At 38.3% G+C, this 72089-nt stretch overlaps 5 protein-coding genes across 8 annotated transcripts; 1 reads left to right on the top strand and 4 right to left on the bottom strand.

The window, feature by feature from the left end:
- Positions 1-13007: 13007 nt before the first annotated feature.
- On the bottom strand, positions 13008-14563 carry LOC113343762 (probable galacturonosyltransferase-like 9). The gene is made up of 2 exons (XM_026587895.1): positions 13663-14563; positions 13008-13549 (listed from the first exon to the last, which is right to left on the bottom strand). The coding sequence occupies exons 1-2, from the start codon at positions 14423-14425 to the stop codon at positions 13179-13181; spliced, it is 1134 nt and encodes a 377-aa protein (XP_026443680.1). The 5' UTR covers positions 14426-14563; the 3' UTR covers positions 13008-13178.
- Positions 14564-21747: 7184 nt separating this feature from the next.
- On the bottom strand, positions 21748-26111 carry LOC113343687 (pyruvate dehydrogenase E1 component subunit alpha-1, mitochondrial-like). The gene is made up of 8 exons (XM_026587811.1): positions 25271-26111; positions 24908-24987; positions 23533-23610; positions 22875-22970; positions 22711-22782; positions 22480-22533; positions 22278-22343; positions 21748-22177 (listed from the first exon to the last, which is right to left on the bottom strand). The coding sequence occupies exons 1-8, from the start codon at positions 25980-25982 to the stop codon at positions 22133-22135; spliced, it is 1203 nt and encodes a 400-aa protein (XP_026443596.1). The 5' UTR covers positions 25983-26111; the 3' UTR covers positions 21748-22132.
- Positions 26112-35299: 9188 nt separating this feature from the next.
- Positions 35300-36970, bottom strand: LOC113343635. The gene is made up of 3 exons (XM_026587757.1): positions 36752-36970; positions 36586-36652; positions 35300-36494 (listed from the first exon to the last, which is right to left on the bottom strand). The coding sequence occupies exons 1-3, from the start codon at positions 36818-36820 to the stop codon at positions 35647-35649; spliced, it is 984 nt and encodes a 327-aa protein (XP_026443542.1). The 5' UTR covers positions 36821-36970; the 3' UTR covers positions 35300-35646.
- A 3091-nt stretch (positions 36971-40061) lies between these two features.
- On the top strand, positions 40062-40754 carry LOC113343665. Its single transcript, XM_026587797.1, has one exon. It carries the CDS (start codon positions 40062-40064, stop codon positions 40752-40754), a length of 693 nt encoding a protein of 230 aa, XP_026443582.1.
- Positions 40755-43770: 3016 nt separating this feature from the next.
- LOC113343695 (paired amphipathic helix protein Sin3-like 4) lies at positions 43771-52722 on the bottom strand. Of its 4 annotated transcripts, XR_003357372.1 has the most exons (26): positions 52564-52722; positions 52328-52375; positions 52118-52214; positions 51424-51576; positions 51152-51335; positions 50949-51047; positions 50656-50820; positions 50319-50547; positions 49757-49893; positions 49566-49644; positions 49456-49485; positions 49004-49260; positions 48721-48875; positions 48401-48528; positions 48069-48323; positions 47034-47642; positions 46820-46908; positions 45864-46511; positions 45680-45780; positions 45456-45594; positions 45224-45376; positions 44954-45117; positions 44765-44876; positions 44324-44502; positions 44081-44234; positions 43771-43969 (listed from the first exon to the last, which is right to left on the bottom strand). XR_003357372.1 is itself a non-coding variant. In XM_026587823.1 (25 exons), the coding sequence occupies exons 3-24, from the start codon at positions 52180-52182 to the stop codon at positions 44338-44340; spliced, it is 4116 nt and encodes a 1371-aa protein (XP_026443608.1). In that variant the 5' UTR covers positions 52183-52214; positions 52328-52375; positions 52564-52722; the 3' UTR covers positions 43771-44241; positions 44324-44337. The 4 variants fall into 4 exon arrangements, 3 of the variants coding, with proteins under 3 accessions (XP_026443608.1, XP_026443607.1, XP_026443609.1); XM_026587823.1 differs by having other exon boundaries at positions 43771-44241; XM_026587822.1 differs by having other exon boundaries at positions 43771-44234.
- Positions 52723-72089: the final 19367 nt, after the last annotated feature.

Genomic DNA, 72089 nt, shown 5'->3' with positions numbered 1-72089 from the left:
ATCACGACATTGCATGATCATCATAGGGGATGGCACGAGCAGCTGTTTTTAGCACTATGGGTATATATGATCTCAAAGCGTAGCTCCACGGGAGCGTCACCTTACTCCCTAGTCTATGAAGATGACGTCGACGTTATACTACCTGCGAAAATAGCGATTCCATCAGCAAGAGTAGCAATGGACAACCATACCACGCCGGATGAAGTAAGTCGTTTCACACACCTAGACACATTTGAAGAGAGAAGGGCCCGCGCGGAACAATTTGTCGATGCATACAGGAAGCGAACGACCAATTCCTAGAATCAAAGTGTTAAGGAAAGAATTTTTAAGATCGATGACTTGGTTTTAAAAATCGCTCATCATGTGCAAAGAAATGATAGCGTAGGAAAATTCGCAGCAAACTGGGAAGGGCCATTTAGAATAAGAAAAATATCCGAGAGCAGATACTACAAACTAAGACGGATGGACGGGTCCAAGGTCAAATCGCCCATCAACGGCAAGTGGCTAAAAGTTTTCATGCATAAATTTAGTCAATGTACAAACAACTATTCCGTGTAATGAAGAGTCATTTTCAAACACTGAGCAATGGACATACAAATTTACTAAAGGCTACGGGTTGCTACACGCATCCGGTCATCTGACATACAAATCTACTATAGGATACGGGTGGCTACACGTATCTGGTCGGCCGACGTACAAATTTACTAACGGCTAAGGGTTGTTACGTGCATCCGGTCAGCTGACATACGTTTTGCACTCTATTCGACGTCTAATCCCTCTAAAAAAAAATGACAGCGCATTTCAAAGTCTTTCAAAAGTCTAATCCCTCTAAGAAAGAGAGAGAGAGAGGAGAACGCATTTCGAAGTATCTCAAAAGTATAATGGGGGGAGCGCATTTCGAACTCTCTCAAAAGTCTAATCCATCTAAGAAAAAAAAGAGGGGATGGTGCGTTTTGCACTCTCTCCAATGTCTAATACCTGGAGAGCGCATTTCAAACTCTATCAAAAGGTTAATCCCTCTGAAGAAAAAAAAAAGAAAGGGAGGGCGCGTTTCGAACTTTCTCCAAAGTCTAATCCTCTAGGGGAGCGCGTTTTGCACTCTCTCCAACGTCTAATCCCTCTAAAAAAAGAGGAGAGCGCGTTTTGAAGTCTCTCAAAAGTATGATCCTTCCAAAAACGAAAGAAAGGGACAGCGTGTTTCGAACTCTCTCAAAAGTATACTCCCTCTAAGAAAAAAAAGAAGGGAGGGCGTGTTTTGCACTCTCTCCAACATTTAATCCCTGAAGAGCGTGTTTCGAACTATCTCAAAAGACTAATCCCTTTGGAAAGAAAAGAAGAAGGGGAGAACGCATTATAAGACCTCTCATATTAGCCACCCTAAACTTACCCCATAGTTTAGCATCCCAACCGTGCAGCAAAAAAGAAGGGTAAAGAGGGAGGAGAGAGATAAACAACTGCAACAACGACGCATACAAAATAATAATAATAACACAAATAGGACGATAATCATAACTAAACCAAAATCAAGATCACATATCCGAGATCACAAGATAAGTACACAACAGTGCTAGGGAAACAAGCGAAGAGCCTCGCGGGCTCGGGAGAAAGCTATCTCGACTATCTACATCGAACGCAATACACCAAGTAATCGGAAAAAGGTCACCAAACTTTGGCGCTCGTAATCACGATGATGCGTAGAATAAGGAGGGGGTAGATGGAAGCCCCCACCCTGGGCCTCGTCCATCAGGCGCTTGGAATCTGCTATAAGAGCGTCCCAGCGGTCATGTTCAGACGTAAAATGATTAAAAGAGATGGGAAGGATTTGAGAGATATGATCAAGGCGAGTGATCTCCAAAATCAGGTGAGTACGAGACATGTTTGAAAAGAGAAAAACAACAGAAACAAAGCATGAAGTTATCGAACAAAAAATAGAACTATTTATAGAAAGAAAAAAAATAATTAATGCGGTAATTAATAGCCCAATTATGGCTAACAACCAAGCCATAACCACCAACACTTAATCAAAGGCAACAATATCAAACGCAACAACAAAAAAACCTCATATCCCGACCCACGATTCATCCAATTATCAACGCACGACAACGGACAATGTCTGCATCCAAGGCTTCCATCATTAGGAGCGGCTCTTCACATTGAACATTTGCTAAAGCTACAGCCCTACCGGTCTCATTAACCAAATTATGAATTCATGCATGATCCCGTGGTCTCTGCGAAAGTGAGAGAGTTTATTCATGCTCTTCATAAGCCTTACGCATCTTGTCCTGATGAATCATCCTAAGGGTTTGCAATATACCCACTTCTTCCCTTTACACCAGAAAGCGCGCCAGTTCGCCTCAAAGGTAGATCGAGCACACAAACGCGGATACTTCCGCGAAAATCAAGGTATATCCGTGAAGTTGCGGAGTCGCTTGCTCAGTTATATGAAGACGACAGTCAGATATAGCGCGATCTATGTTAGCAGTCATTGTCGCGGATTCCCTGAACAGTTGATCAGTCGCGTGACAAGCAGTAACAACATCATCCAACGCGCGTTGGTTTTCAAGTGTCACCCGTCCCAACGCTTGAGCCCTCTTGGAAATCTGGTATGTTTAATATTGCTTAAGGGTGCACACTGTACGGTTCGGCTCGGTTCTTGCCGAGACCGAGTACCTGTACCTCCCTAGTCTCGGTTCCAAAATTTTGGACCGGTACCTGTACCTTGTACCTCGGTTCCTGTACCATTCGGTACACGTATGGTACCAGGTACGGTTACGGTACCAATCGGTACTTTCTGTTAGAATTCCAGACAGATTTTCCTGTCAGTTTTCCAGACAAATTAAGTACTTGTTTTACCTGTTTTTCAATATATTAAGCAATATCTCAATCAAAGAACAAAGTAACAACTAACAAGTAGCAATAATACTAGCAAACGAAAGTGCCAAACAACCAAAGTCTTGAAAATATGAAAAAATAACAACTAACAAGTAGCAGTAGCACACAAACACACACACTGACCAACACAAACAATACTACAATAGTCTTAATTCTTAAGTTTTATTGTCTTAACAACTAATAGAAAGTTAGTTGAAGTTGTAGCATTGGTGGTGAAGTGGTTGTGGAGATCTATTCCATGGCTACACTGGTGGTGGCATTATTTTTGATAGGAACCAGTAACTCTGCAATAAAAAGTAACAACAAGTTAGGCAGTTAGTAAATATTACTAAAAAAAGTAACAAGGAAAAAGAAATTTGTGACAATTATGTTCCGAACCCTAGCTGGACTTGATGCATCCATGATTGGTCACTGACAAACAATATATACACAACTCAAACATGATTTCAATTCACAAGCCTAGCATACAACTAACAATCTATGTAGATTAGGTTGGACTAACATAGATATCTCTGTATTGTTGAACTTGGTAAAATAGATTCACATTCAAGGGAAATTTGATGACAATCAAAAAGACAAAGATTACCTACAAGTTCAGCAATTAATCAACAAGCATAAATCAAGATTACCTGCAACAACAGCCGAAGTGAATGATGAGAAAACAAAGACAAAGATTACTTGCACTCTATCAGATCAACCTTATATGTTGATAATATATATATCTAAGACTTTATAAAGCATAAATGATGAGAAAACAAAGACAAGTCTCAGTTAATTACGTTTATCAAATGTTTGTACAAAAATCAAACGATACGCAGAGATGAGAGTCTGAGACTAAGCCGAGCAAGAACAACATCAACAAAATTTAAAAATCAGTATAAATAGACAATTGGAACTAATAAAGAACTTTATCTGTTACATATGGACACCCCTAATAGATTGCTAGAGATTTCATTTCACTAACCTTCTCTACCCATCCAAATTGCAACTCCGAGTTGCAAAAATTCAACCCATTATATGTACATTAACACAAAACATCCCAACTGCAAACAAAATCACTCTTGACTAATGCAGCTAATCAAATGCATAAGATCAAATCAACTCTCCACTACTCCTAATTCAGTTGAATTGAATCCGTCCAAGATTATCAACTTAATTGACTATTCAACACTCATTTATAATTACAAACCAAACCAGTTTAATTGACTATTCAACTACTAATGCAGTTCACAATTCAGTGTTCTATTAAACATGACAAAATCTACAAACTTACACAAAACTAAGCAGAATTGAACTGATTACAAGCCTTCATGAATCATGATGGAAAAAAACAAGAAAAACAATAAGATTACTGAAATCAGTCACAAAAGTTACAAACCAATTAGAGGCATAGCAAATCAATTTCAATATTCTCAAAACCAATTAGAGGCAGAACAAATTCAATTGAAAAAGGTAAGATTTTTCATTCATTTTCCAAGAGATTTAGATTGTATCTTACCAAATCAAGCTTAAATTAAAAGATTCAATGAACCCAGTAGTCCAAATCGAGAGGTGGTGTAATGAAGTTCGTGGAGTTGAAATCTTGATACAGCAGAACTCTGCACATAATGTAAATCCGTCAATCACAGGCATAAAAAACTTAAAAACAAATTAAACAAAAAAGATGAAACTCGATATAAACAAATTAAAAGAAATGACGAACCTGGTTTCTAAGAGTAAGAAATTAAGAGATGGATCTAGACTCTAGAGAAATGATCGAAACAAAGAAGATGAATTTAGTCAGAGAATAACCCCCATCCGGTGTGGTGTTCGCTCAGAGAGAGAGGAGGAGGAGCTGCGAGGAAGATGGAAAAAATAAAGAAAATAAGAAACCCTAGTAATTTTTCTATATATACCGTCACCATCAGATACTCGTATTAATCCCTATATCTAACGGCTATTACTACTCAGTACATTCGGTCTGGGATGGTACGGGACTGGGATAGGACCGTGTACCTGTACCTCCCTAGCCTCGGTTCCTATTTTTTGGACCGGTACTTATACCCCCTTCCTCGGTTAGGTACAAAAACAGGTATGGTTCCACATGTTCCGGGCCGGTCCGGGTTTTCGACTCGGTTCCGGGCCGGTCCGGGTTTTCGGCTCGGTTCCTGTGCACCCTTAATACTACTCATCGAACTTGGCGCGCATGGTATTTCTGCTCGCTTCCCTCTATTCCTGGAGCACCTCCACTTCAGCCTTCACAAGTAACAACCGTGTCAACTTGTCGCGTTTAAACAATGTTATGGCCAGCACAGGTATATGCGCTGAAGTCAAAACGTAACCATGAAGGAGGCGGTCCATTTGAGTGGAATACAGGCGGAAAAGAAACGAGTGATCAAGAAAATGAAATTCGGGTTAGGAGTGATAATGAGGATGAGGATCACCGACCATCTATATATAGATGGAATGATGCCATAAATGTTGCAGTAACCGTACAAATGTACCAATGCATGTCAAGATATACAAAAATCCATATGAATGATGAAAACTCCAAGGTGGTACCATTAAGAGGTAACAATCACAAGTGCAAGGGATAAAAATCAAGGTTGGACCATCCTGCGGATCGTCACGCCAAAATCCCTGAGACGATGGAATCATACTAAACGGTCGAGTAGAGCAGTTCGAGAATTCGCTTGAGGACTTGGAGATCGAGAGAGGGGCCTAGAACAAAATGAAATATGAATATCGGGTTATTTAACAATTAATCCAATAATCAGGGGACTAATGTTGATACATGAAAATGGTAACCCCTTAGCAGGGGTAAGGAGCCCCTAAAGGTAGGATGATCCCACCATGGAACATAGGGGACTTGGGGACTAAGGCCCAAGTACTAAAAGACATATCCATAAAAAGGACAAAGAAGGGATTAATTGAGAAGTGGAAGGTCACATTAGGAGGAATGACAATATTTGTAAATAAGGAAGCTTCCATGACATGTGGCATGATGTCATGAGAAAAATTATTTTTGGGAAAAGCATATAAAAGGAATGACATAGTACAATGGAAAGCAAGCTCTCTCTCATATTATTGTAGGAAAAGGTGTTGTCATTGTTGTGACTAGGACGTGTAGGACTAATCTCATATTCACCCCTCAACAATGGTCCATATTGGGAACAAGCTAACGATTCGGTCTAGGAGCCGAGTGATTACGTAATTACCTTTCTTGGTTTAAAACGGTTTACAATTCCAATATTGCTATGCAACCGGAATATTTGGATATTGTGGGTTTCCAAGATATAGGTGGATTCCTCTTGGTGATGATTATATTCCTTCCCAACCTCCACCAGGGACAAACGACGTATTTTTATATCCTGGTCAAAGTTCATCGTCGGTTATGCCACCTTTTTCTTGGGACGTACAAACTATTTATTCGTCTGTAAATATTGTTATTGTTCCAATAGCTCCTCATAGTAGTCTCGAAAGGACTTATCCTTATTTTGGGTACAAGCTACACTAGAGAAGTATCAGAACCAGTTGAATGATTATAACGATCTACTACATGGATTTCAGAGATTCCACTTGAGTGAGTTGCACAAAATTAGGGACAACATGATGTTTGACATTAATACTCTGAGATATTCCAGTCATGGTGGTGGAGGTCCAAGTCATGGTTGTTTAGGTACATGTCACGGTGGTATATGTACAAGTCTTGGTATATACTCAAGTCATGGTGGTGGAAGTCAGCGAAGTTTGAGAAGTCATGGAAGTCAAAGAAGTTTGAGAAGTTGTTCTATGCAAAATATATTGGTAGATATTTTTACTCCAAATGTGGTGTTATATACTTAAGTACATGGAGGTGATGAAGCCATTGACATGGAAGCAACTCTGGGAGGTTTGTTTAACCAATTGCCAATTGACACTATGACTCCTTATCGTGGCTTGAACTTTGAAGCAGATAGGAAATATACTATATATACCCCAAATATCCCCAACCACATCAACATTTCAACTATTTCAAGGTCACCCATTTGTGGATTGCTATCATGTTCCCCTTCCTCCGAGTGATCCCATTCTTTTTCAAGGTTTTGATGATTCCGATGAGACTCAACCAACAAGTGAGTCTCAGGATGGTGAGATCTCTGCTACGTTGAGAAAAACTCTTGATCCACAAGACCCGGCCAATTAGATCTTTAATGGTCAGGGAAATCAGTAGTTTGTGGATGTAATTTAATTTCAATCTTTCTTGCGTAATTTTTTTATTTTTATTAATGAAAACCATCTTAAAATTATTTTTTAAATCCAAACTGGTTTTACATTTCTTTAAGTTTAACTAGACCAACATTTAATTGAAAAAACACAATCGCATCACATAACACTTAATCAAAATTAAATCCTTGCACATGAATCTAGAGTTCATAGCATTCATCATGCTTAAATACTCTTATGTTGGCTTCAATAAATTTGGGATGAGCTCTAATTTTTTGAAAAACAAATAAAAAATGATAAGTTGATATGATTTCAATTAAATAAACTGACTCGTTAAAAAAAGAAATAAGTTATTAAAATGCTCACTAGTTCGTTGATGGACAATCCAGGATGATCCCCCTTTATCATCCACAAATTTTTGCATACTTTCTCGCATCCCTACTGATAATGGAAAATCTTACTTGAAAAATCTTATCTGTTCTTCTTGAATTTTCATTACCAGCTAATGCATAAACCTTTGAAACACATTTTCGTATACATTAAAAGTGTGGTTAATTTGAAATCTCCATCACTTGCAGCTTATATCCAACATCGAATTAGAGAAATATCTTCTCCTCGGGTGAAGCGAGCATTAGCCATGCTGAAATGAATTTGAAGTTCAAATGGTGTAAGTTGAAATGAATTTGAAATTGAGTATTTATAGGGGGTGGATTTATGACCGTTGGATAATGAACCACTGAGCGCCGAGTGATACAAAGACTACCGATGATGCTTTAATGACTCCCGTTAGAGTCTCATCGCACCTGGCTAAGGGGTAATTTTTCATGCCCAAAGAATGGGTGCAAAAGTGGCAAAGTATGAAGTTTACCCTAATAGCGTGTTTGGATACCATTACAGAAGTTGCATTTTGACTTCTGGAAGTAAAAAGTCAAAAGTTAGCTTGGGTATACAATTTCAGGATGACTTCTAGAAACAAAAAAAATTAACTTTTTATGAAGCAAAAACATTTTGCTTCTGACTTTTACTTCTGGAGAAGCAGAACCACTTCTACTAATAGCTTCTAAACATGTTATAAGCGTAGGAACCTGCCTATGAAAATGTCCATGAGAACTAATAGCTAAAACTCATAGCATGGACCTCTTTTTATATGAGTCACATTACTTTTCTTGAGTTTAGGGCGATTCTTTTGCTCCCACTATGGACTTAACAAACTTGAAAAATGGATGGGCAGACCAATAAATTTGATGGTTTGTTGAGTGCGGTTGTAGATTACATGTGCGCTTGATGAACAACCGCGTGGCGGCACCAAACACGCTGGCGTGTGACCCAAAACCCGACGGTTTTTCTACAAATGCCAGCGTCTCTAGTACATCCTCCAGCGTGTGATCCAAAACCGCCAACGGCTAAATCTGGTTGGCTGAAAAATATTATCATCCAACGGCTAGAATTTTGAGTTCTATAAATACTCCTCATTTCAACCCAAAATTCACACATTCTACGCATTCTAAATCTCTTCACTCTCAAACATATACAAAAATGCCTCCCAGAGTTCGTGGTGGTGTTAGATTCACCCAACAAGAGGATTTAGCTATTTGTATAGCCTTTGTTTTTCACACACAAGATGTTATCTATGGGAATGTAACCGAATCGATGTTTTTTTTCTGGGAGAAAGTTTATAGAATGTTTGCCGCTGAAACGGGGACATTTATGGGCGTGATTCTGGCGGATTGTCGCATCGTTTTAGTATAATTGTTCGTCGTGTATCGGAATTCTTACCTTTACTAGTGCACAATCACAAAAATGAAGCTGAAAATGAAGTGGAACCCATAACGTACCTTTCGCCTTCGAATATTTTTTGAACATTCTTAGGGTGCTCAACATATTCGATCCCTACATCTCCCTAGGAATTCCACCACCTGGCCATTAAATGAGGATGAAAATTGATGCCTATGTAGTAGTTGTTTTAATCTAATGTATTTCCTTTATTGTCATGTATGGTATGATATAGTTGTTTAATCAAATGTAGTATGTTTTTATTTATAAAAAAGGTTTAAATTGGTTATGATATTGATGGTGCAAATGTGAAGACATCCACATGTTTGGTTTAGATAATCATAACATAAAATAAACACCAAACTAAGTAACATAATACCATAGTGAACGATTTGTCCCTCAACTTTAATCATCCAACTCCTCCAAAAAACACCTAGGACATTTCCATAAATGCTTTCCATATGTGTCTTCTTTCGTACAAGTGCACAAATGCATAAAAGTCATGCAATTGGGCTTTGAGCATTCACTGATTCTCTGTGGACAATGTTTGTATTCGTGATCTTCATCTCCACAATGCTCGCAATTTAATAACTTCTTCTTCAATTTGGATTTAAGTTTGAAGTTTTTGCAGAGTGTTGCAAACTATTGTTCTTCTTCTTTAACCTTTATAACATCATCTAGCATATGTGGTTCCTCTGGAGAGTTGGGATTTTGACATTCCAAACACTAGAGATTTTCCGATTGTGATTCAATCACCATTCTGATGCGTGAACAACCTTCCCGTGGACACTTTGAATACATCCAAGGGCATTGCATATGACTGTGATTATCCATGAAACATAATAGACAAACCTCTTTTTCTTCGACACATAAAATTTGCTTCGCTTTGCCTTTAGAAAACATGGTGGATGTTGTTGGATAAGAAAGAAATTTGTTAGTTTGGTTGAGAATCAAATCTAGTGTCGTAGTTATAACAAACAAAAAATAAATAGTCGTTGGTAAATCAAATGGGAGGTCAAAGTAAAGCCACACGGTTTTACTTTGACTGCCAACGACTACATTTCCAACGGCTCGATTTTCTTTCTCACCCTATAAATTTCATTCTTCCCATCTCCAAATTCACATCTTCTTCTTTCTTTTCCCAACTCTTAAATCTCTCTCACTCTGCAGAAATGTCTGCTAGAATTCGTGGTCCTGAGTTTACTGAAGAATAGGATGTAACTATATGCAAAGCCTATTTTTTTCATAGGGTTATCATTGGTATATATGGACTAGCAAGACAAGTCTTTTGGGAGAACATTTTTACAATGTTCGTCTCACTGACGGGGAACCAGGGAAACCGAGATGCCAGTCGATTGTATGCTTGTTTTCAATCAATTAGGTTTGGAGTCATGCCATTTCTTGCCTTGGTAAGGGAAATTGATCAAGAGAAGTTCATCGGTGTAACTGAAGCTGAAGTGATCCAAACAGCTCTTGATAATTGGAAGGAAACTCATGGTAAACCTTTTCTTTACGAAGCTTGTTTCAACATTCTTAAAGATGGTACATCTCAAGCACATCTGTACTACACCCGAATGCCTCTCCCGGTCTTTACAATGGAAGAAGATGTTACTCTTGTTCGAAGTTGGTTACATCAGACCACTGAACAATGATTGTTTCTGGGAAAGAGTATTGGACCATTTTGTAGCATTGCAGAAAGGAACCATAAGAAACAGTAAGAGCCTAGAACTAAGATTTTCATTCATTGGTATTACCAAAAAGAAAAAGAACAAAGATTTTCATTCATCACTAATGATGTCAAACATTATACAGAAATTTTGTGGATGGTTCACCGTAGCAATTCTGGATTATCCAACGAAGAACTGATGAGTATCTTAATACCTTTCTCCCCACTGATCAACTACATCATAATATCTTAACTAACTTGTTGTTTATCTGCTTTACAGAAAACCATCGCTCAGACCAAGTTTACTGAAGAAAACGGAAGAGAGTTTAAGCATTTTGAATGTTATGAACTCTGTAGAGATAATATCTCTGGACTTGATGTAGTTTTAACATATTGTTGTCGTTTATATTATATATAATGCAAGTTTAAAATGTAATAAATATGCTTAATCTGAAGTGGAAATCTATTTTAAAATCTAAATATTTTCAATCATTGATATTACTGCCAATTCTTTTACAAGATATAAACTTAGACGATAATAAAAAGTACTAAACAACTTCAATAAAAATCAAGTACGAGCTTTGGCCTCCTGTTTATCTTCATTTGACTATCAGCACGCTCTTTGACAGTTTCGCCTTTGTTCTTGAATTTTTTGTTGTTAACTTTCAAAACTGGAGTTCTTCTCTGCCTTTTAGCGGAACATTTTCTTGGAGCCACTTCAAAAACTTGCACTTCCCTCTTACAATTTTCAATCTTTTTAAAACTTCCACATATCTAAGAAACAGCAGCTTCAAGTTTTGCGTCGCAAAAAAGTGTGAACGCCTCTACAACCATTTCACCAACAATAACACTAAAAAATTGAAACAGATTTAGAAGAGAAAATTCAAGAGAACTGAATTTTGGTGTGAGTGAATTGTTTGAAGATGGTGGTAATTTATAAAGGTAAAAAAATGATCGTTTTTTAAATTTGAAAAACTAGTCGTTGGCGGTTGTACATCACACGCTAGCGTGTTGAGATCGTCCGCCAGTTTTTACTTAAACCGCCAGCGTTTTTTCCTGACACGCGCATTTGATGATCAGCCGCCCACTACTTTTACCATAGTGCAAAATGCAGTTTCACCATCAGCTGCCCACTGCTTTTACCATAATGCAAAATGTAGTTTGACCATCCACTAGGCTCAACAGATTTTGTGATTTGAAGTTTGACCATCCACCAGACTCAACAGATTTTGTGATTTGATGATTGCCATAGGAATTGCCGTGATGGTCCTTAACTTGGCTATTAAGTTCCTAGGCTTTAGGAATTTGTAAACTAACCAAAGTTTATCCCAAACTCTAAATATCCCAATCAAATTAATGACCGACAATGTTTGGGTTATCTAAACCCAAAACTCCACCAACCTATATCAAGCTCGACTTAATTTGAACACCGACCTTAACCACACTATGGTGGCCATCAGTTATTTGCAGTTCGTTCTTGAATATCTTATTCCGCAGATGACATTTCTCGCTTCTTCTTTATCTTCTTTTATGGCACAAAAAGAAACAACCACTTCTGACTTCCCAAACGTTAATCCGTGAACTCATAACAGTTGCTTGATTCTCAGGGTCCTATGTTGCTGAATCTACACCAATTTTTGTACCCTTCATCCCGTGAATATGCAATTTCTTATCACAAGAATGCAGAACCAAAAGGTGCTCTTCAAGGGTACAGTGGTCTGCAATCTACTTATTTAAAACTGATTCAACAACCACGCCAAATTGTGTCATAACTGGTTCTCCCAGCATGTTAGTCTATCACTTACACTTTATTGTCCTACCGAAACCCAGGGTTAGTAAACACAACCTTTAGGTTTTACTTTTAGTGTGATTCTAACTGATATCACAAGCTTGCGGCCAGTTAAACACCAGCTGATTACCCTAACCGTCCATCCTAGCTTGCCACGAGTTAAACACCACTGGTGCGGTTCCTCTTCATTGGCATCCTAGCGCTCTAAAAAATTTACTTCTCCTTAGGGAACTTCATGCTAGTTTTGTTCATTCACTTGTGTAGCCCAATCCTCTCAAGCATAATGCGATCCGGAGATTACTCTTTCATACTCCATTGAGGTACCCTAGAGCTTAAGATGTTGCACTACTCTTCAGTCTGGCCTTAACAGTCAAAATCTTAATGCAGAATAGATGGCAATGACACTGCTTGGTTCTGTACCGACCTGCCACTTCTCCATGTCGACGAAATAATATTTCAAATCGGACATAGCAAGAGGCGCGGCATCAACAGATTCCATACAAAACGAAGCAGATATGGTAGTTGATTCCATTAGAATTCTGAATGAAAATCCTACTTGAATTAGACTTGAATAAGAAAGAAGTCTGAAATGCTGTAGAGAATCCAGTGTCTAAATTATCACACACGTCAAAACAGAACAAATTCTGTAAAGTAAAACATCTAATAAAATTCTTCACTTTATTCTATCCTTTGCTCAATTCATCACTCAATCAAATATTCAACCATTAGAATCTCAGTAAACTCTATCAAATTTATACTTTCTTACTCGTGTTTCGAACAATATACAGTATATCAAGAAAAAATTAAAAAATTATGACAAACAATAAAATTGATCAAAAAAAAAGAGAAAGAAATGGAGGACTCCGTGTTTGTTTACATATCTTGATGAAGTAGATTTCTATGATGATTATGTAAGTAAAGATCATAAGGTAACCAAAGATGATCAAGTGGACATGGATTACCTTCATCAAGCCTTAACCATGGTTTCCCTTTACCACTCCAATGTAACAAACTAACTGGACCAGGATGTAATAATCTACAACTACCTTTCACATTATCACCACCAAGTCCATGTTGATTCCATTTATGATCTATTGCTTCAATATCACCACCAAATACCAGTAAAAACGGTGGCAATGAACCCAGCTCATATATCCTTCTCTCCTTTTGTAATTCCATCCATTTCTCAATCTTCTCAGTGTAATTCCCTTCTCTCCATTTCACTAAATCCATTATCATTACACCTGCATTAATGTAAACGGAAGACATTATCATTACAAGTCCTACACTGACAGTAAAGAAGATATAATGATTGAATATGAATTTAAATAAATAGTATTGGTTTTGAGTGACGTACCTGTATTGAAATAACATGGATTTCTGCCATGAAAAACTTTAGAAATACTTGAATCAAACCAGAAATCATCAGTGAAATAAGTAGTGAAATTGGTATGACAGTACTGTGGTGCACCAATGACCCTTGACTTAGTCAACTCAATATTCCATAGTTTCTGTATATCATCAACTACTACAATATCCGAATCAAGATATATCACTCGATCGACACAGTCTTCAAGAATATCAGCTAAGTAATTTCTTGCGTAATTCAATGGGTTCTCAAGAGCCACTCGAATTGATGAAGAGATTAGAGTTTTGACGTGACTCTCATCGAAGTGGTACACTTGGAAATTCAACGAAGGGAATGTGGATCGGACGTGTTGAGTTAACGAACTCGGTTTAACCGAGTTAGACTCGGAAGCTATGAAGTGGAAAAATATGTTTTCAGGACAAGAAGAATGTTTAAGAACTGAATGAATAGCTGCCATTGATCCTCTTAGGTATTCTGAATCAAGTGTCATTGAGATATGAACATGAGAAGGATCACAAGAAGATGATGAAGAAGAAGAAGAAGAACCATTGCCCGTACATTCTTTCCCGTTTCTGTACTCTGGGGCTTCCACAAATCTTGGTAAATCAAAGTTATCAAATAATCTGATGAGGGTTTTCCCAGAAACCCTTTCTTCTTCAGTAATGGGGAAAGAACGAATTGCATTACTCAAAGAAGAGTAGACGAGAAAAAGAACGATAAAAACAGTACAGGTCGATCGAAAAAGAGACATTGCTGAATGATGATAATTGGTTTTGGTTTTTATTTTAATGGTTTTGCTGTGTTTCCATAGATGGAGTTTTGGTTTGTTGCAGAGAAAGAGAGGAGAGAGAGTTTTTATTCTCTTCTCTCTACTCTCTGGGTTTCTTCAACAGATGTCGTCACAGTATATAAATTTAGATAGAAAACCGATTTTTATAAACGTAACAGTAAAAAGACGATGTTAGACAGGGTTTGAGAATCCGATTTATCGGGTTTGGTATTATACTCCTGGAATACTAGTACAATAGTTGTTTGTTTTCTTGGAAAAGTTTAGAGAATAAAAAAACGTTTTCAGAGGGAAATAAAAAAAGAAAGAATAAGAAAAAAGAAAAAAGAAAGTCCACTTGCCGTAGACAGGTAGGATGAAACAGGCTGGTGATTGATGGCGACGGCTGTGATCTGGGAGAAAGTCACGGCTCATGAACCAATACCCATGTGATCATGTGTTGCTTTATTTAGGGTTGGCCTTGCGAGAAGAATATTAATGGTAAGATTATTAGATCTGTTCGGTTCCTACTTCCTAAAATAATACTTTAGTTATAAGGAGCCAAAAATATATCAGTACCGACCGTTATTTATATGGAAAATTTGCTGGTGGGATTGTAAGGGTGGCAATAGATATCGAAAAATCGTCTACTTACCTTTTATATAAGCCGTATATATATATGGTCAGGCTAGGAAAAGGAAACAAAAACCAAAACTTGGTAAGAATTTATTTTAGAATCCGTGGGAGACTTAAGGAAGATTGATGTGTGTAATTTAAGGAGCTGTTGGGATTAATAATGGTGCATGTCGTGTAAGGAAGTAACAAAGGTTTAAATGAGCCAACCTGATTCATGTACGTACACCTTGCTTGTTTCCCTAATAAAACTTTATTTTGCATAGTTCAAAACACTATACATAACAAAGCACATAAGAGATAATTACAGAGATTTCAAGTTAAAACTTGAAAGTTTTTGTTTTATTATTGGTAGTAAATTTCACTTGTATCAGGAATCAAGGTGATGCACGTGTTTAGGTGACGAGATACCAGCAGTAACCATGGATGAATGAATATATTACTGCTTGAATATCAAAATGTCAGTCCAATTGGAAAAGGTCTCTTTCATTTTGACCTAATTCTTACTCTAACTCACTATTTTATTAACATTTAACCATCTGGCTAATAAGAACAACACCACCTTCTCTTCCTAATCTCAAAGCAATTATTAATGGACTAATCAAAGAACTCTTTGATGTCCATGTGCATCCACTCCCAATGAGACAAAAGTGGGGATCGATCAATTGTTTGTTGCGTGCCTAGTTAGCAATTCGGGATTCGACAAACGTACGGAACGTCAAACGTATGAATATTATACGGTTTTGTAAAACCCAAATTCGGTCCAAAATTCGGTCAACGGAACGTGATTCATCAGTAATTCGGAACGGCATACGTATGTGTATAATTCGATTTATAAATGTGAGTTCGGGTCTGAAAATTCGGTATCTATATAATAAATAATTAGTATTTATAAGGTCATAGACTAATTTTTATGCATATGTGTGAGCTATTTAAAGAAAAAATAAACTTAATATGATGATATTAATAATATATACAACATTAGTCATCAAAGAGGACGTGGTATAGTGGTTTAGATGCTTGGTTAGGGAGTTTTAGATCTCTTTCACCTTCACCTTCAAATCTCTTCTGTCATTTTTGTTTCATAAAAATTATAACAACGTCTAATATTGAGCCGTGTATGCTTGGAAGGCAGTAAAGCCTAAAATATAGGGTCTTTAAAAACGTAAAAGCTAAAAAATTTCTGGCGAATTAAGCGGACGTATCATTCGGAATACGTAAAGTTCGTGAACGATTCGCGAATAATTCGGGAATGCCACATAATACGCGTCTTGGGTTCGGAGTTGCAAACATACGCGATACGAAAAAATTCGCGAACTTACTAACTAGGGTTCCGTGTAGTCCAGTAGTATGTATCCGAAGGGGAGGGCCCTTTTACTTGGTGCCATACATGTGTTTAGTTGCATATATATATATATATATATATACTTGGTTTCATTTTCATTGATGTCAGGTTAAGCTACAAAGCAGACCCGGTAAACTTTGAACCGCTTGTCTAATTTCAAGTGTGAGACATCATCTGCGACCAATTGGGCTTTGCCAAGTTGGCTAGGATTTCGATTTTGCTTGGAGAGGTTAACTGTGGGATGAGGATTCTTACTTCTTAGGTTCAAAGGGGATCGGAGGGAATAAGGATGGTGGGGTTGGAGTGTAGATTTAGTGTTGTGTTGAATGGTGTCCGGAATCAAAATGAGCACCTGGAAATGCCAACAGTAATAAACAGTCGTGGATTGTTGTTATTTATACAACCATTTTAATACCACAAGTACTTCAGACATGGTACCTTTGTTATTATGCTTGCTGGGGACTGAGATGGTCCCATATCCCCGGTGGATTCTTTTTCTAAAACACACAAAAACAAAGAGATGATTTAAAGGCTCTTTGTAGCTGGTAGCATCAAAACTTTTACCAGCTGGACGCAACTCTGCATGTGTGTGTATATTTTACATTTTCTTCTTAGCTTTTAGGAAATAAACCGCCTGGAGTAGAGATGTAAATTGGGTTGTGCCAGCACGAGCACATCCCAGCACAGCATGCTAAAATCGGAACCCAGTCCAGCCCACCACGTGATTTAGTCCAGCACGGCACAGCACGTTAGTTTCGTGGGCTATTCTGGGTTAGCCTAATCAGCACAGTAGCACAACACGGATAAGCACGTGGCCCAGCCTAGCACAACACGTTAAAAAAAGCACGTCATAGCATGCACAAATACATAATATAACAAGGTATAACACATCACATTTTGTGTATATTTCACAAAAGAGTCACTATTCTAGCTAGTTTTTGACATTTTATGCTAGCTTATTTTTATAACAACACATATAATGCCTAAATATTTGGAAAATATATCTCAATATCGTTGTTATAACGTCGTTACCTATATATACTTGACCAGAACATTAATTCACATGACAATGATCCAATTTTATATTTGGTTCGATATTTCTTTTTATTGAATAAATTTGTTAATTTTACTTGAAATAATTTCAAATTATATGTAGATATCGTGATAATGTCTGACTTAATGTATACCATTAAGTGATCTCAAATTGCTTATAGCACGTGTGTCAGCACGACACAACACGGCACAACACGTTACGTGTTGTACCCGTGGGTTGTGTTGTGCCTAGCTTTTGACTAGTAAAGCACAACACGACACAACACGTTTAAATCGTTGGCACAGCCCAGCACGGCACATGGCACGTGAAGCACGCGACTTCGTGTGCCGGGCCGGCACGTTTTACACCTCTAGCGGGGAGGATCCGAAAGCAATCTAGATATACCTTTTTGCTTAAGAACCATTTTTCAGGGACGATGGTTTTTTTGGGGGGACCATGGTCTTATTAGGCCAACCTCTCTATACTTATAAGGGGTGTCCTAAAGTTAGGTAAATACACATTTATCCTTTACTTTAATTTTAATTAAAACTAACCTAATAACTATATAAATCTAATCATATACATCTAATCTAAATGAATCTATTAACCAAAATCAAAATCAAAATCAAAAACAAAAACAAAAACACCAGGGGAATCGAAATTTTTTAGTTTTGAAAAAAAAATTATTCTCTTCTTATTCTCTCTTTCCTTGACGTTCCTCGTTCGATTGAAAAACCCATCAATTTTTTTAATTCGTTTTTTGATTGGGAAATTTGAGTAGAAATCATCAAAATATGGTTTAAATGGAAGTTAAAGTGGCATGTTTGGTTAGGAATAGTTTTAAAAAAACTAGTTTTGTAATCGAACATTCTGAAACCAAGAACACGAAGAACACTTCGGTTATCACGAATTTAATTTTTTCGCAAAAAATAGTTTTAACCGAACTCCTCATTGAAAACCAATATATTGTGTTTAGTTGGTTAGGTTAATTGGAATTTTTTTTCCTTTAACCGAACACTTGTATTCGAACACCAAATGTTGAGTTCGGCTGGTTCGCAAAAAAAAATAATTGCTAACCGAATCGAACCCTTCTCTGAAAATCAATATGTTGAGTTCGGTTGGTTCGCAAAAAAAAAAATTGCTAACCGAACCCTTCTATGAAAATTAATATGTTGAGTTCGGTTAGTTCGCAAAAAAAAAAATATAACCGAACTTCACTATAATATTGAGTTCGGTTCAGTCAAAAATTAATGTTGGAAACCGAACATTACTCTGTATACTCTGGAATAAAAGTTCGGTTACCTGTCCCAGAACCTGTTAACCGAACTCATCAAAACCTCCATTAAAAGCGAGTTCGGCTACCTGTGTATTTTGGATTTATTAACCGAACCACATTTGCAGAAAGTTCGGTTACATGTTCTTCATATAATATAACCGAACTATGTTGACCTAGTTGAAATTTTTCTTACGATTTTCATTTTGAAGATATTTTAGGCCATTTATAACAACATTAACTAAGTTAAAAGCATACCTCAATACTAAAAGGATGTTTTTTCTCCATATTCACCGATCTCAAAAAAAATAAAAAAAAAAGTCTCGATCTTCTTCTTCCTCTCCTACTTTAATCACTCAATAATTCTACTTCTTTTGAAAAAAAAAAATCATCTATTAATTTAACCGTAATCAATAATTAATTATACTAATCATTACACAAAAATAATCAAGTGGGTAGTTTTGGTATTAAAATAAATATATGAATAAGGGGTGTCCTCGTACTACTTCAAATAATTTTCCCAAAATAAAATGTTGGTCCCCTCCAAAAAAAAGAGTGGTGCCCAAAAAACGGTTCTTGCTTAAAGCATTCATTCGGCCTTTGGAGGATTACAATGCGGTAGAAACAGAAGCAGTAAGCCTGTAATAGAGGCCCATGCGATTTTAGGAGAAAAGTCCCCGGTTCTACTCTCTTTGACAACCTAGTAGTACATAGCTAAAGAATGATTTTTTAGGGATCATGATTTTTTTGAGGGGACCATGTTTTTATTAGACCACCTTCCCTATAGTGATAAGGGGTGTCCTAAAACGTTGAAATGACTAACCTACCCTTAACCTAATTTAATTTAAAACCAACCTAATAACTACCTATATATATATAACCACCACCTCCTCCCACCACCACCGCCCACCACCGCTGATTACCACCACCACCACCTCCGATTATCACCACCACCAACCACCGATTACCACCACCACCTCCTCCCACCACCACCACCACCTCCCACCACCACCACCACCGCCTATTTAAGAAATGTAACAACATCAATGCAATCACAATTAAGTTCGGTTACATAATAATTTTATCGAGTATAAAAGACGTCAGCTGCAACCTGATTCTGCCATGGGACGATTCCGGAGGTATTTTCCAACAAACCCTTCGCTTTAATTTGATTTTGATTGCTTCAATCGAATAGAAATCATCAAAATAAGGTTTTAATAGGAGTTACAGAGCCATGTTTGATTAGGTCGATTTTCCAAAAAACCCTAGTTTACTAACCGAACTTCTTGAAAATGAAGAACACGAAGAACAGTTTGGTTCTATTGGATTTAAAACTAAGTCACCGAACTCTCTGTTCGGTTGTTTCGAAAAAAAATTTAAAATTACAAAGTAACCGAACTCCACCCTTAGAACCGAAAAAAAAAACAAATCCAGTCTAACCGAACTGTGTTGTTGTGGCCACTATGTTGAGTTCCAAAATAACCGAACTTAGCCAATAGAGTTTGGTTTGTTCGCAAAAAATTTTAAAACTACAAAGTAACCGAACTTGGCCAATAGACGCTGGAACTTCACATTTTTTTTGTTTGTTAAGTTCGGTAACTTCACAATTTTATCGCAGAAACCGAACTCAGAGTTCGATTGGTTAGCTGTTAGGTTCAAGTTTGCGTAAGAACCGAACTTTGTAAACTGATATACTCTTATATTACGTAAAGTTCGGTTAGATCAAAAGTGCATGCAGTTTGCGAACCAACCAAACTTTGTACACCAAAGTTCGGTTAGTTGAGAACCAACCGAACATAACGCTGTAACTCCTAGAAATTATTAGAGACTTCGGTAACCTGCGTGTTTGGAACAAGTAACCGAACTACACTTCAGATGAGTTCGATTACTTGTTCATCTCACGGGGCAACCGAACACAGCTTCAGATGAGTTCGGTTACTTGTTCTTCATATAAAGCAACCGAACTACAGCTTCATATGAGTTCGGTTACTTGTTCTTCATATAAAATAACCGAACTGTTCAAAATCCAGTTCAAATCCGGATCATTTTGAAGATTAACAAATATTCTAGGAGAGGATGGAGATGAAGAATCAGATGAGTTTTCATCATTTGAATACTCAAATTAGTGAATCAGAAAAAAAATAAAAATAAATTATTTTCTATGTTTTTCTCCTTCATCTTCTCTAACTCTACTCTCTCAATAATTCTATTCAACTAATAATAAACCCATCTTTTAATTTCATCTCACTAATTATTTTTAACTAAATCATTCACTAATCATAACCTAAAATTAATTAAGAGCGTAGTTTAAGTATTAAATAAATAATTAGATATGGGGTGACCTAGAATTACTTTTAATGTTTTTATCCAAAACAAAATTATGGTCCCAAAAAACCATGATACCAAAAAAATCTTTCTAGCTAAACCCGGCCACATTCTGCTCGAAAAGCGTATTTTGATAAACCAGCTCTAATTGATCCCACAGGGCCACAACAAGCAGAGAAAAAAGACCAAAGCATCCCATGAAACACCCCCAAATAATGCGCAGCTGATCTTTTTCGGTTGCTTTAGGGTGTGTGACCCTGCAAGCTAGTGGACTTGTGATCGGTGGGTCCACTGTTGCCCATACACCAATAATGAATTCAATCCAAGACTTTCAGACAACCAAAAGAAAATTTGACTCCACCACTAATATTCTTTTCGCCAACAAAAATGAAGATCCGAAATGGGGAGCACAGAAAGGCAACCACACGTGACCATCCTTTTGTAATGCTGCTAATGAGGACTATCATTTTGCTTGGAGGTGTACCAAATTGCATACAAGACAAAACATATTTTGGAAAGAGATCGGTACACCCTCATGCAAAATGACACCCCCATTAGCAGCCATGTTCTTTTGTTTAGTCAATTTCATGACAGTGCACCTTTTCTCAATAGATACACTTGCACAATTCCCTAGTATCAAAATGGATGAATCATATGACACCATTTAAGGCAGCACACAGTAACAAGCTTGCTAATTGCGAGGAACCAAAAGATGAGACAGCTTTAATATAGAAGTCAGTGGTAGAACTTAGAACACTCACAAACTCATTATAATGTAGACATCCGTGTGTAATATAAGCGTGAACAAGTTCCAAGTGGAGGAGCCTACAAAGAACACTCTCCAAAATCTTTTGTCAGATTCCAAACTAAAGAAGATTGTACTAAGAGTTGCCAAATCCAAGCACTGGCAAACATGATGATGCTTGAGCTTCTTAATGTCACAAATCTAGAAGATGGAAGTAACTTCTCTATACAATAAAACCGGGAGTTTACAGGAAAACCAAAAAAGCCAAAGGATGTTCAACTGGCTTCTTTTATTAGTTCAAATGTAGGAATGATTTTTTGCGGGCAGTTATTGTTTCTTCATGGGAGTACAGCTCTCACCTCTTTCCTATCTGCTCCGTAGGACTGCAGCATAAAGGGATTTAATCTCACCTTAGTTACAGCAACAGCAGATGATAAGACTTATTTAACACAATTAAAGAGAGAAGCAAAGAAAGATATATACCTCAACACCGAAACCCTTGACGTAAACATTGGTGAAGAGCTCAGAAGGTTCAGGCATTGGGCTCTCCTGATAAACACATAAAAGAGAAACAAACAAGAAGACGAGGAACATTAGCTATGCGATATACACCAATGATTAGCTCTATAGCTTGAATGGACGACCACCCGAATTGAACAGCATTTGAGTATAACATGTTTCTTACCTTGGCCTGTGCAATGGCATCATCCACTTCCTTTCTAATTTCCTTCTCCATATCCTACACAAGAATTCGATTCAAATGGGAAGAACATACAAAGACATCATATTCCATATTACAGTTCTATGATAAGATTATAATTTCTTTCATATCCAATCTCTTGGGTAATCCGGAGAATCCAAATCTAAATCCTTCAGTTACACATCCTTGTTTAAAAGAACCTAATAAAATTTATACCTTAAGCTCTTTTTCAGTTGCTAGGTCATGAGCGAGCACCAACTTCCTTATTCTTTCTACTGGATCACGCTCCTGAAATACATTACCAAGAATTATTAGAAAATGCAAAATCGATACTTGGGTAAACAAGACACAACAGCTACAAATTGAAAAAGATCACCAACCTGTCTCACACCAGAAATCTCATCTCTGGTTCTGTATGTGCTGCCTGGATCTGACATGGAGTGCCCATGGTACCTGTAAGTGTCCATTTCAAGAATCTGCACATAGACATCAGCATATCATTCAAACTACTGAAACAAATCCACCATATATAACACTACTATCAAAAGCGTTAAAAAATAAGGTTTGGCAGTTCGAGAAGCAGCCAAATCACAAACATTAAATCAGTTATCTGCAGTACGTTAATAAGCAACGCAAAGTAGATGACAGAAAAAGAAAAGAAATAAAAACACATGAAAGTTTAAGTTACACAGATATAAATATAATATAGCCATATAACTGCAATTTTGGTGATCAAAAAAACTGGAAATTTTATTCGGGATAAGTTTCAGTGCTTATCTACTGCTGAATATTATCTTGCAAGTTTAAAATTTGGTAATTTTGTCTTCTTGAAAAATCAAGTTTAATATGTTACATGATGGTCAATGCAATAGTAACACACACTAAAGGGCAAGTTCTTGCAATGCGGCTTTTCATACTGATATTTTGTAAACAGAACTCTCATAGACACACAAAATTATAAAACCAAGTACTAAGAATAATAAAGCGAGGGGAACATACATCCTAGTTGAAACTGAAAAACTTAATAAATATACTCACAATGGGTCCCTTCAGCAGAACATGCTCTTTTGCAAATTTGCATGCCTGCTTCACAGCAAAGGCATCCATACCATCTACCTGTTAACAAATACAAACCTCAGCTAGCATAATTGGCAGAAAGAGGTGGAATACAACTAATTGTGTGTCACATTGCAGATGGCTAAATTTGTAAACTTGCATGACGCAACGACCATGAAACTTAACCGAGACTGTAGAGTCGAATCAAATAAATACCGCTATAAAAAATCAAATGGAAGCATACAGTAAAAATATGTGACAAGCATTAGAAAAGATGAACAATAGTAGGAAAACGATGGTGCTTGTTCTGAACAATAGTAGCGATATAGTATGAAAACGATGATATAACTAAGTAAACGCCAGAATCGTTAATGTATTCAGAACAAGCACCATCATTAAGGCGCTTCTTGATTTGTAATGTGCATGAAGATAGGAGCAGCACAAGTGACCATATTATTACAAAATTAAACATTCAAAAATATGAATCCTACGAAATAAGTGAAAAACAGTGATACTCAGCTCATGCTAATAACTAAACAACACTGTCTCGAGTCCATTTTCAATTTCCCACTAATTTCATAGTAGCTAACGATTGCTATTGCACTTTCCAACAATCTTTTCAGGGAAACTCCTTCATAAACCAAATACTTTTTCTCATCATACATATATCTTTTAAGGGATTGCTTGGTTTCCTGTTTGAATTTTCTCTCACTCTTAACTCCTTTGGATGGGTTATTACAAGGATGAATGGATGTAAATACCAACTAATTATACTTTTCTACTATTGTTATGCTTTGAATTATGAACATAGGGAGAAACATCATTTTTTAAAAGATTAGGCTGATTTCAGAGCCTGAAAACACATACTGCACATGAACAAGAAAATCATCTCAACAGTTACCACCAATTTGACCATAAACCCCATTTTGAGGTATTCCTATTCCTAGGGACCTAAACTAAGCATGCCCATTTAATACACTTCCTCTCCAAGTTAACCCTTTGACCCAGCATTAACACTTCATGTTCTCCAAATCAAAAGCAATGAAATATCAGCATAAGTTCCCTAGGTTTGTGTTTCAAAACAAAACAAATACAGTTAGCGAGAGCCTATCCTAAGTAGATGACCTGCATAACATAGGAACAAGCAAGAATGCCAACCACTAATAATTCTATGTCAACCAAATTTCCACTCACACTCTATCAGCTTCGTGCGCACATACAACAATAACTAGGGATGAAATCAATGGATGAACATTTGCACAAATACCATAATATCCATTTCAACATACCAATTAAAAATTAAAAATAAAACCTAAAATAAAATAACAATTGAATGTATAAATAACTTGCACTGCACCTTCAAACCAGGAACATAATCTCCACGCTTATAATAAGCAGGACTCTTCGCAGCTCTCCATTCTGCCGTTCCCATCCCATCTATCCAAATCAAATAAAAAAAGTAAAACTCAGAACATGTGCACAATCAAAAACACCACAAAGCTTGGAAAACTATCTCATTCTTAATTATGGTACTCAATTTGATGCAGGGGCAAACCCATCACAATTACTTTAACTAACAATTCTTACACACGACACAAAAGCGCCAATATATATACCAATCAAATGCAATAAAGCATATGAAAATCAATTGAATTCATAATCCACCTACCAATCAAATTGAATTTCATTTCATATTTAAAACGCTAATGGGATTACTTACAGTGATTATTCTCGCAAACTAGAATGGCAGGCAAATCCCAAAGAGCAGCAATATTAAGAGCTTCAAACAATTGCCCCTGATTGGCCGCCCCATCACCATACATAGCAAAAGTAACAGCTTCATCTTTATTATATTTCTGAGCAAAACTCAACCCAATCCCTAAGGGAACTTGTGCACCAACAATCCCATGTCCACCATAAAACCCACTATCTTTCTTATAGAAATGCATAGATCCACCTTTCCCTTTACTACATCCATCTTTTCTCCCCATCAATTCACTGAAGGCTTCAACTAAAGTTCCACCACGACCTAAAAAGATACAATGATCACGATAAGCTGTTATAATACAATCTTTTTTAGTTATCGCTGCTTCCATACCAACAGCTACAGCTTCTTGTCCATCATATAAATGACAAAATCCACGAATCAACTTGGATTTATACAACGAATCTGCTGCGATTTCCATACGTCTCATTAACGCCATTTCTTTGAAGAAACCTAGCAATTCTTCCTCTGTTGTTTCTACTGTTCTTGATGGCGGTTCACAGTTATGTGCAGTAAACGGAATCGAGGTTTCAATCGTTAAAACTTTCGAATCATCTGTGGAGAATGAACGGTTGAGAAACGATGAGGATGATGAAATTAGGGTTTTAGATCTTGATGCCGCTGACGATGATGAGGCGGAAGAGATGAGTTTCGTTAGATTCATCATTTTTCCGTTTTCCGGAGTAAGGTTTTCCGATCAGAATCTCTCTCTCTCTGAACAAAGATTTTTTTGGAGAGAGAAAAAAAAGGGTTAGTTGGAAAAGAGAGAATGTTGATTTTATATTCTCCTCTATTTTTTTACTTACTTTTCGCCATCTCTGTTTGTCTCCGACTTATAGAGAAATGGAAAATCTTTGATCCAAAATTGTCGGATCAAAATGTTTGGATGGGTTGGACGGTTGAGATTTAATTGACTAGAAAATGTAAAAATTTCTCTTTGGTGTTTTGACTTTGGACCATTTTGATTATCTGAGAGCACTTGAATAATAGGACCTTCAGTAGTATCCAAAGGTCATGTAGAGAGGTTAGGTTCGATGAAGAGGCCAGGAGAGATTGGACTTTGGCCCCTAGACTTTTAGGCCGTGTTTGGGAGCTTTGACTACATAAAGCTTAGTTAGGGAATTTTTTTTTCTAACTTGAGTGGGATTATCTAACTTGGAAAAGATGACGTTTGTTTTTCCGTTAGATCCATCACGGGTTTATCATGTATTATGTTTGTCTCTTCACATTTTAAATATGTATTTTTATAAAATAATTATGTATTATGGATAAAATTGTCGGAGAAAAAAAATAAAAACATAACAATAAAGTTAAAAAAAATTGAAAATATTTTGATTAATTAAAATAACTACCTTTATAACCGTCTAACCCATGCAAGGATATTGGTATCCTGGCTATTTTGGAGAATAGCATAACCTTGCTTTTTTAGCTTCCTAAAATCAAGGAAGATTTAGTTGTTCATATCCTAGACTAGAATTAGAACAAGACAAACATAATTTAAATGTATTTTCTTGATAACCCAACCTAGGATAGGGATTTCCAAGGGGCCAAACACGACCTTAGGTATAATAATGACCAAGGAGCAAGGATGTATGGTGACGGGTAGAGAAGATTCTCCAGCGTACAAATTTACATTTAGTCCCGAAGATATTGGACTTAGGACGCTTTAGTCCTGCCCTCTTAAGCCTGGTACTAAAAGATCCAAATTTGTCAAATTTGAAACGAGTTAGTCCATTTATGAACGATTCAGTCCAAATCTGAATTCTTTTGATGGCAAAAATACCCCGTAAGCTATTTCTTCATCGTGATACAATTTCCATTTTTTTAATTTCATTTTAAACAGATCTCCCGACTGAAGAAAAAAATCTGAATCCTAATCTCGTCATCTCCATGAAAATGAAATCTCTGAAACTAAATATGATAATCAAAGAAATATTCGATGCATCTTGAAAAAACCTATATAGCCGTCACTTGAAATTGAGGCGAAAAGTTGATGAGATTTAATTCATCAAATTAATTTGAAGATTTCATCATGGTAAGCGATTTGGAAACCTAATTACCGTTGATCACTATTATTATTTTATCGATTTCGAAGTCGATTTCAGAATTTTTTACTTTGATTTCAGTTCGAGTTTCTTATCAGTTAGTAATTAGATAGATCTATGCTTATCTCATTATAATCTATATATATATATGCAGAGATCTCTCTCCAGGCACTTGTTCTCCGTTAATGGAAACCATCTGAATGTGTCCCATCTTAGACATGACACAGGTAATCACAAATCATACCTAACCTCTTAATGTTTGTATTTTAATTTTTTATTTGAGCTTGACTTTTTTACTGATTCTTTATTTTCCATCTTTTTGATTTGGTCATTTAGAGTAGTATTACTTCCCTGCATCTAGTATTATAGCTAAATAAGAATCCATGTCAATAGAGAATTTCACCTTGTCTAAGTAACCACATGTTCCTATTAGAATTCTAAGCGAATGCCCTTATTTATAATTATAACCACAGTAGGATATACTCGATTATGCTCCTGTTAATGGAAAGTTTTTTCTTATTTTGGACCTTTTTGGATTTTTCTTATATCCTCCGTGAGCATATGCTAATTAAATTTGACATATCTCAGTTCTCGTATCACAAAATATAAGGTACCAAATGGAAATCTTAAATATATCATCGTTGGACTAGTAGCATCAAGGGAAAATACATATGTTATGCATTGGTTTTTTTTGCTGATGATTTCATCTTATGTTTTAAACTAGTATTAAAGGAGAATATTGTATGCATTGGATTTTTAATGCTGATGATAACGTCTTATGTTTTAAACCGGGAGCTTATACTTTTGACAGTTCTAATCTCCGTTACTCCAGTAAAAATCTTTCTTTCCACTCGTTCCAATTACTTTAAGTTTAATTAACTTTTGGAAGGGTTTCATTAAACATTTGTTTAGTTATCGCGTCGAGTTTTCATAAGTGACCAAGGGATTCATGTCATTTGAATTTTTTTTTAATCTTTATCAGTGCATTTTATGATATCTTCTTGCTTTGATGTTTTTTGTCCTTAAAACTATTTCTCGTTTCAGTTTTATGAAGTTGCTATTGGATTTTTTTTTGCTGTTCTCATTTTGGACTTTGGATCCCTCATTAACAGAGACATCATTTTATGATCTCTTCTTCGAGGCCGATACATCTTCCCTAGCTAGAGCAGCAACCGTTGGGAAAAGAAAATAAAAATAAATCAGCATCCATGGCAGATTTCTTTTAACAAAGATTGAGCTTTTAAAACAATCCATAAGATATTGTAAAGATTAAGTAGGTTCAGTGAAAATGTGAAAATGATTTTAGAAAATACAAGAGGTTGGTTTGACTTGTTGATTTGCATCCATGAGATCAAAAGGATAATGTATAATAGTCTACTATTATTGACGACTGCAATCTCTTCTTTAATCGTCATTCTATCTACTGTTGTAATTTGGATAGTTTTTACATTTCACTTACTTGCTGTCTTTGTTACAGTTTAATTGGGAGGTGAAGACTCTCTTAAAAATGTACAGTAACAGGTTAGTAAAATTCAATCCTTCACTTCCAAATGTTGGATTTCTTTCTTGAGCCACTACTGGTGTTTGGAAAGCCGCTCTTTTTATTATTACTATGCATACTAGACCGGAAACTGTTGTTAGTAATGTAGGTTTTGAGATTTGGTCATATGGGATACCTTATGGTCTTGACTTATCATTTGTATGCATACAAAATAAAGAGCCACTTGTATTGATTTATCAAATCATATATTCCTCGATTGGTGCTTAACTATTATTGAAGAGTCACTGACTGTTTGTTGTGACAGAAATGACATGTGTACGTATTTGTACACCTATAATATAAGTGCACATTGTTGTACACATGTGATAGAAGTGACATGTGTACATAATAGCCCACTCTAGGACTCTTGATGAAATTTTAGTGAACAATCCTTTTTCATTTCTTTGATGTCGAGTCAGTATGAGTCACTAACTCTTGGTTATGATAGAAATTACATGTGTACATATCATTACATTTATAATATAAGTGTACATTGTTGTACACATGTGATAGAAAATACATGTGTACATAATAACGCACCTGTAATACAAGTGGACAATGTTGTGCACTTTTTAATACATGTGTACATTGTTGTGCACATGTGAAAGAAATCAAGATGGTGGATATAGATCGCATAATCTTATTTATGCATTAATTTCTAGTTATTATTAGGTTTTCAGATATAATTTTATTTAATTTCCAGTTCATCTTTTTGATGATTTATTTTTTTGAAGTGAATGTTGATCAAAAGAAATCAAAAAGAAAAATGGGACTTATGAATTATTTTGGTTCTACGTTGAGCAACCTAAGGAATTAATTTTATCAAGTAATTCTTCCCATGTAAAGATGAGATTTAGCACTAAGCGATTTTTTTTTTCCTTTACGCCCTTGGTAACTTCACCGCATGTGTGGGGTTATAATTCTATTGATTTAGCAAGCTAAATCAATTGAGATGAATATCCATAATGGTATCCTAGTAGCTGTCATCTGATCCTAACCTTGATGAACTTCTCAAAATCTGCTTTTGGTGAGTGGAATTCAAATTGTTATTTCCCATCGTGGCAAATATCACATGACATTCTAATCATGTACCTAAGTTTTGTATTTGTTAACAACAAAATAAAGTGTCACTTAAATCGGTTTAGAAAATCATGTATAGCTTGATTAGTGCTCAACTACGTCTACAAGTGAAGAGTCACAGATTGTTGGTATGATAGAAATTAAATGTGTACATATTGGTACACCTATGATTTAAGTGTGCATTATTGGACACATATGACAAAAATTACATGTGTGCATAATATCTCACTCTAAGACTCTTAATCAAATTTTAGTGAACAATCTTTTTCATTTCTTGGACGAAGCAGTGATGCTATGAGTCCCTGACTATTGGTTACGACAAAAATTACATGTATACATATTAGTACACTTATAATATAAGTGTACATTGTTGTACACATGTGACAGAAATTACATGTGTACATCATAATGCACCCTTTATAGATCCAATTCAGAGTGTGAATAATGTCATGCTTTTCTTTTCTGGCCTACTATTGGTCATACATATTTATGGGACGAAAACACTAGTAAAGAGCTTTCTGCCCCGTCAAGGAACTCACATAGACGTTATGTATATAATTTGCTGGATATTTTTTGTGCAAGATGCCGCTGCAGGTGAAACTTTAGATGATTTTACAACGTAAGAATGTGTTTGAATTTTCCAAGGTTGTGCTCCCCAATCTCCAAGCTTTGTTGGCCGCTTTCATAAGTTAACTGCAGAAGCAAGTGATCAAGTGAGTGGAGGCGGGAAGATTGTTCTTACTTCCTGAACTACTTCTAAACAACTTTTAAAGTCTGATCCTAGATATGAGGAATGAAAGTGAGACCTTGTGGCGCCCCAATATGTAGAGAAAACGTTGTGGAAGAAAAATATTGGATCTAACTTTAGGGAAGACAAGCTTATCACAGATGCAAAAAGTAGAAGCTATCTTGATTCATGGAGGATTAATGAGACTTCATGGGCGGAGTTCAGCAACAAGGTTAGTTTTTCCCCACCAAGTGTCACTTTTATTGTTAGCTGGCATGTGATAGTTGTAGGGGCATCTTAATGTGTACATAGTTGTACACTTGTCGATTGTTAATGTGTATATGGTTGTACACCTGTTGATTATTAACGTGTACGTAGTTGTACGCATGTTTTGATTGAAAGAAATTTCTTTCATTAGAAGTTGGATATGAAAATATTTTCTTGTACTTAACTGAATCAGAACTTCTTTAGGTGAGCATGTTCGGTTTCTTAATGTCGTTATTACTTAACGGTTGTTCTAATATGTATGGATGTTGGATTATATATGTTTTTGTAGATGTGTAAATAGTTCATTGTCCCGTCTTCTGGATATACAACATGTTCTATGGGTATGGATGTTGGATTTTGTAGTTTTTTTTATAGATGTGTACATTGTTGTATATCATTGTCCCGTCTCATTGATATATGGACTGTTCTATGGGTATGTATGTTGGATTTCTATGTTTTTGTAGATGTGTGCATAGTTGTACACTATTGTCCCGTTTCGTGGATATATTGCATATTATGTGTAAGTATTAGAATTGCGATTGTTTAGTAAATCACAGTACTGGGATGTTTTGAAGCCATATTAAGTTTGTGCGATTAGGCCCAAAGGGATTAAGTCAGTAACTGATTAACTTTTTAATTTATTCATTTTCTTGCTTTGTCTCTTATGTGGTTGTTGGTGCAAGGTTAATCACTTCTTTTTCAAGCTGCGAATTCTTATGTTTTATTGTTTTGTCCTTGATACAGGTTAACTGCTAAACCAAACTTTACAAATCCGGCTATTAATCAACTAAAGCTTGGCGTGGTTGATAGTTTTGTCAGTCTGTGTAGACTAGAGTGGTTGTTGGCTACCAAGGATGTTGGATTTTCTGGATTTTTGCAGATGTCTACATGGTTATACATTAGTGTAAATTAAAAAAAAATTAAAAATGAGAATTATATAGTCATATAGGTACTCTTTTTGTAGCTCTCGGAAAGATCTTTCCGAATATATAAAGTTTGCGAATTTTGGACAAACGTTTCAAAAGATAAATTGTTTTTTAATTGTTTTTATGTTAATTAAAATTGCTGACATCATCATAAGTCACTGTGGACTAAAATGCAAATATTTTGACTAAATTGTAAATGATAAGGTTATTAGTGTACTTTCCCATATTTTAGACTAATTTGTACCTAGTTGACTCGGGCTGGACTAAACCGTACTTTTGGACTGACTTTTGGACGAAACCGCATTTTTCCCTTCTCCAGCTGGGGAAGAAGAGTTTCTGGCCGAACGGCTCGTGTAGATACAAGTCTACTAGCTTTGGGACATATAATGAGTAGAAATTTAGACACTAGATGGAATTGTTTGAAATGTTGCCACTAATGTTTATAAAACCTCAATTATGAAGCGCATGCTGAATCGTGGACCGAAGATTTATAGATATGTCAAAAGTTTTCGATATAGTCAACATGAATTTTCTTCTCATTGTTCTGAAAACGTTTAGGTTTAATGAGGATGTTTGTCTTCTTCTAGAACAATGCATTCCTATAATTTTTATTTCAGTTCTTTTAAATGGAACGCCATGAGATGTTTTTAACCCATCCAAAGGTTTACGTCAAGGTGACCTCTTTCCCCGTACTCTTCTCAAGGCTTCTTCTCTCTCAAGAAAACAAAAAATTTATTCATGGTGTTAATATAACCCCCAAAAGTGATCTTATCTTTCACGTTTTCTTCGCAAATGACTGTCTGCTTTTTGTGAAAGCTGATTTAGTTGAATGTAGGAATTTAATAAAAACAATAGACATCTTCGGTAAGGCTTCAGGCCGATTTATAAACTTCGATAAGTCTGGAGTTTTCTTTAATAAGAAAGTGGAATCCAAACATCAGAGAATGATGTCCAAAATTATAAGAAATTAAACGTATCAATCTTAGAGACCCATATTTAGGAGCTCCACTTTTTATGGATAGATCCGAGATAAAAACTGTTGAACCCATATCCTAGAAAAAATGGAAGCTAAATCTAAAGGTCAGAAAGGAATTGTTCTTTCACAACCAAGTAGATCGGTGCTAAACAAAGTTGTTCTTGCCAGTATACAAACTTTTCAAATGGAGTGTTTCTTCCTTCCAAATAAAATTAATGCAATACAAAGAGATTTTTGGTGAAGAAAACACTCGGGTGAAAAGGATTATATCCAAAAGCTTGGATAAATCTATGTAAACCAATTCAAAAATGGGGCTTAGGTTTTAGAAATGCACATAAATTTAACCTTGCAATACTAGCAAAAGTAGCTTGAAGACTAATTAAGGAACCAGATGCCTTATGGGCTAAAACAAGGGGATCTAAATACTTTAGGTCTAAATCACCTCTCAGAGCAAAACCTCCGGCTAAAAGTTCTTCATGGTGTAAAGATTAATGAGAGGACAATATATTCTTGTATTTTACTTTCTGGCTTAAATGTACTAATTTGTTTTTCCACAAGCTAGAAAGAACCAAAGGTAGTTGGCATCTTAGCCAAATCAGCGTCACAAGGACTAGGTAGCTATGTTATTGGTACATATTGATGTCTGTGACTCTCTGATGAAAGTATGCCAACTCTTCTGTTCTACATGAATACACCCATTGAATATGGACTCAAACTTAACTTACAGTACAAGGAAAAAAATTAACACAGATGAGAAAAGCCAAAAAAGAGTTAACACCACCTCTCTGACAAAGTAGATGTCCTCGACTCAACGAGTCCCAGAAAGAACACCAGAATTATCTTTTTGAAAATACTAGAACACCCAGAATTAAGGCTTAAAAGTTCCAATAAACTCTCACAAAACCTGAAAGGCAGACACTTTCAACCATAAAAATGGTACAACCTTGTTTATCTCACACCAAAACAGAAATGTAAGTAAAGCGGCTGGAAACAAATGCAACAAGCATACTGAGTATACATTTATTCTTGTTGTTTACACCACTACACTACAGCAGCCTATATAACAATATATCACTAAGTTGTAACGAACATTTCTTGAGGGCAGATTTAAAGGTTTTAACATGGTTGTTCCGCACTCACTAGATGGTGTTTGATTAAAATAGGACTGCACTCAACCTGCTCAAAGGGTATTACACATTTCCCAGAAGGAACTGAAACAAATAAACCCTGGGTTTTCTGCCCTCCTGTTTACCCATGGAAACAGAGCATTATAGTAAAACTAGATCCTGAACAATAACAGTATCTGAAAGCCACAAAAACAGTACTCATCAATTCCAAACATCTACTTCCAAAAGATGACTAGAAAAAATGGTTACCCATTCATGCATAGATTTTCAATTCGTCGGCATGATCTTACAGAATAATCTCTAGTTCTTTAACCCAAATGAGAACCAACCGTCTCTATCATAATACACCTTATTTCTTTTACTCCTAGCCTTGCTAGTAACGCATACTACTTTCAAAGTCAGTGAGGGTGATTGAGAACGACATTGCATAAGGCGAAAGAGGCGTATGATTCAAAGCTATGATCAACATTTGTTAATTAAAGTACCTTGAGGCAACTCAGCTTTAGTCGATTCAGACCCAATTTTCTATAGTATTTCCTAGAGCCTTCCCAGTATGACAACAACTGATGCAATAAGTTGAAATATAATGCATACTAGCACTTAGAAAGCTCAAAGTCGATTGCTCTACATAATCAGTTGCTCCACATAATTCCAGTTTGTAGTTTCTAAGAAATGGAGGTTTTTCATTATTTGTTTTTGAAGAGGAAACACGTACATATTAAAAGAGAAAAACATGTGTACAATAAAATCCATCCTTACAATTAAGGATAAAGAATTATATGTCACATGATAGTCTATAGAGAACTGATAACTATTTTCTCTTCCATTTCAGTCTTATTGTATTGGTTACCATTTAATAATTAGAGAAAGCGATCCAACAGTACTCCCTTAAAGGTTCTATATCTTAACAAAGATGTAACAATTTTGCGATGTGTGAGCAGAAACATAGTAATTTTACCATCACAGCAAATTAGAAAATAGATACCGACTCTCCTTTCGGATCTCTTCAAAATTAAAGAGGCAACAAATGGAGTACCAGTATAATAGATTGCTAGATATGCATGGCAGTGGTGATTTCATTCATGCCGGTGGGAACTAAAACAATATTCGTACCTTCATAAGCAGTCCATTTTACCATATATGCAGTATGACAAGATAATATCTTCCTGCAACTTCATAAAAAGTAGAATACATAGATAAAAATAAGCGATATTTAGAAATGCACGGTATTTATAAAAATTTAAATGACACAAAAAAAAAATAATTAGCACAGGGTAGATTTGAGATACGCTGAAACAACACCACAATTTGCAAACAGGTTAAATGAAGTCACAAAATCAAAAACATCTTAAAATAACAAAAAACAAGAAAGGATATGAAATATATTCGTAAATTTTGAAGTATTTGAAGTACCTATGGTTATACCACTTTATCTATCAACACACCCACTTAATTCCTCTACATCAACACTATATAGGTTGCAAAACGATCGCCTATCTCTAGTCTAAACCCTATATTCACATCTATCTCAACCAGAATTCAAGATCTAATAACTGATGATAATGCATAAAACACGCCCACAAAAGCAGAGATGAACCTCGCATATGTTTCCGAAAACCGCCAACAACAAAATGAGTCTCTTCCTAAGCTCCTGTCATGCTACAAGAACGAGCCAAGCGGAACTTTTGAGCTCCACCACCAATACCATTCTCTCCGTTTCCAGAATCATACTGCTTCCTACAACCAGGGCAACGTCCATCCGCTTCCAAAATCCTCTTATGACAGAAAAGGCAAAGGTGAAATCCACACAAACAGGGAAGAAAACTCGTGTCCGTAAGATCCAGATCTTCATAACAAATGGGGCAGGACGAAGGCTGTGAACTTATACCATGACAACCCTGATTCATACCTCCACGACCAAAGTGCCTTTCCGAGTTCATAGGGAAACTATACTGCTTCGCGAGATTGGGTAAACTCTGAGGACGAAAAACATCATCAGGTCTCCATGCACGACAATTCGTAACCACTTTCTGACCTATCTTCTTGCTACAATCTGGTTTCAGAGCACCAACTCGACCCTCCTTACCAAGATCATCAGCAGATCCGGAAGGTAATTCCAAACTAGGGTTTTGAACCTTAAGATCCTCAGCTGTCAACGCATCCGCTATAGCTTCCCAATCATCAAGACATCCATCATCATCATCTTCACCTCGAACATCTTCTTCATCACTAACGCTGACCGAACAACTTCCGCAACTACTGCTGCTGCTGCTACTTCCTCCAATGTGAAGATTCTTCCTTGAATCTTTACTTCCTGAAACACTACTATTTGTTGGACTATAAGTCAGAAACTCCAAATCACTATCATGCAAACTGGAATCTTCCCCACCTCTTGACCTAGTTTCAGAATTCTTTGATGGAGTCTCTTCCTTTTCATGATTCTGATTGATAACGGGAGATGGCAGAGTCCCATTTTTACCCTTATTTTTCCCTGCATGAATGGATATTCCATCAATTCACTGATCCAATATTGTTCATGAAAACAATTAAGAAAAGACATAATTTAACAAACAAAAAAACACCTTGAGATAGCCATTGCTCACGCTTTGCATCAAGCTTACACTGCTTCAATTTTGCCAACCTATTACCCTGAATTGCAAAACAGCAATCATGGAAAACCTTAAAATCAAATTCAAAATCAAAATCAAGGGGAAATGCAAATATAAAGATAAGAAATTGATGGATTACCCTTTTTTTCTTGCCGAAATCCTTAGGCAATGCAGGAGCAGAAGCGTTCATGGTGGACTCAGAACTCATGATGGAGTTGCTCTCAAAATTTCTGAAAAATACGAAAAACCCTAATTTTCGGAAGATAACCCTTACAGAGAGTGGATAACTGGAAGAAAGAAACGCCTTTTGATTGAAATGAGTTTGAGGGTTGAGTTTTTATTCTTTCTTTCTTTCTCCTCTGATTACTTCTGGATTGTCCAAATCATACTACCATTCTATTTAACACAAAAATCTAAACAGATAGTTCTCAATTACAAAAATACCCTTTCATTGCTTGGAAAAAAACAAAAATGACTGAAGTGTTATCGTAATTTGGATTTCCACCCACGTCCATTGTATTGGCAGAGATTCCAGAGAATCACTCAAGTCTTTCCACTTCCACTTCCACTTCCAGACGTGCATTGTGTGTGTGATGGGTTGATTGATTGTTCATCTTTCTTTCTAAATGTGTGGAACAACATAAACAGACGAAATCTCATTTTTCATTTCAGATGTCTTTAGATAAAGCCAGAGTATAAGCACAGTAACCTTGAGCATGGAGAGAGGGTGGAGTTCTGCTTCTCACATTTATTTTTTTTCTTTTTGAGTAGAAAGGTTAAGTTCTTCTCACATTTATTCACAACATCCATAGGCATGTTCACTTGTTTGGTGGGGTAGATTTTGTACTTGCCTTTGTTTTATATAACTAACACTAAACCATTGGATTCATGACAAGAAAAAAAAGGACGACATGAAAACTTTTTTCCATTCCGAGTAAACCACAGGACCGCTTGGGGGTGAAGATAGATCAAGAGCATGGGATGAACAGAGGAATCTGTTTAAGGCATGAGAGCATGTCGACGGGGCGAGGTTTTTTTCACCATTTTTTCTTCTTTTAGAATTATCCTGATCTCTGTCAATAGGTTAATTTTATGATTTTTTAGTAGCTGGAACTAATCGCTTTGATGATTTACTGTTAAATTTGATTTTCTATTGCTTTGATTAGATCCCCGTTCTTAAATTTTAGTAATTCTTCTTTGGAGTTTAGACCTAGGGTTGGCAATTAGGGTCATTCAATTGGATCGGTATGTGATCTCGATTCAGAGGTTCTCAATTGGGTTTGCAAAATTAACCCTTTAGATTTCTCTTCCCCTCTGTATTCTTTGATCTTTGGATTGGTTATTGATATCTGGTCTTAGGTTTTTTTTTTTCCAATTGTTCTAGGTGCTGTTCTGTTTGCTCTCTTGTCTTGAGTAGGGGGTTCTCTTGGACTTTGTTGTTTGTTTAGTTTTGCTGCTCCAAATTTTATTGACTCCTTTAGGTCTCCTGCTGTTAATTGGATTGAAAATGAATTGCAATTAGATGTGATCCCTCCCCCTGTTTTGTGTTATTCTTCTAGGATAGAGACAGTTTGTATCCTTTAGTTTGCAAGGATTAATATAGGATGGTGTAGTTTCTTCTGACATTGCGGTAGTCATCCATTTGAATTTATGTGAGTTGTTAAGTTTAATCTGGGGTTGTGTAATTTCGTTTGAAATTGTGACTTTGTTTTATGCAATTGTTCTGAATTCCTAGTTTTAAAATGTGTAATTCTTTCTTAAATTGCTTTTGTGTCAAAAAAAGTGATAAAGTGAGGTCTTTAGTAATTACCTAGAGTTGGGTAATTCCTTCCGAAATTGTGATAATAATCTTCTTCTTAGTGTTATGCCGTTTGAAAAATGAAAAAATGAAAAATGAAAAATGAATTGGTGACTGAATTGTTAATTTGGAGTCTCTATTCAATCCCTGCTAAATAAATGGTAATCGAAATGTTAGTTTGGAGTTATGTTAGTGTGGAGTTGCTATCTAATCCCTGCCTCTATCCTTCTTTGAATCCTTGTTATATTTTTTTAGTATCTTCATGTGCTCTGCTGCGTTCTTCTGGCTGTATATGGTTTAGTGATTTTCTTTTGTTTTTGTAGTGGATTTTATTAATATAGATTTAGTGTTTGATGACTTGATTTGGATTTAATTATCCTTATGTGGAAATTTCTTAAATGTATCTTTATTCTCATATGTTTTTCGTATCGGAATTCTCTTTTGTTTCTCGTTTAGGAATTTTTGTTTCATGTTCCGTAAGCTAGGATTTGTCTTCCTTGAATTTAACATTCTCGTGAGATTAATTTTCAATGTGTTGTTTTCAAAGATTTCCTTGTTCTAGTTTTCTTGGTTTTCTTAGTATAAGTTGTTTTATTTCAACCCCTTAACGCCTCTCTCGTTTGTGACGAATATAAATAAATGATATCCTCTGTCCCAAACCCATGCTCCTTTGATATATGGAACCCCCAAGTAAGTCCAACCAATTTATCATTAATCAACAATTCAACCTTCTCCTCCTTCCTTATACCCAGACTCAGTTCATCAAACAATTTTATTAAAGCCCACCGAAATACAAAGCAACTTATTAAAATCTCATCTTAATACTCTTATTCATTCTCTTTAGGAAACCAAGCTTGTTTTGGATTAGGTTCTCTTTATTTCATCACCCAACTTCCTCTCACATCACTCCCAAAAATGAATATCTTGGCATGGAATTGTCAAGGAATTAATAACCCAACCACAATTCAACATCCGAGGGGACTAATTTCCTTACACAAACCTGACATTCTTTTCCTTTCAGAAACCTTAGCAACTGAAAGGCATATATTGGGCCTTGCTCAATCATTCCAATACCAAAACCTATCAACTGTTCCTAAAGCTGGAAGACGAGGAGGCCTCTGCCTCATGTGGAGAAACCACATCAACATTAGAGTACTGTTCCAATCCCAAAGTTACATCCATACTCTAGTCACTCCTCCTTCTCCGAAGCAGCCATGGCTTTGCACTGGGATTTACGGCCCTCCTCATACAGACGCTAGGATTGATTTGTGGGAAGATTTTCCATCCATCTTCTCCAACATCACCAACTCCACTTCCTGGACGTTATTAGGTGACTTTAATGAGATAATGGATCAATCGGAAAAAAAAAGGTGGCAGACCGGTCACATATAGTCAACTCCTCACAATGGTTGATCAAATGGGACTCATCGACCTAGGATTCTGTGGAGATCCTTTCACTTGGACAAACAATCAAGGCCAAGACAACATTTTGGAAAGACTGGATAGAGCAATGGTAACACCGTATTGGCGTACCTCTAATCCTCATGTAGCAGTTACGCATCTTCCGCGAATCGCATCGGATCATGCCCCCATCCTTCTGCACACCAAAACAATGGACTGACAAGGACAAAAAACTTACAAGTTTGAACATATGTGGCTTACCCACCCGCATCTTAAGCAAATTGTTGAATCAGCTTGGTCTCAGCAGAACGATTCGGAACCAACTCTAAATCTACAGCTAAAGCTAATCACAACTGGACAAATTCTTATGGAATGGAACAAGGAAACCTTTGGTCATCTCCCAAACTTGATTAAGAAATCAACAGCTCAAATCCAACGGGCCCAGCATCAGTGCGCGATTACATATGGGGACGATCTTGAGTACTGGATAACACGAGAGAAAGAACTTCGTAGTCAACATTTAAACTTACTTGAATGCCATGCAACATATTGGAAGCAAAGATTCAGGATACTATGGCTTCAATCTGGAGATAATAATACGACGTTCTTCCACACGAAAGCAACTATCCATCGAAGTCGCAATAATATTCAGCAACTCCAGGATCCTCAAAATAAATGGGTAAGCGAAAAGGATCAAGTAATTCAGATCATCCTTGATCATTTCACCAACCAATACACAGCTCCTCCTACAACAATAGATGAGACGTTATTTGCGGAAATCACGCCAAGATTAACACCAGCTCAATGTGACAAACTTTCAGCAGAAGTCATGATAGCAGAAATCAAACAAGCTTTGTTCTCAATAAATTCTGAAAGTGCTCCTGGACCAGATGGATACACCAGTAAGTTCTTTAAAGTTTTTTGGGAAACTACACAAGTTTAGTTAATAGCCATGGTACGAAGCTTTTTTGAATCATTGAATATTCATCCGCTCATGAATCATACAAACATTACTCTCATCCCAAAAGTGGACACACCAACAAAACCTTCTCATTTTAGACCTATCAATCTCTGCAATGTCACCTACAAAGTGATATCAAAATTTTTAGTCAATCGTATAAGACCCCTCCTCTCATTCCTAATAAGTCCTTACCAAAGTGCCTTCGTGCCACAACGATCTATACAAGATAACATAACAATTGCAGGAGAACTATTTCACTACATCAGAACTTCACCGATCACCGAAGATCCCAAAATCGCTATGAAACTAGATATTGAGAAAGCTTATGACAGTCTAGATTGGGGTTTCATTAAAAAAACCTTTTCCAAATTAGGTTTTCCAACCATATTTGTGGATTATATTATGTTATGTATCTCCTCAGTCACCTACTCAATCAACGTTAATGGAACCCCTCATGGTTTCATCACCCCATCAAGAGGAATCAGACAAGGAGATCCTATCTCGTCCTATATCTTCATTATATATGCAGAAATATTATCAACAAACTTGGGCAATATGGAAGCCAAAAAGATGATGGGGGGACTCCGCATATCACAAAAAGCTCCACCAGTCCTACATCTGATGTATGCAGATGATTTTCTCATCTCTTTCAAGGCATCTCAAGAAAGTAATAACAACCTCCAAAAAATACTTCAGTCATACAACTCATCAGCAGGACAATACATCAATACCGCAAAATCCACAATCATTCACCACCCGAGACTTCCACCTCATCATATAGAGTCGCTCCACCAATTATTCAACATGCAATCCGCATCCACACCCCCTATATACTTGGGAGTTCAATTTAAACATGGAAGAACATCTCGACACATATCTGCACCATTACTTAAAAGGTTGGCTCGAAAGGCTCAAGGATGGATGACAAAATGTCTTAATCATGCTGGAAGGTTAGTTCTTATTAAAACATCCTTAACTCCTACAGCTAATCATCTCACGCAATCACAAATATTCCCCACACATGTACACAACCAGATTGATAGGATAGCAAGAAACTTTTTCTGGGGCCATGATTCCTCTGTTAAAAAACTTCACCCTTTACGATGGATCAAACTAAACAAACCGATTGCCCAAGGAGGCTAGGAATTAGGAAAAGTAGCCATCACAACAAAGCCTTATTCATGAAACGATTATGGAACATCCATGAAAAGCCTCACTCAATCTGCACCGAACTCTTTTCCAAGAAATACCTCAATAATCGACCTATTTTCCAAAGTACAATCTCTGTTTCTAATTACGCCAGCCCGCAATGGAAACAAATGGCATCTCTAATACCTCTCTTCAAACAACACATATTTCATCGCATAGGAAACGGTTTAGACACCCCAATCCAAGCAAATTGGATACCTTACGATCAAACCCTTGATCCTTCCCAATGCTATCCAATCCAAACCGTAACAGATATCATTGACCCTGTTACCCATAACTGGAGACATGACCAATTAGGTACCCTTCCGCATTCAGCTATCCAACATATAATAAATATTCACCTACCAACTGACCAACCCCCAGATAGAAGAATCATTTGGCCGCTCTCAAAATCAGGAAAATACACAACCGCATCTGGTTACAATAGTCTAATCCAACAAGATAATCTCTCTCAACTAAACCCCCTTCCAAATACCAAATTTCTATGGACCTTACCATGTCCACCAAAAATTCAGCTTTTCTTGTGGAAAGCTATTAATGAAGGACTACCAACCTTCTCTCTCTTATACCATATCAACCTCACCAACTCCAACATTTGCCCAAGATGCAGAAGCGCCCCAGAATCTGTTGTACACATGCTTATTCACTGCCAAGTTGCATTAGACACATGGGACAGGCTGTCCAATCATATAACAACACATCAACCCACCAACAATAACCAAACATTTAATGTCACAACTCAAACAACAATAACCCAAATCCTCCAAGGTCCTACTCATACTTCTACCATCACATCTGTTTGTTATCTCCTCTGGTCACTTTGGAAAGCCAGAAATGAACTCGTCTTCAGACAAACCAACTCCACTCCAGAGGGCATTGTACGGCACGCCCTACAACAACAACACGAATTTGAATGGGCGAAAAAGATAACCGCACCAATTCTCCCAGGGGACCCAACACCCAGGATTACACCAAATAACCACAGAATTACAAAAACAATTTTCGTAAGATAGATTAGACCAGAACAAGATTCGATTAAAATAAACAGTGATGGAGCTGCTCGAGGACATCCAGGGATGGCAGGAGCAGGGGTCATTTGCAGGAACTCAGACGCGAACACTTTGATGGCTATTGCACAACCTTTAGGTATAACGGATGCAATCACAGCAGAAACATGGGCAACTGTATTGGCAACTAGAATGGCTACGGAAAGGCAGCGGAACAAGGTGTTGTTTGAAACGGACTCGGAAAATCTCATGCGATTCATAAAGACCCCAACAGAAACACCTTGGTATATTGCAGAAATGATCGCCGAAATAAAACAACATATGCGCCAAATACCCTATTGCGATATCCAACACTCATATCGGGAAGGAAACCAAGCGGCAGACGGTCTAGCAAACTTCGCCGCGGACGGAAGCCAAGCAGGAAACTGGACCATGCAACCCCACCTTGCATCAATCAGATTATTTTAAGTGACTCTAGGGGGATCCAATTTCCCCGTGTAATCACAATTTAAGCCTTTTATTCAATGTATGCTTCCAAAAAAAAATTGGATTCATAACAGAGAAAGAAGAAATAATATTCAACCATTGTTTCATAACCTTGTACTTAGCTTTGTTTTGGTGGGGGGAAGATCTATTTGCATGGTCCAAAATACCAATCTTAGGGTGTGGGTAAATAATCATCAACCAGTTCCAGAAGATCCTGCCATTTTCATTTAACAAAAGAATCAATTTTTTTTTGTTTTACGAGTTCAGAAGATTATAAAAAGCTGAAATATGCTAAATTTCTGGGCTAAAGGTTTTCTTTCACTTATTATTAATTAGAGAAGGCCACACTGACCCTAGTTCTCTTCCTGACTCCCAAGTATTGAGTCGTCTTCAGGCTCGCCTATGATTTTACCATCAAAAGCGAAGGAAGAGGATAGGCAAAATGAAATGAACATACATCTCTCTCATGTTTTACATGGTATTTTGCTGATCAACCTATGTACACCAAGAACGGAAAAAAAAAAAAAAACCTTTAAAAACAACACTAGAACAAACCAACTTACAAAAATACTACACTTTTCAAGAGCTACACTTTGCTTTCTCTACCTCTTTCAAAAGTTGTATATTCCTTCGCTGGTAAGAGGAATTCAAGGAAGCAAGGGAACGCCTTCTCAACAGCGAAGTTTCTCTGACACCAGCCTGCACTACATCATACACTTCTTTTTTCAGCTTTGGCTTACCTCATCCCATCTCTTGAAATCTGCACACTTACAAAAAAATACTTTATAATTAATACAAATCCGAATAAAACATAGTTGTTTCTTCCAGAGAGAGTTGAAAAAGTTTTACCTTAAGCATATACATTAGGATCCAGACAGGAACTTTTGGTATCGTTCTATTCTTAGAGCATAACGATTTAAGGGCTTTGATTGCTCGTGACATGTTGAGCTGGTGGTACCCTCTGTTACATTTTTCAGTTTTCTTTTAATCCGAAAGAAGAAATCTTCGGTGTCTAGAACATAAGAGACCTGCCCCATGTAAACATTTCATAAGTCAAATAGTTAAGGTGTCAACATAGGTGGGCAGTTAAACAGGAGAAGCAACAAGCCAGGAACCAACATTAGTAATATAATTGGTATCGGTTCAGGTTACTTTTGCCACTGAATTACCTAAATCAACTACAAATACTTCAAGATTCTCATATAAAATAAATTAATGACTTACTCACATTGTCCTAAACTTAAGAATAAAATCTAAAGAGCGGCCTGACGGTGTATGTATGATGCATACCTTGGATGTAACGCAAGATATCTTGCACTCCAAACCATTGACAACTCGAACTCCATCCATGGCATTGTATGCACCAGAAATTTCTTCCCCGCATGCGTATTTTCGTTTGTTTCTGCAACACCGTAATGAAATTAAACCACCAAAGAAACATCAAAAGCTTTTGGCTAATCATTAATGAGTTTCCCATACCTGGGAAGAAAAACATCATGCGCCTCCTTCCTGTCAGGAAGAACTGAGAGGAAGTCACTGTGCAAATAAGAAGAGAAATGAGGATCCATAGAAACAGCGGTGACTTCGGGCTTTTCACGACTACAGTCCATCAACTGGATTGATAAGTGAGTTGGACTGGAAGTCTGCAAATAATAAAGCACAAACGAGAACCTATCAAAATCAGTTTCCCGGTCAACTTTCCAAAATCATAAAGATTAAAGCATATAGGAAAGGGTTGGAGACACATACACATTCAAACCGATATATATTTTCATCATGAAGAAGAACACGGGCATTTTCGTGATAAACTAAATCAACAAACTTCCCTGGTCGTCTTGAATTTTCATATGTCTGTAGTTGAAGAAGCTTGCTGTCCACCTCGTCAGCTGCAGCGGTTTGAAGCTGCAACATTATTACAAATTAGGTTTGCATAATTTGAAGTTACAAAAAATAAAAATAATTTTAACTTAATAAAATATACCTGCTTCACAAGTTTACATATCAATTTGTCCAACGTAAAGAGCACGTATGATTGGGTCCCAATAAGAGCTCGACAATCATCCTCAAACTTAGTGTTGTCAGAGGATCCGTCGAGCAGGCTGTATAGAGCACTCAGAAATCTGCAAATCAAAAAGTATTGCAAATAAGTAAAGCATTGAGCTTCTATAAGCTACACAGACGATGAAATGTGAAATTTAGACGCACCTTGCATATAGGTCAGGAGAACCAGTTTCCTTCGAAGTTCTCCATTTCTTATCAGAAGACAACGAATTTATCTTTGCTGACAATATTCTCTCAAAAAGTGTCTGCAAGAAGCTAGATTGATGAGATCAACTGACCAAATATGAATAACTCTAAGAGCCGCCAAGATGAAAAGAGCAAATCTTACTTGATGAAGGCGGAAAAGCACATAGTACGAATCATTTCCATAAAAAATTCGAGAATCTTTTTTTTCCTTGTCACCTAACACCGGAGGTACATGCTTTGTGAGAGGCTTCACTGTCATTAGAAAACGTTCAGAAAATGGCACTACCGTGCCATCTTCGTCAACATCATCTGCGTCAGCCATCCCTTCTGCCTCGCCTTCACTTTCAGCTTTTGCATCATTTTCTGCATCTTCTTCATGTTCTTCACGAGAGCCTTCCTCACCATCAGCAGACTCGCTGCCTGAAACATCTTCACCAGCCTCAGAAGCATTTTCACTATCCTCGGTAGACCTTTGCGCACTTTCCTCACCGTCACCTACATCCTCAGCATCTGCTTCATTTACTGCTCGCACCTCCCTACAGCTTCCTTTGTCACTATTTTTAACTTGATACTGTACACCTGATGCACTATTCTTTGCTTTAGACACGGCTCCATTGTTAGCATCTCCGTAGACTACAAAATTATCCTCCTCAAAATCTCCAGCAGGTGATAGTTCACCTTCCTCTCTTTCAACTTTGAAGTTAACAACAGAATCATCATGATGTTTTTGCACTTTGGAACCTTCTGCCATGCCATTTGATAAAATTGGTCTTTTACTGTCACCATCCTGCTGTATAAATAGGAGCAGCAAAGCCTACATGAGTACGAATGTTTCTTTCACAAGAAACCTAACATCTTCTATTACAAAAATGCAGTAGTTCATAAAACAAAAAAGTTACTAATTCCAAATGTTTAACCTTCAAAACTGGAAAGGTTAAGTAGTTTTTCAATAGTTTTCAAAAGAAAGATTAAGCAGATTGGTGGACTAAAGTCCCCTTATTTCTCGCCATTAAATTAAGTTGTTAATACGATTTGTACCACTGCGCGATATATTAATACAACTGAGAAAATCCAATGCAACTAATGGTAAACCAATACCTCTGCAGGTAAAGCTTCATTATTGAGCCGGGACTCGAGCCCATTCTCAACAGCAGCATGAGCAGTCTTGGAAGGTGTCGTGCAAAGACCTTGCAGATAAAAGATAACAACAGTTCCAGAATTAATAAATGTACAAATAACAAAATTTGAGAATTATGTAAAAGAAAACGTAAATGAAAAATAGAAACTCATAGTTCAGGAATCATAAACCAACCTGAGACAGTTTCAATGGTGGCCTTGCCACTACTTTGCTCTGATTTAATAGCAAGGGAGGTATTTAAACTTGCTGGTTGTTCTTTAAGAGGAGCTTGTACATCAACTCCAGATGCTTCTTCAGGCATGGACACATTATTCTGCCCTTTTCCGAGCTGAGAAGTACCAGAAGGAGTGCTTTCACTCCTACGAGAACCATGAGTACCATCTTTGTCATCTCCATGTCTAGGAGAGTTCACTTGCTTGGGACTTCCAAGGGTAGCATCGCCATTACATTCATCAAAACTAGGTACACTTTTGGTAACACCATTTCTATCCTTCACAACATCCTCTGTGTCCTCGGCACCAAGTGGACGAGAAGGGACACCCATCATGGGCTCCAAGAAGGTCGTCCACAGCCTCATGACTTTATCCAGCTGTTCTGTAGACGAGCAAACCTCCCCACATGAATATTTGATAAGCTGATACAAGTCTTCATGTACATCTGGGTCAGAGTACTCAAACTCCAGATTTGGAATGATAGGTCTTCTGTTCCCAGCAGCAATAGCAAGAAGTACATCATCCTCCTTATGCTTTTTCTCGTTAATCTCTTTAATCTCTGCAATCAAGGCTGCACGATGAAAAGCATACAAGTTAGTCCAAGATAAAAAGGAGTATACAACATAAAAACTAGAAAGCACTTAAATTATCAACCTAACATTGCTTTTCAGATAACAAAATCATTAGGCTGGAGACAAGAAGGGTCTAACCCAGGGCCAATATAAGATTGTCCCATTCCCCAGATTCATTTACAAGACCAGAAATCCTGTCTGGGACTGGGGAAAATTTAAAGACTTTGAGGAAATATATAAATCTCCAACATAAGAATATGGGCAACTCAAGTTGAGCACACAACTTGTGAAAATAATGTAATTAAATGTTTGATGCATCTTAATGTTTGCTTGTTACTACAATATAGAATAATAAAGATATAAGAAAGCACAAATGAATGTAAAGAGACAAGCTTTCATGTAAGCAATTCGGAGATTTCAGGTACCTTTAGTACTCAAGCTCTTCGTGTCCTGTTGTTTGAAATAGAAGCTACGGTGGTCCAGAGATTTGTGATAGTTCTTGGAATAAATTTCAGCCCAAACTTTATTGAAATCTGTGCGACACCTGGACCATTCTTCTTGTTTTTGCTTCAAGCGGCTTAATATAACAGGCAAAGCAAGACTAGCATTTTTACGTAATACATCCATCACATCCAGCCCATGGTCACCATATAAGCGTTCAATACACCTTAGATTTAGAGCTAAAAAGATAAACCAGAGTGGTATAAGATCAATGGAGATGTAGGAGTCAAATAGAAGTGTGGTTTGATCAACTAACCAGTAAAGTGATCCTCAATACGTATTGGGCTTTCTGGCTTGATAGTATTGTCATTAATCTTATCCAACAATTCCTCCACACGCCTAGTGGCTGCATCAACAGACTCTAACAGCATATCCAGTTCGAATCTATCATCATAAACATAATCACAGAGCATGAATTAAATACCAAACAAATCAAGCTTTGGCAGCGAGGATTTGAACTGACCATGTATTGAAATATATGCTCACTCAGGCTTCCAAGTCATGTTATGAAGAATGTCTGATGTCATTTACGAACAAGTAATAACCTCATTACATAAAAAATTGAGGATTTTTTACCTGTCATCTTCACATCTAAACAGACTTTCTTCATATTGATTTTTGCGCATATGTTTGAAAGAGTAATCCTCGCTTCCTGAAGTTACAGATACCCAAAAGTCATTCAATACTTGAGCTCCAAGCTCACTCCTCTGGCTGGCTGAAGGTATTGGATACTGCAAAAGAAACAAGAATCGGTGACCACAAAGCAAAAGGTAACCATAAAGCAAATGACAAACCTGACAAAAAAAGCAATCCTAAAAGGTAACCATAAAGCAAAAGACCAAGGTAGAGACGGACTTACATTCTTCGGCAAAAGCCGATAACTTGGGGTACAACGTTGACAGTTAGAGAGGTCAAGCTCAGATATGGGTTTCGCCATGTACTTCTCCCCCCTGCTGTCCCTGTTTGGGGTTGTAACCTTGTGACCCGCTGCTGATAAATTTCTATCAACTCTTTCCTTTTCTCGTTCTCGATCCCTCTCCTCCCTTTCACGGTCTCGTACTTTATCCCTGTTCTCAATCTTAGGATGTCTAGGTAAATTCTCATTCCACAAGGATTCTGCAATCAATCAAAGGCTTCATGAGCTCGGGTGAAGCAAAAACCTAGATATTCAAGGAATTAATTAACATAAAGCTAAAGGGTTCCAGCTTCAAAATTCTCAATATTGCTGGAAAACAGTTCCAAAATCATCAACCAACTGAAGACTCCAACAAGGAACAAATGAATATGAGAATGAAAATTTAATATACGTACTTTTGCTCATAAAGCCAGTAAGGTATCCATCTGCAAGAAAGGGTTTGGGTTAGAACATTTAGTAGATGGAAAATTCGGAACTAACCAAACATTAAGCTGCCAACCCTTACCCCCTTTCCTCTCACACTGTTCCAGAAATTCGTTAAACCCAGACATAAGATCAGGAAAGTATCCGAGCAAATCACCAATCTAAAAGAGACAGTGTAGATTCAGTTAAAACACAATGTCAGGACTCAGGAGCCCTTAGATAACCAATATCTTTCTCTAAGATAGTAAATGACGATGGCAGCCCAAGGCTTACCAAATTTTTAAGTTCATCTCTTGAAATGATCTCATTGCTATAAATACTAAGGCATTTTAGGAATTCTTGGTAATCTTCGGGATTTCGTAACTTCTCCTTCACTTTCTCACAGAAAGTGTATTCTTGAATGTAGTCACCTGACATGATTTAAGAAAAGATTTGATTAGTGACCCAAACGAGAATTAAATAAAATCATTATTCAAATACAGTGAATGCAACAGACCAAAGCTGCAACAGAACAAAACAAGAAAAAAGAGAATACTGCTCTAAAAGAAAGCTAAGGCTAAGCTACACACCATGATGGATACAACTGAAATTAGAGGAAGCAAATAAATGCCTTCGAGTTCAAACATTAAGGAGCTGCAGAGGAATAATAAACTTCGATTTTTCCAGATTAGCTTTTCGTAGGGGTTCATTACAACTGTTCTGTGTTGTCGTTAAGTATGTGTATTATATCCTCTAATGGCATTATGAAATACTTACTTTTCAACAAATATTATCTCTTTATCTTTAAAAAACAAATATAATGAAACGTAGTTCAAATCTTTCAACACATCCCTACCTTGATGTAACGCATCATTGGAGTCTTCAATCCTTGGTGCAGGTTTCCGTTTGTGGGGCCGCTGCTCGAAGTCTCTATCATGCTCAAGATCCTTATAATCCCTACCACGGTCTCTTCTATCCCTATCATCTCTCCTCTCTCTCTCCTTATCACGTCTACGCCTATCCTGGTCATCAGGACGGTCCACACTGCGGTGGCGGTCGAGGTGGGAAGTCATAGTCCTATCCTTCTGACCAAATGCAAATTTTAAAGAACAGGTTACATACTGATTACTGAGGCACAACATAACAGACAACAGTCTCCAGCACCATAGAAAGAGGGAGGGCCTGAAAGATACCTTATCCCCTTGCATTGGCCTCAGAGTAGGTGTAATAGAACTCTCCCGACGAGGAAAATTTCTGCCTGATGGAGCATGATGAATAGAGGCTGTGCCAGAAGTATCTGGTAAGAAATGTGTGAATTCATCGAGCAAGTCAGGATGAAGTTGAAAAAGAATTGCAACCTGCAAAAGCAAACAACTTGGTATTCTGAGACTAGTGGAAAAACTTAAAACTCATTTCCTTTCAAATAAAATAAAATCTCACAACGATCAAAATTATGAATAAAAGATAAACGAAATTGTAAAAATACCTCTTGGTAAACCTCTGTAATGGACTTGTTCTCCTTCCGGTACATATTTAAAATATCTAAGAATGACTTGTACACATGATCATCATCTTGGAACCTTGTCTGAAGGAATGAAAAAGATGAGCAAAAAATATAAAGATCAAGATACTTAAGATGGAGTTGGTTAAAGGACTCAAAATGACAAAGAGTGACTTAGTAAATTTTACCTTTATTTTGTTTACAAAATTGATGGCTTCCTCGAATTCAACAGGCTTCTTCGGAGGAGGTTCATCCTCCGTTACAAGGTGAATCTCATATCCTTTAGGCAAAAAGGTATTGAACCCCAATATAAGGTCTCGGTGGCCTTTAAATAAATCTTTGACCCTTGCTATAACACCAGTGGTGTCAATTCTGCATTGCAGGAGTATTAGTCGACAAAATGTTATTAGTATGGAAGAATTAGAACGAAAGAAAATGTGACGGAAGAAAAATAGCCTACCTCTGAGCCTTGAAGTCTTTCATTACTTCAAGGAATTCATCATATTTCATCCTTTTATCTTGAAATATGTCCTTCACAGCTTTCAAGTATGCAAGAGCATCATTGGTTGTTAGTTTCTGTGACATGCCTCCGGGACCCTGTTGTTGCCCGGAGCTTCATTATCCATAAAGAACCACACAGCAAGAAAAACAGAAGAAAGTTAATCAAAGCATTCACTGAAAATCAAATCTTTGTGACAAGAAATAATCCAATGGCTTTTAACCGTGCTACCCGAGGTTAACGACTGTTTTAAAGGCAATCCAGATACATCGTAAGAACCGGTCCTTCTAGAGCAAAAGAAGGATCTTTGGTCCAATAGTTAAAAACCTAAGCTATATTCTGCTAGTTCAATCACAAGCATGCCCTAATCCATATCTAGGTTATAAATCTTCTAACAACTTAGAGAAACTTTTGCACAAATCCGCAACAAAATCAATTCAACCTACTCTAACGAAGAATCAGTAAAGTACAGAATCAAAAAAAAAAAAAAATAATAATCTTTTTGGAATCACAAGTTTCACACAATATAGACAATTACCAACAGAATTGAAGCTCAGATAACATCAAAACATGATCAACAAGTATAATCTGATAACATTATCAGATAATAACCAAAGGACTAAACACAAAAATAAATGTTAATTAGAAAACTTACGGTTCGCCTCTAGAGGAAATTACTGTCCTTTTCACTTGAAAAACATCCTCTCTACTTCTTTTCATCTTTAAAAACTTCTCCTTTTCAACAAATCATGCTATTCAAGAAAAAACAGCCAAAAAAATTCAAAATCAGATAAACATAACTACAAAATCAAAGAAACAAAATCGAGAAATCAAAAACATGAAAAACATTAGATCTAAAACATACCAGTAATACTTCAATTCTTAACATCAAAATAGATCAACTTTCAAAAACCTGCGACAATACAAAAAAAAAGTGAGCATATTCTAGATTACTTGTAACAAGAGAAACATCAACACACATAATCATACACATATCAACAAAGAGATCGTTTTTGGTTTGTTTTCTTCACAGACAAAATAAGTTATTCTCTGTAAACAAAAATGGAAGTTTAGCGACAGAGAGAAGAAGAAGAGATTAACTGTGAAAACTTCTTCTCTATGTTGTGAAAGAATCCAGATAATTAAATGGTTTGTGTTATTTGCATTTAGAGAATTTCACAGAGAGAGATTAGAGAGGTTTCAGAGAAGAAGAGAGAGAGTTTATGTTATGTGTTTTTTTTTTTTTTGAGATATATAAGAGAGGAAGAAGAAGAACAACAACACTTTGAAGAAAGAAAATAGGTATTTTCGCGTTAAACCGGTTACAAAATTTGTAAGTCCCATTAGTTTAAAGGGCTATATTCATTTTATCCGGTTTCATCACTTGGGAACTAGGATCCACATTCTAAGACCCGGTTCATCACATCTAGTGATGATTCTAGTTCAAATATGCTTTTGGTAGTGGTGGTGGTTCTGCTGGTCTGGTAATTTTAATTTTTCAAAATTTCTCATGTTATTTACCCTAATTATAATCCCTTTATAGCTTAGCAATATGTTTTATATTTTTTGGCGGCACGCTGGATAACAGTTACCGCCAATTAAAACAGTAAAGAGCGCATAAAGACACGCATAAAAGTCTCGTGTTAATCGAAAACGGCACATAAAGGTTTAATTATAGTTGTCACTTGTTAAGTTTAGCAACATATTAAAGCGAGATACTAAAAAAGTATTTCAATTATAATTGAATTTATGAATTACGTTGTTGGAGAGTTAACCAGTACACAAAATGATTTCTTCTTGTTAGATCAAACAGTGAAGTTGACGATCCAATTTTTGAAGTCTAAACAGTAGCTACTAGTATTTAACAACTTTACCACTCTATCAGATGAGATATTGTATTAGCTCAGCCAGAAAATTTGTCTAACCTTAAAATTAACATGCAGGAGACAAAAATGAAAAGAAGAGGCAAATAAAGAGGAATTTAAAGAAATTGGCATTATGGGGAAGACATGGAGATATAGCCGGATCATTAAGTGGATTGACCCGAACCATGTATGAAAATCTTACACGTATGACTTGCATGCTGGGATTTCATACATGGATATGCTTGTAGAAAAGGTAAGTCTTAACTCTAAATATTCTTTCTTTTGTTATTAGGGTTAGCAAGTGGATGCAAAAAAAATTTCACCTCCCACAAATGAAAAGTCAGGGCATTTAGTATCAATGAAATGTTTGGTTATACTAGAATTAGGTTGGATGTAATTCTATATTATTCTAAATTTGGTTGAGATTAATTTTTTGATACAGAGTAAGTAGACGTAAATAAGAGGTCACATTTGTTTTGATACGTCCAATCTTGATAGCCTAGCTAGCTAGACTAGATGAATAAAAGTTGACAACAAAATTTTATGAGCATTGGATTACTCAAGACACGACCAAAACCACTGGATTAAAGAGAGAGTTTGCTGCTAATTGTATTGATTAGGGCTGATACTGGAAACCTATCACAAGAGCTGGGGAACGTGGCATTTTCTGAGACTTGAAATTTTGTGGAACAACAACAGTTGGAAGCGTGTAATTTGCACGTGTCGAAATAAGTAATAATGATTATATTTTATCAAGAAAAAAAAATGAGGACTTCCCTGATTTGTCTCTTGAGAACATGTTCTTGTGTAGAGGATGTGAAAATGAGGACTTCCAAAAGTTCAGTTCTTTATTCACTGCAGTTCAAAATTCGATTGCTACAACTGATAATCGGGTAAGAAGAGGATGTCAAATTCAGAATACAACATGTGCTCTATGCAATATGTATCCAGAAACGGTGGATCATATCCTACTACATTGTACTTATGCACAGACAATTTGGAATTATTTCGTTGGAGGATTCAATATTAGATGGGTCCAAGCGGGTTCTTTGATAATGCAATTACAAGCTTGGAAATATAGAAGAGGCAGGAATAGAGGACGCAAAATATGACCAATGCTGCTCTCTGCAATATGTTGGGCACTTTGGAATGAGAGGAATAGAAGAGTTATGGCGCAAAAAAGACCAAAAACAGAGAGAGAAACTATCCTAGAGATAAAACAGTTGATATACAAATGGAGGAGATCTAGATCACAACATATTTAAGTTCATATTTTTTAAAGAGTTCATTACACATTGGAAGGTGATAACAGACAGTAGATAAGTTGTAATACTCAAAAATGGGGGCTTAGAGCATCCACAGTGGGCGAGTATAACCAAATTTATGGGATGAGATCGTAACACAGTGGGACGGAGTAAAGATCAAATTTGGACCAAAGATCAAATTTCAGACCAAATATGGTCGCGACCAAATCCCAAATTCTAATATAGTCGGGCGTAAATTTAAAGTACGCTTGTTGCTGGGCGTAAATTTAAAGTACGCTTGTTAACGGGCGGAGATTTAAATTACGCCCGATGAAATTTTAATTAAATAAAAAAAAAAAGAGTGAGGCGGACTTTTAAAGTCCGCCTGTTAAAATTTGCGAAGAGAGGGGCGGACTTTTAAAGTCCGCCTGATGGAATTTTAGTGAGGCGGACTTTTAAAGTCCGCCTGTTAAAATTTATAAAGGATGGGGCGGACTTTTAAAGTCCGCCTGATGGAATTTTAATGGGGCGGACTTTTAAAGTCCGCCTGACCAAATTTTAATCATGTACCGTTGCGTCACACCACGGACTAAACCCAAATTTTGGTCTTTTTTTTGATCTTTGATCTTTGGTTTTGATCGCACCACTGCAGTTGCTCTTAGGCCTTATTACATTTTTCTTTTCAATACATAAACCTTTTAAGTAAGAAAAAAAAAAAAAAGAAAAACGTGTTCTTGTGTATAATGATATTGCCAAGAGAAACATTCATTTGAAAACTTAAAGCGCAATATAAAGTCTTGCTGTTTGGTTTGTTTTGATATATTTCCCACATTATTTATGTCTTTTTCCGTATGCATGGGTCCTGAAAATGGTCTAGGATCAGTGGGAACAGCAAAATTAGCTAATTACTCGAGTTTTGGGCGGGAGAGATATATCGATTGTAATTAAGCCTTCTGAGTTAACGCATATTTAGTTGTTTTCGAGAGATCCAGTAGTGCGCTATCGAATGAAGTCTTGTAGGAGGGGGGTTTTGTATGCCTGCTATCAACTGTTCTGTTTGGCACTTAATTCTATGGAACTCTTTGCCTAATAATAAAACAAGGTCACCGCCACCGGCACTACAAAGCTTTGATCATTTCTTTTAGTACAACACAGTTGCTAAGTCAACGTCTCTTCATACACCACTGTAAGCCTAGGAGAGGTCTGTTTTCGAAGCGGCTAAGGATCGTTGGAGTAGCGCATCAGTTATTCAAGTGGGGTGCTGGGAGAATTTCCACTCGGAAACACTATGTTCAATATACAAGGAGGACGAAATATTATTAATCACACAATACAAAAACTTAAGGGAAATATATGAGGGATTAGAGATGTCATAATGCTGGGAGAATTACTGCTCGGAAACACTATAGAAGAACGAAGAAATATAATTTATCACACTATGCAAAGATGTCCTAATGCTGGGAGAACGGGCCCCTAGCTCAGCTGATAATCCCCGTTCCCCAAAGTTGAATGCGTTTCAGGAGGTCCCAGGTTCGAGTCCCCAATGGCGTAATATTGCAGGAATTAACATGGAAGGTAGTGTTAGTTTGTCTCCCTTGTGACACAATCTCAGCCCCCTCCCGCCGTTTCGGTTCTCTTGGCTAGGTTACCCATGAGGCTCGCTGGTAGGTTAGCAGAGCAACCTGTTCAATTAATGTAATAGCATGTCGTTGGAGCTTAGCTTGTTAAGCTTCCAACTAGTTTCATATAATAATATCCATCCAATAATATAATAAAAAGTGCAAAGATTAGTGTGGAAATATTTTTGCAATGAAAAAAGTAAAACATATGCGAAAACACATTATTTTCTTTTTCCTCTAAAAATATTAACTTCACACCAACTCAGGTATCAGGCAAGGTAAGTAAAATAGGACATGGGGATCCAAATCACTGGAATACAACATCATTCAAATCGATTTTTCTGAAAATTTAAACAAAAATTTGACAATACTTTATGGTTTAGTTTGGGATATTTTTAGTATCTTTTGTTCCCGTGGAGTTCTATCTGTTGATGATATTTTGTTTTCATCATGTTTGTTGTTCTTACTACCTCCGTTTCAGGAAAAGAGATATTTTTATATTTTCATTTTTGCCTAAAAATAGGCTAAATTGAAAAAATGAAAATATCACTTTTTTTGAAACGGAGGGAATATTTTTTATTTTATTTAATCATTTGGTATAAGATTTGTGGATGATCTTGTTTGTTGTTTTTCTTCATCTTTTACTTTTTCTTTATATGAATATGATCTCTTAAGGGTATGTTAATTATGATGTTTTTTATATCTCATTCGCATGTGATTAAGGTAGATTTTATGAAAATTGTGGATGGGTTTTTCAAATTTTTGGGTCATGGAAGTAGAAACTCAATTGTGTTTTTAAGCCTTTAGTATCTAAGAAGGAAGACTCGTTTACTCCTACGGGTTTAAGGCCTTTAAGTCTATTAGGTATTGCTTATAAGATTCTTTCCAAATTGTTTGCTAATAGGTTCAAACCTGCGATGCCAAAATTAGTATCTAAATTATCAAGGTATCTTTGTCAAATATAAGTGGATATTTGATGAAATGTTGGTTGTTAATGAGTATATTGACATTAGATTTGTTAGATCATCGCTCGGTCAAACTCACAAGTTTTGGTATGTCAAACTTGTTGTCAAATTTAGTTGATCAAAAGTACATCTTGATTTATAGTCTATTAACGTCAGTCTTGGATTTGGAATATATCATGGTAGATGAGTATCAGAATTTAGCAATCAACCTTGAAGACTGAAGAACAACGGACGTCTATGGAAGCTTCATCAACAAAGGCATGTGAAGACTGACTATCCTATATACTCATATTTTAGACATTGAGACATGTTGAATTTAGTATTGTGATGAACATTGCAAAGAAGAAATCTCGAGTACAAGCTCTACTTGGTAAAACTTGAATACTAAATTTCAAGTAATATAAAACTTATCGCATAATATGTTGAGAACAATTTATTTCTCGACATATCGCAATTGTGTATTTAGTTCATAAGGAGTCGTCAAGTTAGTTTTATGTTCACAAACTGATTTTCTAAGTACGGGAACTTGTAACCTATAAATAATAAGACTCGATGAATATTCTTCAATTAACTCGCGTATACGAACTGGTTGATTTTGAGATGTTACTGGATACTTTTGATTTCTCTAGTACATGAACTGGTTTATTTAAGAGGTCTATGGATACTCTTTGTAATTGAGTACACGAACTAATTTGAACAGTTCGCGAACTTATCAATACAAAAGTTTTCTGAACTCTGTGATGACAAAATATTCATAAACTATTTTTTCCTTGAGAGTTATTAAACTTCAATTTATGCTTGAAGGTTCACGAACAACTTAACCATTGTTCTTGGGCTAACCACTTGGTGCACAACGTTTATTTCGACTAATATGCGGTTGCACATTCTTTGTGATTCAAGGAAAACTTCTCACTGATAGGCACATTTTTGTGTCTTATATAATCTCAATTGTATATATTATTAGTGCTCGATTTTATATTTATTATGGCTTTTTATGTCCCTGTAGGTATTTTTGGAGAAATAAGCTTTTGCGGCGAAATTGACTAAAAAAGTGGTATTTGCGCTCGCGGGAGAAAATTACTATACGGACTCTCAATTTGGATAAGGGGTAACCTAATTACTAAGGGGTGACCCATTTCTAGGCATCTGCTAAAGGGAGACCGGGACTGGATAGGGGAAGGTCACATTTCTTCACGTTTTCAAAAATGCATTTTTGGCGGGAAAGCATGTTACAGAACTGGCAGATTTGGAGATCGGATTCTGACGTGATTCTAGGGATATTCAATCGTTAACTTTGGTTGGATTGGGTGTGATATGACTAAACAGGCCTGTTACAAGCAATTTAACCCAACCAATTGGGTTGGATAAGCCGGAAGAAGAGATCAAAGCTCAAACAGGACACGTAAGTTCTGTTTAGCTTCAAATATTTTGTGAGAGATTTTTGGGAGACTTTCACGCTGGAAATACACACACTTGGTCATGTTAAAGTCCTAAGAATAGTTTGGTTGCTATTTCATAGCTAACAACACGCGTAGAGAGTCACAGGAGAGATTTTCTCTCAACTGCATGCGGAGAAGAATAAAAAGAATGGTCGCTGTTAGTAGAGATTTTTTGGGGATTTGAGGACTATATAAGAGTGGGTTTAGGTCATAGAAAGTTTATCAAGAGTTTGGGGAAGGTTTGGGACGCAGAGGAGCGAAGAAGAAGGATTAACAGCAATTCCCACCTGCTGCTGCTGCCATTAGAGGACCTTGAAGAACACGAAGAACAGACTACACAGAGCAGTCTTATTTTCCGCAGCGTCAACAGCAGCAGCGGAGTGTCGTTGTTTTACTGCAGTTCCCTGGTATCGTTTCTTTCTGGACGTATTTTGTGGGTCACAGAACCACTGTTTTATAACTTTTGACTCTTTTGATCACACTTTGATCTTTGAATTAATATTTTGAGTGTATGATTAATATGAATAGCTAAACCCCAATACTGGGATGATGGAAGAAACCATTCTTTATGCATGAGTAATTTTTATTTAATTATTTTATGACTATTTGCACTATTATGAATGGAATTATGATTTTTATTGATTATTTGTGATTTTGTCTGATGATGTATGCTTAATCCATGAGATTCTTGATGCATCATGCTTATGATTTACATATAATACTTTACAAAATCTATTTTGGCAAAGTAAGAGTCGAATTTGTTATCAATATAAGCTTTAATTGTCTAGAATTAATAATTGAATCGCATGAGTATAAGAATTGGTGACATCCTGAGTCCTAGTATCTCTTGATCCTGTGACAAATTTTGTATATATTTTTGTTTTAAAAATCTTTTCAAGTCCGAGCAACGAACTTCTTATTTACCGCACGAAAAATACTATAACACTCACATGCTTACATGATGAATCCATATGGAGAACTAAGTCTGCTTGGTCGTAAACATGGAAATGAGTTCATGAACTCATCTTTGCTTGTAAGCTACCTAGCCATGTTCATCAATATACATAAAGGATTCGCCGCATACTAGAACCTAAATCCTGGTACTTATATGTCCTACTTACGACTAGACTTGTCCTCTAAAGAGACAGGTTTCCTTGTGAAACTGTATTACAACTTTTATAGTCTTCCCTAAGGGATTCGTTAAGCCCGGTCCGACTATCTTTTGCCTAATAGTTCTTAAATCTGAATCTTGTTCTTTATTGATTATCATAGTTCTAAAATTGTAGATCATCAACATGATAGATAAAAATCAGAAAGTACTCTTCGTTTCAGATTTTATTGATCTCTTAAAATGATATATAAACTCTTATTTGATTTGTTTAGATTGTTTTTGTGAGGTACAATCAATTAGGCATCTCTGTAACATTTTAAAAAAGTATATCCTAATTGGCGAGATTTGCTTGACATCTTATTTACCTTGAAGATACGTCATAAGAAAAAAAATCTCCATAACCTTTGAAAAAGTGGGGGTCTAACGACCACACCCAATATTTCGCTTAGCAATCTGTATGGACTAACTCCAATATACTTTCATGAGAATCAACTAGACAGTCAGACTCAATCTTAAGAAAAGTATATCCAAGAGTTATATCTCTGTTTATCAATTCAATCTGCAATCAAACAAATAGGAATTTGCGAGCCCGATTGAATATAAGAAATAACTTGGACGGTATCAAAAAACAATATCCAAGTGTCAATCAATTTATATCAACAACCAAAGGTTGGATTATCTAATTGATTGAACTACGCACAACCTGTGATATTTCAATTATATAAACAAATATAATGAAGAAAAGATGTAACACAAACACTAGAAGTTTTGTTAACGAGGAAATCGCAAATGCAGAAAAACCCCGGGACCTAGTCCAGATTTGAACACCACACTGTATTAAGACGCTACAGACACTAGCCTACTCCAAGTTATGTTAGAGTACTGCTCGTACGAAATCGCAAGCGTTGCTATCTCAAGCTTGTTTGTCAAGTTTAGTTGCCTAAACTATAAGTATTGATTTCTAGTCTAATTATACCTAAGCCTCGGACTAGGATAAAATGTGTAGTTGAGCTCTAGACTCCACAGTGTTCATCATGCAAAGACGAAGAACTGCTCAAGGAACTGGTGGAACTTCATCGACTAAAAGGTATGTGGAGACTTGAACGTATCTATCACTCAAAAGTCTATCTACTCTATCTCCTATCTTGAGACAAAAGTCGTAAAACTATATAGACTTCTTGTTATTTCGAGTCGAGTTTATCTCGCTTATCTATTTAGCGAAATATGTGTTGGTAAGCTTTCGCCTTGGCCAAGTTCAACTTTACAAGTGACGAAAGTCATGTTGATTGTTTCAATCCTTTTAAAATCGCTTTGATGAAAAATGGAGTGTGAATAACCTCTATATAACATCCTCTAAGAATGTTTCAATGATGGAAATGAGAGTTTAGAATATGTAACCATCTTTGGATATAAGCATATAGTGTGTTCGCACATTAGTGTATAAGTCCAAAACCGGGAACCAAATGTATGCATACTTGTTTGTGTACAAAATGGTTGATGGAGACTGGCTAAGTATGCGTACCCGTACGCATACTGGCGGAAGTTCACGCCCGTGAATTTCTGTTGAGTTTGGAAATCAAAACCAACTCAATTTGGTTACCAAAGTATGCGTACCCATACGCATACTAGCGGAAAGTTCATGTCCGTGAATTTCTGCTGAGTTTGAAAACCAAAACAAACTTAAATACGGTTACTTAAGTACGCATACTTTCTAAAATTGTTTTGTTCATGAACTAAAACATTTATATATAAAGAATGCAATTTGCAAACCGTGGCTATAATGTCCATGAATCGATTCGAGTGAATCAAAACCAATTTTGCTTCGATTGTGTCTTGTATACTTCTATAAGATCTTAGCAATTGAAAAACTCTCTAACTAGTTCTTTTGAGTCATTTAAACTAGCTGTGGTGAAGATGAATATGGTTGATATGAAAGTGCTCATACGGATAACCATTTGGTTAACTACTGTTGAACCAACTAGGTGTACACGTTTAGGTACGGTTACACAAACCTAAATAAACGTGCATTTCATTTGTGTATAACAAGCTAAGTTCGATCTAACGGTTTAAATATATTAGCTTGAATATAATCAGGTTTTCATCTAACGGTGAATATTGAATTCTTTGTTACCAAGGTAGCATTGATTGCAAACCCTGATTTGAAGACTATATAAAGGAGAACTCTAGCAACTGGGAAACCCAATCCCCACACCTCAAGTGCGATACTAGTTGTATAAGCTAGAGTTGATTCTCCTTTAACCTTAGGTTTCTTCTCGAGACCCTGTAGGTTAACGACTTGAAGACTTCATTGGGAATGTGAAGCCAGACCCAACTATTTTCTTTGTAGTTGCGTGATCTGATCTTGTTGTTTCTATCGTATTAAGTACAATTGTAAGATTGGCTCGAGATTGATTTCTCCGATAGGCAAGTGTTTGATGGTGAAAACGGTTTCTGCTGATTTTGGTAATTTCGGGTGTGTGGGTGAGAAACGAGTTTAAACCCTAAACAATGTACTGCAATGGAGTACTTTAGATTCGAGAGATCAATCTGTACAAATCCGGCCTAAACCAAGAAATGGTCGTTTCAGACTTGCTTCGGTCACAAAGTAAAGGAGAAGGGTTGGTTTTGGGGAGGGAAGAGAAAAGAGTGTTGAGACCAGAATAGTTGATTCTGGAAGAGTAGTTGTTTTACGACTTGTATCAGAAAGTGGGAAGCTAACATATGTAAAGCTAGCAAATATTTTCTGAGTGTTATATGCTCCTGACCAGAACCTGTTGTTCGGTGGAAATAGGTAAGACCTATTTATACAAGTCGAAGTGAAACGTACTCTGGTCTCGTAAGGAATGGCAACGGATGAGTAAATGGGAGGAGGTGGTAACTGGTAACGTCTGGAATTGATGTTCCATAATGAAGGAAAGCGTTTCACCATTACTCCATATATTTACTAACCGCCTCATCATTATGACACTGTCCTGTAACGGGCGTAGTGTACGCCACACGCTGTAAACCGTCAAACCAATACCCAATGAGCTTCCCCCAGTTTGTGACATGTGTTGATGTCTCGAGTGTTTTCGTGGAAAACATATAACATGTTGTTGTTGTTTGGCAAGTTGAGCTTGGGAGACTTGCCGGCTCGGTGGTGACCTTCGACGGTCGAGATTTTGCATCTTGAGAGGAAAGGTAGCCGTCGATTATTGCAACCCTACGTTTGGTAGCCAGTAGCATGAAAGCATGGCCGACATGGCTTTAATATGGCATAGTTTAGGCGCGGCCAAAAGTTAGGGTTTTGGCATTGTTTGGGCGCGACCAAAACTATGGATTGGTGTCGGGCCAAAAGTTGCCATGCGTTGGTTGGTAACCTTGGACGGCTAAGATATGCATCTTAGGTGGAAAAGTGGTCGTTGATCGTCGCAAGTCTTCGTTTTTGGCAGCTGTAAAGGGAAGGCTGGCATGGTACGGCTTAGGCGCGGCAAGGTGCCTGGCATGCCATTGGCACATGTGGCATGGACGGCATGCCTTGGCGCGGCTTAGGCGTGGCCAAAACTAGAGTTTTGGCGTTGGACCAAAGGTTACCATGTGTTGGTTGGTGACCTTGGACGGCTAAGATTTGTATCTTAGATGGAAAGATGGTTGTTGATCGTCGCAAGCCTTTGTTTTGGCAGACGCAAAGGGAAGGCCGGCATGGTACGGCGCGGCACGGTGGATGGCATGCCATTGGAACATGTGGCGTTGCCAAAATAAGGGTTTTGGCATTGGGCCAAAGGCTACCATGCGTTGGTTGGTGACCTTGGACGGCTAAGATTTGCATTTAAGATGGAAGGGTGGCCGTTGATTGTCGCACGCCTTCGTTTTAGCAGCCGTGAAGGGAAGGCCGGCATGGCATGGCTTAGGCGCGGCAAGGTGGCTGGCGCGACATGCCATTGGCACATGTGGCATGGTCGGCATGCCTTGGCGCGGTTTAGGCGCGGCCAAACTAGGGTTTTGGACCAAAGATTACCATGCGTTGGTTGGTGACCTTGGACGGCTAAGATTTGCATCTAAGATGGAAGGGTGGTCGTTGATTGTCGCACACCTTCGTTTTAGTAGCCGTGAAGGGAAGGCCAGCATGGCACGGCTTAGGCGCGGCAAGGTGGCTGGCGCGGCATGCCATTGGCACATGTGGCATGGTCGGCATGCCTTGGCGCGGTTTAGGCGCGACCAAACTAGGGTTTTGGGATGAAGGTTACCATGCGTTGGTTGGTGACCTTGGACGGCTAAGATTTGCATCTAAGATGGAAGGGTGGTCGTTGATTGTTGCACGCCTTCGTTTTAGCAGCCGTGAAGGGAAGTTCGACATGGCATGGCTTAGGCGCGGTAAGGTGGCTGGCGTGGCATGCCATTGGCACATGTGGCATGGTAGGCATGCGTTGGCGTGGTTTAGGCACAACCAAACTAGGGTTTTTGACCAGAGGTTACCATACGTTGGTTGGTGACCTTGGACGGATAAGATTTGCATCTAAGATGGAAGGGTGGCCATTGATTGTCGCACGCCTTCGTTTTAACAGCCGTGAAGGGAAGGCCAGCATGGCATGGCTTAAGCGCGGCAAGGTGGTTGGCGTGGCATGCCATTGGCACATGTGGCATGGTCGGGGCATGCCTTTGGCACAGTGGTGCGGCTGGCATGGTTGGCATGCCTTGGCGCGGAGACGTGGCTGGAATGGCATGCCATTGGCACAATGGTGCATCTGGCATGGTTGGCATGCCTTGGCGCGGAGACGTGGCTGGCATGGCATGCCATTGGCACAGTGGTGCGGCTGACATGGTTGCCATGCCTTGGCGCGGAGATGTGGCTGGCATGGCATGCCATTGGCACAGTGGTGTGGCTGGCATGGTTGGCATGCCTTGGCGCGGAGACGTGGCTGGCATGGTTTGCCATTGGCACAGTGGTGCGGCTGGCATGGTTGCCATGCCTTGGCGCGGTAGCATGAGAATTAGGGTTTGGCATAGATGATGTCAATCAATGTTAAGGGTTCTGCCGTGGAACATGACCCATGTAAAAAAAGGTACTCCGGTAATTCTTACGTAGGCATGTTGATTGATTCAATAAATGTGCTAATGATCATAGTGACGTCATGTCAGATGTGCAGTTTTACGATTTTATCCCTAAGCTAAAAACCACCATCAACATTAAGTCCCCTGCTTAGCTCGGAACATGAGCATTGTTGCGAGGTAAGCATAAGATGGTAACAGACAAGGTCAAACTCGAAATGACAAGTCGTGAAAAGATGGTCGAGAAGACCCGGCTAACCTTTTTCGAGAGGTAAGGATAGTTCGTGATTCTCGCGTTGGCGGCCTTGTGTGAATTCTACCCGGGGTGTTGTTGGCTAGACCGTGAAATGATAGAAGCGGTTGTCGGCAAAGATGAAGAATGTTAGTATCAGCTTGGAACGGGAGCCGCAGACGTCGTACTGGCTAGGATGGAGCCGCATGCGTTGGATTGGCTTGGAATGGAGCCGCATGCGCTGTACTGGCTAGAAATGGAGCCGCGTGCGTTGGATTGGCTTGGAATGGAGCCGCATGCGTTGTTCGGCTTGGAATGGAGCCGCATGCGTTGTTCGGAAGGATGACGACTGGCTTCAGTCCCGTAGAAAGATGATGACCGGCTTCAGTTCTGTGGAATGATGGCAACTTTGTCTGAATTAGGGTTTGGCATGCCGAAACCCTAATTAGCGCCCTTTACTAGAATCGCTGTAGAATTCTCGTACGAACTCGGATGTTGACGGTACGCCCCTCCATTCTGAACGGAAAATAATTTCCTATCTCTCAACGAGGGAATATTTAGGGTTTGAGCTCGTTCGGGAGGTGAAAACAGCTCGACAGTAAAATTCAGGAAGAATTGCGGGCCCGTGGAATGATGGCAACTTGCTTTAGTTTCGTGGGGAGATGACGACTTGCTTTGGAAAGATAACAACTTGCTTCAGTTCCCTGGGAAGGTGACGACTGGCTTCGGGAAGATAATAACTTGCTTCAGTTCCCTGGGAAGGTGATGACTGGCTTCGGGAAGATAACAACTTGCTTCAGTTCCCTGGGAAGGTGACGACTGGCATCGGGAAGATAACAACTTGATTCAGTTCCCTGGGAAGGTGACGACTGGCTTCGGGAAGATAACAACTTGCTTCAGTTCCCTGGGAAGGTGATGTCTGGCTTCAGGAAGATAACAACTTGCTTCAGTTCCTTGGGAAGGTGACGACTGGCTTCGGGAAGGTAACAACTTTCTTCAGATTTTAGCATGTTGTAACCCTAATTAGCGCCCATTACTAGAATCGCTGTAGAATTCTTGTACGAACTCGGATTTTGACGGTCGCCCCCCCCCCCCCATTATGAACGGAAAAGAATTTCATATCCCCCCACGCGGGAATATTTAGGTTTTGAGCTCGTTCAGGAGGTGAAACAGCTCGACAGTAAAATTCAGGAAGAATTCAGGAGGGATGTTGCGGGCTCGAGGTGGTATAGTCCCGCCAGTCATCTGTTTCATGGAGCAAGAAGGAATCTTTATTTTGTTCAAACTCTAGAAACTCCGTCCGCATGAAAATAGATATTGACCTTCTTCTGTTTTCTGTTGCCCGTCCGGATCCGCGCCTTCGTCTGTAGTGTCTCTCCAATGGATTCCAAAATTTATCGCATTCTTAGGACGGATGGATGAAATATGTGCTCGACGACGACCATGTTAGGGCTAATATTGGTGATTTTGGTTGCGTTGTCGTTGAATCCTCGGCTTTAGGTTGTTTAGTGCCTGGACTTTCTGATCGTGATGATGATGTGTTGCGAATGCTTGTATGGTCGAAATCTTCCGACGCCACTAGATAAAATAGATGAGTTGGGAGACGTTCCGTTGCCGATGTATTGCTATCGAAGTCTTCAAGGACTTTTTTTCCAAGCGACATCCTTCGAACCATCTTCTGAATCTTGGACTATCCTATAGAATGGGATGCGGTGAGAAATCCCCAGTTATACTTATGTTTGATCTGATGGTCATGGCCGAATATGTGAATGTATCTTTGTGCCATGCTTTTGGAGTCTTCGGTGCACATGTACGGCTTCATGTTGATAAATTCTTGCGTAAAACTTCGACAGTGATGATGTTGAAATTAGAAATAACCTGGTTGAGGGGAGTGAAAGCGTCCCATGCTGGTAGTCCCTATGTGTAACATACTTACATTGCATCGCCTTGAATCCACGTCCACGGGATTTGACGCAATCTTATTGTACTCTTCTGGATGTGATGCCGGGATGCTCAGAATATCACATGGATGAAATATTCTGGATAGCGAAGAGGTTGAAAATGATAGAGTTGCGTTGCTTATCATGGCTCCCTCTGTTTCTTCAGGAAAATGTTTCAGCCGCGTCTCTGGAGTTATCTCATGAATCTTTGATGGTCGTCGGGATGGACTGCGATGAGCAGTGCCCAGTCGCGCTTTTCTTTAGTTTCTGAAGTTGTTTCCTCTAGGCAGGCTTGGGATCCGCCGCGGCCTCGTAGAGTGTTGCAGGAGTCTTCTAGACAGAGAGGTGATGATATTCTTACGATACACCCTTAAAGAGAAGATGACTTTGTCGTGGCTATGACCTTTGGTTGACCGTGTCTTATGAGCTTTGACAGTGAAGGGATTCCGTGTAGATTCCCAGTCCCCAAGTGTGGCTTGCATGTTTCTATCTTGTGTGATCGGTGGGCTTTACAGTGATTGTTGCAATGGTGAAGCTCTGGCTGGTATCAACAAACAGGCGACAACAATTCTTGGCAGCAGATGTGATCATAAGAGACTTGGAAGGAAGGAGTGGCGGTTACAGCACGATCTTTGGCAAGGAAGAGCGGCGGCTACGACAAGATCCTTAGAAAGAAGAAGTGGCGGCTACGACACGATCCTTGGAAGAAAGGAGGCGTTGAAGTGGCTTCGGTTCTTGGAGAGGACGCTGAAACTTATGGAGCAAAAACGCTGAAGCTTCATCTTCGAAGCGGAGCGGCTGCTAGAGCGAACGTTAAAGCAGAGCGACTGCTGAAGCGAACGTCGAAGCGGAGAGGCTGCGTCAATCAGTGTGCCGTCAAACTGGACACCCTTCAAGTGAACAGTGGTTAGGAGTCCCCAGTTTCATCTATCAATCATGCTTTCCAAGAGAGGTTGGGGTTTGGGAACTGCTTCCTGGATGAAAACAGCTGCTTTCCTGATGCAGTGCGGTTGAGGGCTGCAAATATGTCTTGACATTGTGCCTTGGGGAACATAGAATCTCAACTAAATGTTTCATCATAGACTGCACAGTTTTTTGGGCGAAGTCCTCAGAAATCATGCATCTCCTGATAGGAAGAGAGTCTTTGTGAACTCAGGGGGGTTACTGATTTTCTTTGCTTCGATTTTGGAGAAGTCGTTCTTAATATTTACGTGTGATGAAATTGGATCGTTGATTTCCTTTTACTGGGCGTTCAAGTGCAACGCTGGAAGGATGCAAGCTGCTAGCGCTGGGAAGATGCAAGCTGTTAGCTGGAAAGATGCAAGCTGCTGTAAAAATGCAAGCTGTTGTAAAGATGCAAGCTGCTGTAAAGATCCAAGCTGCTGTAAAAATGCAAGCTGTTGTAAAGATGAAAACTGTTGTAAAGATGCAAGATGTCAGCGCTGGAAAAGATGCAAGTTGCCGGCGCTGGAAAGATGTAAGCTGCCGGTGCTGGAAGGACGCAAGCTGTCAGCGCTGGAAAAGATGCAAGCTGCTGGCGCTGGAAAAATGCATGTTGTTAGCGCTGGATCGGCTTGGAACGGGCGCTGGATTGGCGTGGACTCTGGCTTGGATTTGGTATGGCGCGGACTGTTGGCTATGGCGCGGAATGTTGGCTTGGCGTGGTGCAGACTTGTTCTTGCGGTCCCAGTTGCCTCTTTCCATATGTAACTCAAATAGGAAATCCTTTCCTCATTCAAATTCCAAAAGTGTCTATGAAAGGGGTTGGCTTTCCTTTTTATCTCGTATCTTTGTTCTCACGTCCTGGTGTTAGTGGTAGCGCGGTAGCAATAAAGTGGGCAAGCATATTCCAGCTATGTACTCCATCGTTTCTCTTTCCATTCGTTTTCTTGTTTTCTTGTGTTGGTGCAAACCCTAGCCGTAGGTATGCCTTCCATAAATCTGTAGAAATATTGTTCTTCTGAACTGGTGTAAACCCTAGCCGTGGGCATGCCTTTCATAAACTTGTAGAAATACTTCGTCACAAACAAATCCTCTTCGAATATCACCGTAGTAACGTCGGCTACCTCATGAATAGTATGCAAAGTAGGCACGTACGGGTAGGTGATTGTTTATTATTTTTTTTGAGAGGCAAACAAAGTGCCTGGTTTATGGTTTGATTTGAATTGATGGATAACTATTATCTATGAGGGTTTTGGATTATTCTTCTGGGAATGAATTTTTTTAGAATAATGTTGTCTTGGTTTCGTTTGCAAGTGACGCAAACATCCCAGGAAAACCATGGAACCGTGAGCGTTGTGTGTCAGTAGAGAGCATTGGATGATATATAACATAGCTATCGGTTTCATCATTCCCGTGAAAACTTGAAGTAGTAAACCATGTATTTTGTCTAAGCAAGACTTACTCGGTTTTTCGGATCTCCTGATGAAAAATGAATCTTCAGGGTGTAAGTCCGAGTTTTGTGGGAAGCACCACCGTGATTGTGGAAAGTCCCCTTTCGTCCCTGAGTTACTTGATAACCGAGTCGTCAATCCCTGGTCGGATCGTTTGCTTCTAAACTCTGGGAAGTCCCCAGTCATCCCTTGACGTGTCATGACTGGTAACTAGGCCGTCTGGTAACTGAGTCGTTGATCCCTGAGCGGCTCGTTTGCTTCTACCACCTTGATGTCCGGGTTGAAGTATAAGATCGGGAATTGGAAATTGATATTGTAACCGAGAGATTAATCTCCCACTGTGGTCGCCAATTGTTTGAGGGTGAAAACGATTTCTGCTGATTTTGGTAATTTCGGGTGTGTGGGTGAGAAACGAGTTTAAACCCCAAACAATGTACTGCAAGGGAGTACTTTAGATTCGAGATATCAATCTGTACAAATCCGGCCTAAACCAAGAAATGGCCGTTCCAGACTTGCTTCGGTCACAAAGTGAAGGAGAAGGGTTGGTTTTGGGGAGGGAAGCGAAGAGAGTGTTGAGACCAGAATAGTTGATTCCGGAAGAGTAGTTGTTTTACGAATTGTATCAGAAAGTGGGAAGCTAACAGATGGAAAGCTAGCAAATATTTTCTGAGTGTTGTATGCTCCTGACCAGAACTTGTTGTTCGGTGGAAATAGGTAAGACCTATTTATACAAGTCGAAGTGAAACGTACTCTGGTCTCGTAAGGAATGGAAACGGATGAGTAAATGGGAGGAGGTGGTAACTGGTAACGCCTGGAACTGATGTTCCATAATGAAGGAAAGCGTTTCACCATTACTCCATGTATTTACTAACCGCCTCATCATTATGACATTGTCCTGTAACGGGCGTAGTGTACGCCGCACGCTGTAAACCGCCAAACCAATACCCAATGAGCATCCCCCAGTTTGTGACATGTGTTGATGTCTCGAGTGTTTTCGTGGAAAACATATAGCATGTTGTTGTTGTTTGGCAAGTTGAGCTTGGGAGACTTGCCGGCTCGGTGGTGACCTTCGACGGTCGAGATTTTGCATCTTGAGAGGAAAGGTAGCCGTCGATTATTGCAACCCTACGTTTGGTAGCCAGTAGCATGAAAGCATGGCCGACATGGCTTTAATATGGCATAGTTTAGGCGCGGCCAAAAGTTAGGGTTTTGGCATTGTTTGGGCGCGACCAAAACTATGGCTTGGTGTCGGGCCAAAAGTTGCCATGCGTTGGTTGGTAACCTTGGACGGCTAAGATATGCATCTTAGGTGGAAAGGTGTCCGTTGATCGTCGCAAGCCTTCGTTTTTGGCAGCTGTAAAGGGAAGGTCGGTATTGTATGGTTTAGGCGCAACAAGGTGGCTGGCATTCCATTGGCACATGTGGCATGGCCGGCATGCCTTGGCGCGGCTTAGGCGTCGCCAAAACTAGAGTTTTGGCGTTGGGCCAAAGGTTACCATGTGTTGGTTGGTGACCTTGGACCGCTAAGATTTGCATCTTATATGGAAAGATGGCCGTTGATCGTCGCAAGCCTTTGTTTTGGCAGCCGCAAAGGGAAGGCCGGCATGGTATGGCACGGCAAGGTGGCTGGCATGCCATTGGCACATGTGGCGGGGCCGACATGCCTTGGCGTGGCCAAAATTAGGGTTTTGGCGTTGTGCCAAAGGTTATTATGCGTTGGTTGGTGACCTTGGACGGCTAAGATTTGCATCTAAGATGGAAGGGTGGCCGTTCATTGTCGCACGCCTTCGTTTTAGCAGTCGTGAAGGGAAGGCTGGCATGGCATGGCTTAGGCGTGGCAAGGTGGCGACATGTCATTGGCACATGTGGCATGGTCGGCATGCCTTCGTTTTAGCAGCCGTGAAGGGAAGGACGGCATGTCATGGCTTAGGCGCGACAAGGTGGCTGGCGCGGCATGCCATTGGCACATGTGGCATGGTCGGCATGCCTTGGCGCGGTTTAGGCGCGGCCAAACTAGGGTTTTGGTCTAAAGGTTACCATGCGTTGGTTGGTGACCTTGGACGGCTAAGATTTGCATCTAAGATGGAAGGGTGGTCGTTGATTCTCGCACGCCTTCGTTTTAGCAACCGTGAAGGGAAGGACGACATGGCATGGCTTAGGTGCGGCAAGGTGGCTGGCGTGGAATGCCATTGGCACATGTGGCATGGTCGGCATGCCTTGGCACGGTTTAGACGCGACCAAACTTAGGTTTTGGGCCAAAGGTTACCATGCGTTAGTTGGTGACCTTGGACGGCTAAGATTTGCATCTAAGATAGAAGAGTGGTCGTTGATTGTCGCACGCCTTCGTTTTAGCAGCCCTGAAGGGAAGGCCGGCATGGCATGGCTTAGGCGCGGCAAGGTGGCTGGCGCGGCATGCCATTGGCACATGTGGCATGGTCGACATGCCTTTGGCACAGTGGTGCGGCTGGCATGGTTGGCATGCCTTGGCGCGGAGACGTGGCTGGCATGGCATGCCATTGGCACAGTGGTGCGGCTGGCATGGTTGGCATGCCTTGGCGCGGAGACGTGGCTGGCATGGCATGCCATTGGCACAGTGGTGCGGATGGAATGGTTGGCATGCGTTGGCGCGGAGACGTGGCTGGCATGGCATGCAATTGGCACATGGTGCGGCTGGCATGGTTGGCATGCCTTGGCGCGGAGACGTGGCTGGCATGGTTTTCCATTGGCACAGTGGTGCGGCTGGCATGGTTGGCATGCCTTGGCGCGGTTGCATGAGAATTAGGGTTTGACA

This window comes from Papaver somniferum, unplaced genomic scaffold, assembly GCF_003573695.1.
Source record: "Papaver somniferum cultivar HN1 unplaced genomic scaffold, ASM357369v1 unplaced-scaffold_65, whole genome shotgun sequence".
NCBI lineage: Eukaryota > Viridiplantae > Streptophyta > Magnoliopsida > Ranunculales > Papaveraceae > Papaver > Papaver somniferum.
The sequence above is the reverse complement of the archived record's forward strand: the minus strand, read 5'-3'. Positions and strand labels throughout refer to the sequence as shown.

Excerpts from the sequence above, each read along its gene's own strand:
- LOC113343762 (XM_026587895.1), bottom strand. The coding sequence starts at position 14,425 with ATGTCTCTTTTTCGATCGACCTGTACTGTTTTTATCGTTCTTTTTCTC. Across the intron at positions 13,550-13,662 it reads TCCATGTTATTTCAATACAG|GTGTAATGATAATGGATTTA; the intron begins GTACGTCACTCA and ends ACATTAATGCAG.
- LOC113343687 (XM_026587811.1), bottom strand. The coding sequence starts at position 25,982 with ATGATGAATCTAACGAAACTCATCTCTTCCGCCTCATCATCGTCAGCG. Across the intron at positions 22,783-22,874 it reads AGATTTCTGGTGTGAGACAG|GAGCGTGATCCAGTAGAAAG; the intron begins GTTGGTGATCTT and ends AATGTATTTCAG. Across the intron at positions 22,344-22,479 it reads ATGCCATTGCACAGGCCAAG|GAGAGCCCAATGCCTGAACC; the intron begins GTAAGAAACATG and ends TGTGTTTATCAG.
- LOC113343635 (XM_026587757.1), bottom strand. The coding sequence starts at position 36,820 with ATGAGTTCTGAGTCCACCATGAACGCTTCTGCTCCTGCATTGCCTAAG. Across the intron at positions 36,653-36,751 it reads ATTTCGGCAAGAAAAAAAGG|GGTAATAGGTTGGCAAAATT; the intron begins GTAATCCATCAA and ends TTTGCAATTCAG. Across the intron at positions 36,495-36,585 it reads TGAGCAATGGCTATCTCAAG|GGAAAAATAAGGGTAAAAAT; the intron begins GTGTTTTTTTGT and ends CCATTCATGCAG.
- LOC113343665 (XM_026587797.1), top strand. The coding sequence starts at position 40,062 with ATGTGGCTTACCCACCCGCATCTTAAGCAAATTGTTGAATCAGCTTGG.
- LOC113343695 (XM_026587823.1), bottom strand. The coding sequence starts at position 52,182 with ATGAAAAGAAGTAGAGAGGATGTTTTTCAAGTGAAAAGGACAGTAATT. Across the intron at positions 46,512-46,819 it reads ATGAAGCTTTACCTGCAGAG|CAGGATGGTGACAGTAAAAG; the intron begins GTATTGGTTTAC and ends CTATTTATACAG. Across the intron at positions 45,595-45,679 it reads TCTCCTGACCTATATGCAAG|ATTTCTGAGTGCTCTATACA; the intron begins GTGCGTCTAAAT and ends TTTGATTTGCAG.